The following is a 72,089-nucleotide window of genomic DNA, read 5'->3' on the forward strand; positions in this document are numbered from 1 at the left end:
CAGTGGCTCTCACCTATAATCCCAGCACTTTGGGAGGCCGAGGTGGGTGGATCACTTGAGGTCAGGAGTTCCAGACCAGTCTGGCCAACATGGTGAAACCCCGTCTCTACTAAAATTACAAAAAGGAGCCAGGCATGGTGGTACATGCCTGTAATCCCAGCTACTTGGGAGGCTGAGGCAGGAGAATCGTTTAAACTCTGGAAGTGGAGGTTGCAGTGAGTTGAGATCAAGCCACTGCATTCCAGCCTGGGCGACAAAGTGAGACTCCATCTCAAACAACTAAACTAAACTAATGTTCAGGGCCAGGTGCTGTGGCACTTTGGGAGACCAAGGTGGGAGGATCACTTAAGCCCAGGAGTTTGAGACCAGCCTGGGCAACGTAAGGAGACCCCGTCTCTACCAAAAAAAAAACCACAAAAACCAGATGTGGTGGTACACATACCTGTGGTCCAAGCTACTCAGGAGGCTGAGCCCGGGAGGTTGAGGCTGCAGTGTAGCTGTGACTGCATCAGTGCTCTCCAGTCTGGGCAACAGAGCAAGATCCTCAGTCAATAAATAAATAGAGAGATTAGATAGATAGATAGATAGATAGATAGATAGATAGATAGATAGATAAAAATGTGTTCATGTATGCATAGAAATGTTTGATTTAGTACAATGGCATTATGATTTTCTTTTTTCTTAAATATTAATCTCTAGTAATGTTACTGTAATATTTGTGCAAAAACGAAACCAACTGAGTTAATACATCCTTGCTATACCTGTTTTGGAATGATTATTGGTGTGGGCAAAAATCTTATCTGTTATGTTGAATCTAGTGTATGGAGAAGGTGGCCAAAGTAAGTAAACAGCTCAAATTGAACACTGAAACTTTGTTAGCCTAAATTAGCTAGGCTTTGAATTACCATGGAGATATTATGAAATACCAGTGTGTACTATGTCTGAATATATTGAAAAGAGATTGATCAAGTATGTATTCATTTAGGTTTTGGGGATCCTATATTCAACAAATTGTGTAGATAAATACCAACACAATCTTTTATCCCCAAGATTAGTCAAAGTAGATTCTTGCCATAGATGTGATGCACCCAGAGAACCTGACTGTTGTAAAACCATGTAATATTTCAGGGAATGCAAAGCAAATGTACTGCAATTAGTTAAACTAGAATTGAACCAGGAGTAAAGTTAGAGGGGTCTAGATCTAATTTCATACTTATTGCTGATGAAAGAAGGCCCTGTTAAGTAAAATATTTTCCTGAGAATCTAGATATAAGAAAAAAAATACAGAGTATATTAAAGTTGCCACATTAAAGCAAAATGAAGAAATTAAAATGTCTTTAAATTTCTACATATTCACTGTTGAATTAGTGAATTGAATATTTTTATACTGTGAAAATTAAGAAGTCTGTCAGGAAACTTAAGAGTTAATTGTTAAAGTGAGTGGACTAAGAGATGGTGCTGTAGTTGGAATCTTGAGGTTTTTAATTTTTTTTAGTTAGTTTTAGAAATATAGTCTTATATTTTGAGAGCAGTTTGAACTTTGAACTGTCAGAGTCTGTTTTAGAATCTATCTGGGGTCAGGTGCAGTGGCTCACACCTGTAATCCCAGTACTTTGGGAGGCCAAGGTGGGCGGATCACCTGAGGTCAGCAGTTAAGAGACCAGCCTGGCCAACATGGAGAAACCCCGTCTCTACTAAAAATACAAAAATTAGCTGGGTGGGGTGGCGCATGCCTGTAATCCCAGCTACTTGGGAGGCTGAGGCAGGAGAATCACTTGAACCCTAGGAGGTGGAGGTTGCAGTGAGCCGAGATTGTGCCACTGCACTCTAGCCTGGGCGACAGAGCGAGACTCTGTCTCAAAAAAAAAAAAAAAAAAAAAAAAAAGAGAGTCTATCTGGAATGGGAGGACTTGGATCATTCATCCGAGGATAATATATCAATTGCTTAGAAAGCCTTTTACCAAATCTTATTTAAAAACAGAATTATATGTTGTCATATAGCAGCCTAGAGTAGAAGTCTTGAGAACATTTTTCTTATACTTTTCTCTAGCCAGCAATACACTATTTACATCATCCTTAGATTCTGGTCACTCATTTACTTGTTCATTCATTCCTAAAAATGTGAGTATGGGGTACCAGGCACTGTGTCAGGTGCTGGGATACAAAGATAAACTAAGATAGTCAAAGTTCTTGCTCTCCTGGAAATAACATTCTAATGGGAGTAGGCAGACAGAAAATAGCAAACAAACAAGATAACTAGATTGTGCTAAGCACTGCAAAGTAAGGACACAGGATAATGAGCTGGAGAATAATGGGGGTGGGTGCACTTTAGATTGCTGCTCTAGGACGAGTTAAAACACATCTTGGACTGTCTCTCATTTCTAACGCTCCTAGAAGCAGCCTCTGAGCCCAATTAGTACACATAATTGAAATGGTGAATTAGGGAAGATTCAGGTGGAATGAGGGTGCTCAAAATCTGTTAGTCAATTTGACCAAGAAACTTCTGAACCTGTAACATGATTGACTCTACAGAGACAGTCTCTGAAGGGTCTTTTAGGATGGTCCCAATTGCTTCTATTAATATCTTGGCCAGCCGGGCACGGTGGCTCACACCTGTAATCCCAACACTTTGGGAGGCCAGGGCGGGCGGATCACGAGGTCAGGAGTTTGAGGCCAGCCTGACCAACATGGTGAAACCCTGTCTCTACTAAAAAAATACAAAAATTAGCTGGACGTGGTGGTGCATGCCTGTATTCCCAGCTATTTGGGAGCCTGAGGCAGGAGAATCGCTTGAACCCAGGAGGCAAAGGTCACAGTGAGTTGAGCGAGCCACTACACTCCAGCCTGGGCAACAGAGTGAGACTCTGCCTCAAAAAAAAAAAAAAGGCCGGGCATGATGGCTCACGCCTGTAATCCCAGCACTCTGGGAGGCCAAGGCGGATGGATCACGAAGTCAGGAGATCGAGACCATCCTGGCTAACACGGTGAAACCCCGTCTATACTAAAAATACAAAAAATTAGCCGGGCGTGATGGTGGGTGCCTGTAGTCCCAGCTACATGGGAGGCTGAGGCAGGAGAATGGCGTGAACCCGGGAGGCAGAGCTTGCAGTGAGCTGAGATCGTGCCACTGCACTCCAGCCTGGGCGACAGAGCGAGACTCCATCTCAAAAAAAAAACAAAAAACAAACAAAAAACAAAATAAAACTTGGCCATATTTTAAATGTAGGATCCATACATAAATTTTAACGCCCAATTTTAAATTATAGTCAGTAGCAAACATGTTACTTTTGGGAAGTCTCTTTTCTGACTTGTTAAGGCAAGTATGCATGGCCCTAAAATTCTACAACGCAAATTGCGTTTTTGTTTTGATGAGCTCTGTTCCTTTATTCATACATTCATTCATTCAACAAATATTTATTCAGAACTTACTAGGTCCTGGGGATACTACAGTGAACAATAAACAGCAATCTATGCTCTCATGTGATAGCCTCTGGTTATACCGCTTGATTCCTTTTCTTTTTCTTTCTGACTTATATACTGCTACTTTCTGACTTATATACTACTTTCTTACTTTCTGACTTGTATGCTGCTAATATCACGGCTTAACCTAACACCAATTTGGGAAGATAACATTTATGTGATGTAAATAGATCTATTTTATGTTCTGCTGTTCTTAACACTTAAACATTATTATTGCGGGTGATTTTTGTATTCTTTTGGATGTGGGTAATTTAACTTTTATTAAGGTAATTTTAGTATGTTAGATGCTCAACTCTGTTGGCCATTAGAGTGCACTTCTTTATTTAGGAGCGTTTAACTACTTGTCTCTGACTGATTGTGCAGCCATGACATAGCTGGAGTGAGGATCCAGCTTTAAACATTGTGAGATAAATCATTTCCACAGTCTTGCTTAAGTGGCCATTTTAGTGTAGAGAAGCACATTTTCTGTTGAAAGCCAATGTGAATGTCTCCTTGACCCAGGGTCTCAACAATTTTTGAGCAACGTAGATATGATGGTTTAGAAAAAGCTCAATAGATTAAAAAAAAGATTCTGTAAAATTAAAAATTTCCCTTTGAAGAATTATTGATAAAAGCATGCATTTGAAATGATATAATTTATATATATATCAATAATAAAAATGGGGTCTATTTGAGTTTACTAAGCATTAGCTTAGCAATAGCTACATTTCTCTAGACAGATTTCTGAGTTGCTATGAACATTTTGATCTCAAGACAATGAAACCTGTAGAAGTTACTAGTTCCTTTTTCCTTTTTAATGCTCTGTATACCAAACAAAAACTGTCTCCTTTCATGCATAAACATTAATGACCAATATCTGAGTGCAAAGCCTGTATATTCAAGGTTAAAACTCATTCCCTGCACTATTTGGGGAGATGATTAACTCTTCTTGGTAGCAGACCAGAAGCAAGAGGGGCAGCCCCCACCTCTTCATCTTTCTGTGGAGTGCTGTAGGGTTGTCTAGAAAACAGCTGCTCCCCACATGTACTGGGTGTGAAAAAATCCATTTTTGAGAAACAAAACATCAAAACAAAGACCTCAGAGCTGTATATTTTTCTACCTTTAGGTCCAGGATCCAAAGTCCATATTGAAATCGCTTACTTGCCTTCCAGAGCACAGGGGTGACCGCAGGAAGTAGACCCAGAGGTTTTCACAAACCAGGTCTTCCCTGGAAATAGTAGTAGAGGCTCGAGACCCAGATCCCCATGGCCAGGTGGCTGGTTTCTTTAGGGGAGGGCCTGAGCCAAGAGTTTTTCAGAGGCAGAGCCATGTGCCTTTCTGATCTGACTATATTCTGGGCTTAGGTGAATCTAGGTTAACTTCGGAATGGTCAGAGGGGTTGAAGCAAAACTGGCATGGATATCCTGCTGGTTGTCAAATGTTGGACAAGTGTCCTGCTCCTAATTTTTAAAGGACAAATATTTGAAATGAGCTAGCTATTTTAGATAATTTAAAAATTATTTATGTGCTGGTTTATTGTATAATAAAAGGAATATGAAATATTGTACATAACTTAGAAACAGTTTAAAACAAGCCTGGCACAGTGGCTGGCACCTGTAGTCCTAGCTACTGAGGAGGCTGAGGTGAGAGAATTGCTTGAGCCCAGGTGTTCGATGCAATGAGCTATAATTGCACCACTGCACTCCAGCCTGGGCAACAGAGTGTTCTCTCTACATATAAAACAGTAGATCAACATTACAAAATGTTAAGATAAAAAAACACCCATAATACTGCCATTCCATTTTTCCTCTGTGCAAATATATTTGAACATGGTTACATTCATAATGCACATATATCATTTGTATTCTGCTTTTCAATTTAATATCATCCTCAGTATTTTCTGTATATTTTGACAGTCTTCATAATTCATTTTTAATGATAATATAGAATTTCATTAGAAAGATGTACCATAATTAACATTTTTCTGATTATTGGGCATTCATATTTTGTAGTGAACATCTTTTCTTTTGGATCATTTCTTAGGATTAGTTTCCAGCAATAAGATTACTGTGTCAAAGGGAATAGACATTTTCGTGACTGATACATGCTTTGCAAAAGGTTTGGCCTTTTTCTTTGCACAACTTTAAAGGTGAATCATCAGCCATGAGCCAGTGCTTACATTTTTGGACAGTTAATTATTATTGCCATATTAGGCAGAGAGAGAAAAGCTCTGTGCACATCTGATTTTCTTCTTATTGCTTTCGTTATGTAGAGCTGACATGTTGAGAAAAATGTCCTGGCTGTGAGACATTCCAGACAACAGAGCCATCACTTTGGAAAAGTTTGGACCAATCCCAATTTTGCAATCAGCTCCCAGAGTTTTTCATATTTCTTTTGGCAAAGATATCTGTCACTGTGGTCAAATGCAGCTGAATGGTTAAAGTCACAGCGTGAGCTGATCAAGGTGCCTATTTTAGTATTAGGTTGGCAGTCTGTGGCCAGGTGTCTGAGTATTTTGAGAGAAGTAATTTTGTAAAGTAATTTGCAATTCTTAACTGTGAACAGTGTCAGAAGACTCATATGCAGGTTTTCTGTGGAGATTATCTCCCTCTTCCAGACCAATTGGAAGGTAATAATTGGTTTTTGAATGAAACACACTGGGCCAGGCACAGTGGCTCATGCCTACAATCCCAGCACTTTGGGAGGCTGAGGCAGGCGGATTCCCTGAGGTCGGGAGTTCGAGACCAGCCTGGCTAACATGGTGAAACCCCGTCTCTACTAAAAATACAAAAGTTAGCCAGGTGTCGTGGCATCCGCCTGTAATCCCAGCTACTCAGGAGGCTGAGGCAGCAGAATCGCTTGAACCCAGGAGGCAGAGATTGCAGTGAGCCAAGACGTGCCATTGTACTCCAGCCTGGGCGACAGAGCAAGGCTCCATCTCAAAAAAAAAAAAAAAAAAAAAAAACAGAAAAAAAGAAAAGAAAACACACTGATTGCAGGGAAATTAGGACACCTTGGTCCTTGCTGAATGTGTCACAGTGTCTGTACTTTGCAGCAAATTGCTTGACCTGAGTTTTTTCCCTCTGAGAAGCAAAGATACTGGAAACAGGAGTGCCAAAATCCCTAAAATTTTTTAGGTTCTTTGTCCGTTGGATGATTCTAATTGCATCCCCATTTTTGTAGCCAAGGATGTAAATTCTCTATTCATTGGGGCTTCTGTCAGGCAACAATGGAAAAGAATGGGATGTGAAACACAAACCAATGTTTATAGTTTGTAATTTCTACCAGAAGATACCATGGCATATATAATTAAAACCAATGGCAAAAATTATTTTGACTCTCTGTGGCTTGAATGTACTTACTCCATCCCTGCTCCTCATGAATATGTTAAACATAGAAAAAAAAAAAATAGCATTCACTCTTGCCCAGCAGGTTAAGAGGAATTCAATCCATTCTGTGGAACTGGTCTTGAATTTACCGACCATTACTTTATTTGCTGACTGTAAAAATTCTAGCTTAAAAAATAGCACTCTCAGCAACATCATTTTCAAACATGAAGACCAACAGTATTTTATTTAGCATAGCATTTTGAAAATCTCATGGCAATTTGGTAAGAAAAACTTAGGCCAGTTAGGGGAGGAGTAAAAATGAAAGTGGGAATAGCATTCATTTTCTTTTTCTATTTTTTCTTTTTATTTTTTTGGGGCAGTCTCATTCTGTTGCCCAGGCTGGAGTGCAGTGGCGCGATCTTGGCTCATGCAACCTTCGACTCCCGGTTCAAGCGATTCTCCTGCCTCAGCCTCCTGAGTAGCTGGGAGTACAGGCGTATGCCACCACGCCTGGCCAATTTTTGTGTTTTTAGTAGAGACAGGGTTTCACCATATTGGCCTGGCTGGACTCAGACTCCTGACCTGAGTGATCTGCCTGCCTCAGCTTCCCAAAGTGCTGGGATTACTGGCATGAGGCACTGCACCTGGCCATTTTCTGTTAACTCTCTGAAATTAATTTTCATTTAGTCTGTTACAAAAGTAGTTATTCTTATTTTCCCCTATGAAGGCATAGAGTCAGTAAAGAGATTTATAATGAAGCTACGTGGTCACTTTAATGCATATCTTTGTAGCTGCCCATAGAAGAATTTTCTATTGACCGTGGAAACCCCGTCAAAAGAAACAGGCTCAGCGTCACTCTAGCTGAGTTCAAGTAGTTTACTTAACCTGTCTGTTTCCATACTGGTAAAATGGGTTATGGTGAAGATTAGAGCTGATACAGTTTAAGCACTCAGCTGCCCTCTTGCAAGTGAGGATACTATATTTAGAGAGGAACCCATTCCCAACCTCTCCCCAGGGAATAGCAGCAGGAGGGTGCTGGGTTGTAGACCAGTGTTGAGACTTGCAAGTAGTCTTTGGCACCATAGGGCCATGCATATTCACTCATCAAATTCAGCCGTGTGTGTGTGTGTTTGTGACCCTACTCTGTGCCAGGTACTGTTTCAGGTATTAGGGATACTGCTGTGAATAAAACAGAGATGCTGTCCCTGCAGACGGAGACAAGTAATAAGTAAAGAAACATAGATGGAGATCTGTGCTATAAAGAAATAGCAGAGAGCAGGCATGTTGGCTCATCCCTATAATCCTAGCACTTTGGGAGGCCAAAGCGAGAGGATCACTTGAGCCTAGGGGTTCAAGTCCAGCCTGGGCAACATGGTGAGACTACGTCTCTACTTAAAAACAACAACAACAACAACAACAAAAACAGAGTATGGAGATAGAGAATGATCAAGTGGGAGGGAATTGTTTTGGATAGGACTTTCAGATCAAGTAAGGTCAGATCAGCCTCTCATCAGAAGACACTTGTAGCAGAGTACTTACTAAGGAAGTGAAGGAGCTCTGAGTTTGTCATATGAATATTGGGAAAAAGAATGTTCCAGGCAGTGGAAACAGCATGAGCAAAGGCCCTGAGGCAATAGCATACTTAGTGTGTTCCACTAAGGAGGGCAATGTTGTGTCTGGAGTGGAGTCAACAAGGAAGAGATTAAGCTAGAGACTGAGGTCAGAGAGAAGGGTGAGGTGGCCAGATCATATGAGGCCTTGTAAATCAAGATAAGGACTTTCTTTGGCTTTTGAGTAAAATGGGAAACCATAGAGATTTTTGAACAGAGGAGTGACATCATCTGACTTCAAAGGAGTTTTTATAGTGTGATGTGGGCTTTTCTAGGCTCAGGCAAGAGGTGGACAGGGTGAACGGGGAATAGATCTTGCAGAGCTGAGCATTCCAACATGGAGGCCTCTAGCCATAAGTGGCTACTTAAATGTAAATTCATTAAAATTTTAAAAATTAAAAATTCATTTTCTCAGTTGCACTAGTCACATTTCAAATTCACAGTAGCCACATGTAGCGAGTGGCTACAGTATTGGACAGTGAGATGTAGATCATTTCCATTGCCACAAAAAGTTGTGTTGGACAGTGCTGGTAGGGTATTAAAGGCCTTTGTAGGGAGTTTGGCTTTTACTCTGAGTAAACAAAGCCATTGGAGGGTTTTAAGCAGAGGAGGAACATGCTCTGACTTATGATTTCAAAAGATCACTGTTGAGAATAGACTGTAACGGGACAATGGTGAAAGCTGAGAGACCATTAATAGTCTAGATGACAGATGACCATGTCTTTGATGAGGGGGTAGGAGTGATCATGATGAGAAATTATTGGATTTTGGATATATTTTGAAGGCAGAACCAATAGGCTTTTCTGATTAAAATGATGCGATATGAGAAAACAGTGACAAAAAGGTTGTGGGTGATGATGAGAGAAGAGAATGTAAGGCAAAAGAGAAGGGATTTCTCCTTGTGGAGGAGGAGTCTCATTCACCTTGAAGCAGGAGTGAAAGCAGGGATTTGGGTGTAAAAAGATTTAGAGAGTCCTCATCTAAGCAGAAGATGAAGGAGTAAAGAGAGAGAGATGGCTGTATTGGAAGTTTGAAGGTGATGGAGAAAGTTTCAAATAATTGTTGGAAAATGAGTTGTAAAAAGAAACATAACACAGTTGTTACAGCAGGGCATGGTTGCTTGTGCCTATAGTCCCAGCTACTTGGATCCTGAGGCAGGAGGAATTCTTGAGCCCAGGAGTTGGAGGCTGCAGTGAGTTGTGTTTATGCCACTGCACTCCAGCCTAGGCGACAGAGCAAGACTCCATTTCTTAAAAATAAAACAAAAATGCAGTTGTTAGTATTGAGGGCCCATAAGAAGTTGGTGACCATGAACCTATCTATGCTTTTGATCACCTCCAGCAGAGTGTGACAGTTGTGTGCAAGCAAAGAGAAAGGAGATGGCAGGGTTCAACGAGGGCTGTTGTTTTCCTAGATACGTTTGTAGAAAAAACAGAGAAGAAGGGAGTTTAAGGGACTGGTAAAAAGGATATTGTAATAACAGACCATGGACTAGAAATTGAATAAGAAGGAAAGTGAAAACAGCTGAAGGCTAATGAATTGGGAGAAAGCAGAGGGATCAGTAGACTGGAGGCCCCAATATTTCTAAGAGCAGTTGGAGTTGTTGTCATGCAAGTTGGAAGGAAAGATGCTTATCCAAAAGCTGAATGCCTGAATCAGTAATCTTGCCGGCAGAGCTATTGTAGGTGATGACAAAGTCAGTCCTTTGAAGTCTATGCATATATATCTTCATTATAGGCTGACTTGCCAAGTCTTAGAATTTTATACAATATAACCTCACTGTGGATCTCATCTAAGCAGGTTTGGTAACCAAAAGCTCAAGAGTGTGAGATTGGGAGCCCAGAGAGCTACCCTACAGCTCATAGCCTGTCACAAACCAGCCGTGTAACCATGGACCTTGAGGAAATGAACCTTATGGTCCCTTCTATCTCTAATCTGTGACTCTGTAGCCCCATTATAATATAGCCTTTTTCCAAACACTGACCTTCAACATAGACCCTGGGGGATTTTTCTATTAAAAATTTGCAACTCTGCACATTTTTATCTGCTGATGCCTCTTGGAATATTAAATGCTTAGAAAGCTGTCCTGGGGATCACTTTCTGGAATCTTGACCACGTAGTCATCTGAGTGGGTGTGACAGGAATTATACACCAGCAGCATTTGTATCTAAGTGTGCTTCAGGCACTGGGATGGCTGCACCTTTACCAATCCTCTCCAACTCTCTCCACCTAGAAAACATTCTTTTCTCTTAATTTTGTTAGAGCTATATAGGAATGCTCCTTCAGCCTAAATGACAGAGCCTGTTGCTCTCAGAATCAAATGCAATAATGTAACCTGTAAATTCCTATGAATATATTGATATTTTAGGGATATTTGTTTATTCAGAAGAGATTCCAGACACAGAACTCTCTTCCTCTCTGTTCCCTAACCCTGCTTTTCACCATCGTTCTTCTCTCTCTAGGGCACAGAGAGAATTAAGAACAATCTAAGGTAAATTTTTAACAAGATGGTCTAGCTTGAGCTCTGTAGGCTTGAATGATTAAATAAGTAGCAGTTTTTTGCTAAAATAACCACATTGTTTGCAAAAGTTTTCTCCTTTGAGTTTTCTACGGTTATTACAGTGATCTAACTGCCTTACCTGCTTTTGAACTGGTTGAGCCTCTTGTGGGACAGAAAACAAAAGGGTGTTGAAATGCAAATAGATAACTCTGGGTCCCAGTCCCTGACTGCAAAAGGAAGCCAAAACTGACAACAACGTTTCCTTCTCTACAGAGGTTTGTAGAAAAGCTGTACAAAAATCTCACAAGATGTATTTCTTCTCGTGGACTGGAGTCCCAAGGTAGGTAAGAAAAACAAAAACAAGATAAAAACAAACAAAGGATTCCGTACTTGGAATTTGCTCAGTACCAGTTGAATAGCTAATTGTTTCTTGTGTTCTTCCCCTCCCCCCTTTTTTTCTGCCTGAATAGATAATCCTTACAAAACATCTATTCATTCTACAAGTGAAAATTTCAAGAATATTCGATACTGACCTTGGCAAGAGTAATGGACCGAGATTGAGTGATGAATTTGTGTGTGTTGTGGCTGATGTGCATTTTGGTGCTTTGTATGCAAGTTGAAGAATATCTTAGCAATAGGAAAAGAAGATTTATGACATTTTTAATTAATGAATATAATGAAGGCTAAAACTTGTAGATAAATTTATAAGGTACACAATTATTTTTATTGCTTTTTTTTTTTTTTTTTTTAGCAGAAAGGTGATTGTATTTTGTTGCTTTAAGAAAGGACCTCCTGATAATACTGGCTTGCTTTTATATTTCAATATGACCAGTTTAATTGATATGCAAACAATTATTTTTTAAGGGAAATAAAATGAGGCAGTAGTACAACTTAGTGAAGAGGACACTGTGTCAGATTCTTAATTACTAGATTAAATTTGAGCTCTTATTTGGCCTTTACTACCAACTGACTGCATAACTTTGGGTAAGTTATTTGGCTCTTTTTTTTTTAATTTACAAAATTAGAATGAAAACTATGGAGAGTGAAAATATTTGGAAAAGCTTTTTGAAATCCCACGTGAAAGGCATCAGAAAAAAGAGTTGGGTGATTTTTTTTTTTTTAATGGGAAATAATCTGATATTGTCAGTAAACCTAAATTTTTTGTATATTAATTTATTTTTTAAGCTGTTATTTAATTTCAGGTGCTTAAGAGCGCTTCAATTTGTTAATGGAAAGAAACACCATTTACACCGGATGGCTACAAAGCAACCTTATTCTGGTAAAATAATCTCTTAAATCCTTATATACACAGTCACTAACTGTTGGCTTTATAAGGTCAGTACCAGCAAACTAGCCCTGTGGCAGTTAGAAGCTCAGCATGTCCAAGATAGCAGTAACTCGAACAAACACAAAAAACAGCAAATAGTTTAAACAGTACCATTTGATTTGAATTTAACCCAATCTTAAACAGAGGACTCTAAAAAAAACAATTACCATTAATTAGGGAGATCGTTAATTAATTAGGGAGCTACATTAATTAGGGAGATCGTTAGGTTGTATCAATGCAGTTTAGCTATGTCTTTTAAAAAGTGAAGATGGACTGGAAGTGGTGGCTCATACCTGTAATTTCAGCGCTTTGGGAGGCCAAGGTGGAAGGATCCCTTGAACCCAGGATTTTGAGACCAACTTGGGCAACAAAGTGAGACCATCATTTCTACAAAAAATTTAAAAATTAGCTGAGTGTGGTGGGGTGTGGCTGTGGTCCCAACTATTTGAAAGGCTGAAACAGGAGGAGTGCTTGAGCCCAGGAGGTCAAGGCTGTAGTAAGCCATGATCGTGCCACTTCACTCCAACCTGGGCAACTGAGTGAGACCCTGTCTCAAAAAAAAGAAAAACATTGAACTTGCAGGCCAACATTTATTTCTGACTGTTGACTACTTTTGAAGGAGAAAGCTTTGGACACTAACATTCTGGTCTCAGAGACCTCAAAGAAGCACAGCCCTGTAAAGAAGAAAATTCTGCTGGGATTAGCAAGAGCCTAAAGGTTTTGGGAACTTGGAATGCCAGGCTCAGTATTCCGAGTTCCAATATTGACTCTGCCTGTGAGTCACCCTGAACTAGTCACCCAGTCTCTTGTGTTTCCCCCTTTAGAGAAGAGCTAAGACTGTTGACTTTTCAGGAGTTGCAAAACATGTTACAAAAGGATAGGAAAGTACTATGCAAACATGTAAATATCATGAAATATTGTGGGGGGTACATAATAAAGATAAGCTGCATTCTTCTGATAATTGGAAGTTGATAATCTTTATGTAGAGACAGGCAGCTTGATTTCAGAATAGAGGTTAATGCTTGAAATTTTAATTTGAACAGTGTAAATTTGGATCATTATTTGCTCTGTCAGTCAATTTTGCTTACTGAAAGGAAACTCTTAACAAGTTATCTTAGTAGAATGGCTGATTTTCAGAATCAGACCCCCAGGCTTTCTAGAAATGTGTATTAAAATTTAGTAACCTCACTTTCAATTGTTGAGTATAGGACACTGTGGTTGGGTTTCTATATATATTGTAAACAAGCCAAATACACAAAGTGAACTCTATGGACCTTAAAAAAGTCTTAAAAATTTTTTTTTTGAGGATATTGATTGAGGCACCTATTTTGTTCCTTACTTTTGCAGGATAGCTTGTCAGTGCCCGCTTGGGTTTTTGAATTCTGACTTTTTGCTGACCGTGATTTGGCTGTCTCATTAATAAGGTAAACCTGGCCGGGCGCGGTGGCTCAAGCCTGTAATCCCAGCACTTTGGGAGGCCGAGACGGGCGGATCACGAGGTCAGGAGATCGAGACCATCCTGGCTAACACAGTGAAACCCCATCTCTACTAAAAATACAAAAACTTAGCCGGGCGAGGTGGCAGGCGCCTGTAATCCCAGCTACTCGGGAGGCTGTGGCAGGAGGATGGCGTAAACCCGGGAGGCGGAGCTTGCAGTGAGCTGAGATCCAGCCACTGCACTCCAGCCTGGGTGACAGAGCGAGACTCCATCTCAAAAAAAAAAAAAAAAAAATAAGGTAAACCTTTCTAAAGTAGAGCTCATTGCTTTTAAGTTCTTTTAATGGTGTGGCTAGCCTCTAGAGAATATGATTTTTACTCTTCATTCTTTCTGGCAACTTTATACCCTCCACTAACCCACCCAGTCCTGAAATCCTGTTGGTTTTTCCATCTGTGTCTAGCATCTCTCTTCTGATTCCCAGTAAACGCTACTATATTCCCATCATTCGAAATTAACAACTGCTATTATTATGGTCATAGCTGATTCAACTTTTTAATGAACTAAAACATTGATGATAAAATCAAGTTCCTTTGAATATTAATTCCATTTCCTCCTTCTGTCCTCATGTCCCAGAGCCCATGTTCAGTTTGTATACTTTTTAATATTTTATATATACTTATATGTACCCATAGTTAATATGTAGTATTGTTTTATGGATTTAAATATACATAAATAGTTTCTTTTTTAGAGAGATAAGATCTCACCCTGTCACCCAGGCTGGAGTGCATGATCATAGCTCACTGCAGCCGTGACCTCCTGGGCTCAAGTGATCCTCCTGCTCCAGCCTCTGAAGTAGCTAGGACTACTGATGTGTGCCACTATGCCTGGCTAATTTTTTTTTTTTTTTTTTTGTAGAGATGGGATCTCACAATGTTGCCTGGTCTCAAACTCCTGGCCTCAAGAGATCCTCCCTCCTCTGCTTCCCAAAGTGCTAGGATTACAAGTGTGAACCACCATGCCCAGCCCACTGTTATATGATTTGTTTACTTTCTCTGAGTATTGTTTTTAAGGTCTAGCCATGTTTTTGTACAGACACACACACACACACACACACATCTATACATATTCATTATTTTTAATTGCTGTCTAGCATTTTTTTTTTTTTTTTTTTTTGAGACAGTGTCTTGCTCTGTCACTCAGGCTGGAGTGCAGTGGTACAATCTCAGCTCACTGCAACTTCTGCCTCCTGGGTTCAAGCAATTCTCCTGCCTCAGCCTCCCAAGTAGCTGGGACTACAGGTGCCCACCACCAAGCCCGGCTAATTTTTGTATTTTTAGTAGAGACAGGGTTTCACTGTATTGGCCAGGCTGGTCTCAAACTCCTGACCACAGGTGATCTGCCCGCCTCGGCCTCCCAAAGTGCTGGGATTACAGGTATGAGCCACCACGCCCGTCTATTTGCTATCTGGTATTTCATAGCATAAATAATACCACATTTTATCAATTTATTAGTGAATATATGATTGTTTATAATTTTTTCACTAATATATAGGCAATAGTTTCTTAGTCTTGATTCCTAGATGCAGGATTGCTACATTTTGAATATGCACAATTTAACTTTTAAGAGATATTACCAAATTGATTTTCAACTGTTGGAAAACTGTTTCCGCAGATACTTTCCAACATTTGTCAGACTTCTTAATCTTTGCCAATTTTAGGGGTAACAAATGGTTTTCTCTGGGCTTTCTAGCTTAATTTCAGTTCATCCTATTCATAGTTGCTGGCCTAATCCTCTCTAACGACAGCACTGCTCAAGGCCTTGCCTGATCAAACACTCTCAGAAGCTCTCCCGCTATCTACTCAGTCCAAACTGCATCAAGTTCTCTGCAAGCAACCTGTCCCACCTCATCCATCTGTGCCCAGCTGGACCAGAACATACAACTTACCACTTTCTCAAACTCAGCTTTTATTTTTCTGCCTCTGCAACTTGATCATGCTCTTCTGCATTCCTGTATTGATTCAATACATATTTATTGAGCTCTTTACTTCCTGCCAGGTGCTGGGAATATAAGGGTGAAAAAGAAAGACAATATCTAGGCACTTCTGTGACTTAATTTTTAGTAGAGGATGGAGATGGGCAGAAAATAATCCAGTAAAAAAATTGAACACGATAATTTTCCATAGTACTTTATAAGTACTATAAAGAAAGTAAAATAGAATGTTAATGAGTTTGTGTGGAGGAGTGATGGGGGTGGTTATGGGGCATGTCCAGGTGGGAACTTTAGAGGGGCAGGTGCTCAGTGAAGGCTTTACAGAGAAGGTTATATTCCCCTTGAGACCAGCAGTGTGAAGCTCATTCACAGACCAGAAGTATTTCTGATCCTGAGCAAGTGCAGATGCCTGCATGTAGGGGTGGCCTCGAAGGATCCTGAGAGGAACAGAGCTGCCCTTGTGGCTGGCAGTCGGGGCTAAGAGAGTGGTGGATGCTGTAGGAGACAAAGGCAGGCAAAGCCATGCCTCTCAGGGCCTTGTGGATGCTGTCTTCCAAAGCTACTGCAGGAAACCGTAGTTTGCCCTTTAAAGCCCTGTAAAGCCGTGATCAAATCCTTTCTTCATAATCATTCCTGATCCAGCTGGCTGAGCGCGCTCTTTCTGGACCACCATTGCACAGTGGTGGTTCCTCTTAAGGCATTTAACATAGAACTTTGGGATCTTTTTTTTTTTTTTTTTTTTTTTTTTTTGAGACGGAGTCTCGCTGTGTCACCCAGGCTGGAGTGCAGTGGCGCGATCTCGGCTCACTGCAAGCTCCGCCTCCCGGGTTTATGCCATTCTCCTGCCTCAGCCTCCGAGTAGCTGGGACGATCTTGATGTCTGTTCTTCCCATGAGCTATTAGAATTTGTTTTCATGTTGCTATTTTGTTTCTACCTCACAAGGGACAATACTTTATTGTCTGGTATGAGGAAAGTAGGGGGAGAAAAGGTAGAACACAGAAGAAGCCTATCTTTTTTGATTGAGTCACTTTGGAACGAACTGAGTTTCAGTGAAATAAGCTTTCCTGTTGTATATTTGAGCTGATTTTCACAGTGGCAAATATGACAAATTTAATTTTCCTTAAAAATTGATAAGACCAGTTGGAGTTCTAAAAGTGATTTTTTCCACCCCTTGAAGATCTTTTCTCAGAATAGCAGTCTGTAGGCTGTCACCTAAAGTGTCCTGTTTTCAGTGCCACACCTGCTCTGAGCTTCAGCTTTTTATGAAGACGTCATGGTGTGCTATCTGTACTAGGAACCTTTCCCCAGCATCAGCCAGCTCCTGAAGATAACATTGTCTGCTAGAGATTGTCATGTATGTGGATTTTATCTCTTTATCTTCACGGTAATTTTGGAGTTGTGTGTTAGACCTATCTTACTGGTGAAAAGAATGAAGGTTCGTAGAGGTCATTGCTTGTCTGTCCCCAGGTTACGGAATGAAAGAATAGTGAAACTGACACTTGAATCTGGGGCTACTGACCAATTCTCTATGAAGCGTCCATGCTTTAACTAGTAACATAGCAAAGGCCAAGCACTTGCAATTATTTCTAGATGAAGCCTTTGTGCTGTGAACCACTGTGATCACTGTTGATCGCATTTTCCTTCTTGAACTCATTTTCTATTAATAGGAGCATTTATCACAGACAGTGAGAAGCAGTTTGTGCAGTGGGGAAGAGCATGGGCTGTCTGAAGCTAGACTGTCTGAGTCAGGGTCTTCTCTGCCAGCTTGCTAGCTGTGTGGGGGAAGTTACTTAACATTTCTGTGGTTAAGTTTCCTTATTTTTAGTATGAGGATAATAACAGCACCTACATCATTGGGTTGTTGTAAGGATTAAATAGGATAATGTACTTAAAATGCTTAGAACAGAGCCTTGTACTTAATAAGTCCTCAGTTAATGCTCTCCTAGTCTCAGGTCTCAGCTCAAATGTCCTCTCCTAGGGAGGCCTTACCTGGCCCCTGTAGCTTAGCCTGGGCCTCCCTCAGGCACTTACCATCTCCACACTCTGCCTGCACCCTGCCTACTTCCCTCGTGGTGGTTTCCCTCTTTTGGGGTACCAGGTTTATTATAGGGTTGTGTCCTCTGTGACAATGTGAGCTTTCCATGGGTTGACTTGTATGTTCCAGTTTCCAGCTCCAGGGCAGTGCCTGGCATGTAGTTTGCTCTCAATGTACATTTGTTTAATGGCTCTCTGTTTCTGACAATCCTGAATCAGAGCTTTCATTTTGAGCAAAATAGTTGCTCCTCTGGTTTCTTCTCAGTATGCCATATGTATTAGTGTTCCCTGAAACTTCATTCCCACAGCTTCAAACATGATCCCAAATGGCTCATAAATTTGTACTTCTAGCCCTGACTCCTCTTTCTTTCCTTTCTTTTCCTTTTTTTTTTTTTTTTTTTGTATTTTTTTGAGACGGAGTCTCACTCTGTCGCCCGGGCTGGAGTACAGTGGTGCGATCTCGGCTCACTGCAACCTCTGCCTGCTGGGTTCAAGCAATTCTGCTGCCTCAGCCTCCCGAGTAGCTGAGATTACAGGCACCTGCCACTATGCCCACTATTTTTTTGTATTTTTAGTAGAGACAGGGTTTTACCATGTGTTAGCCAGGCTGGTCTCGAACTCCTGACTTCGTGATTCGCTCGCCTTAGCCTCCCAAAGTCCTGGGATTACAGGTGTGAGCCACCATGCCTGGCCCTGACTCCTCTTTCAATCTGTATTTCCAACTAACTGTTCATAAAACAAATTCTGGTAGGTATCCATAGCACAACATGTTCAAAACAAATGCGCTGCTTTTTTTTTTTTTTTCTCCAAAACCAGGTCCTCTTTCTGTGCCCCCAACCTGGTTGACAATGTGTGCCTTCATTCACCCGATTAGAAACCTTGGAGGTATCCTGTACTCTTCTATCACTTACCCTCAGCCTAAAGCCAGTCAGTCACTAAAGTGTTGTCTGTCATTGTCATCATCATTATCATCATCATTATCATCATCATCACCATCAATGCTATCACCACTGATGGAGTGAGAACCTTGTGCAGATGAGCATGAACCCCAATTTCATTTGCAAAATGACCCAGACAGCAGATTTCATCTCATCTACAATAAGCAAGGTGAGGTTTTGATGACATTAAGGACATGGCTAAGAAGAGGTTGAGAACCAGCATTCAGCCCACCTGACTCCAAAGCTCATGACCCGAACCTCAGAGATTTCTCCAGTGAGGTCCTTTTTTTTAATGGCAGGATCACACCATTAGTCTGGACTGGATCCAACCTTGATTGTTGCAACAGCTTTTGATCTGATCCGTCAAACCCTGTGCCTTCTGTGCAACCCATTCTCTACCCTGGCACAAGCATTACTAAAATACCAATCTGGTCCTATGACTCCTCTGCATAAAAACCACTGCTGGGGCTGGTCAAGTGCAACAGTGTTTACAACTAATTGATCACAACCAGTTACAGATATCTTTGTTCCTTCTTTAGCCAAAACACACACACACACACACACACACACACACACACACACACACACCCATTATTGGTTCCCTTTTGCATCTTTTGAATTCTAGACTCCTTACACAGCATAAAATCCCCTTCTGGGTCTTTTCCCAGCCTACACCCCACCTCCCCACCTGCCCTATTCCCCCTGTTGCTCCTACCTCTGGCCTTACTTCAGCCCCAGGGTCCCCTGCTGGACATGGCAGGCCTAGTACATTCTGCCCTGGGCCCTTTTACTTTGCTTTGTGACATATTTTTCATCCTTCAACCTTCAGCTCATAAGCCATATTCTCTGTGGAGGCATCCAGAGGGCCCCAGACAGCCCCTCCCACCTGTGTTCCTCAGAGCATTCTGTGCCCATAATTAGGATGAACACATTTCTGAATCAGCAGTGGAAATGTTTCAGTTCAGACAGCTACGCATGTGTCCCTGAAGACAATGGGACAGTTAATTGAGCAAAGTCCAGAAGAAGCTCGTGGAGGTGATTCCTCTTTGTCTGTGTGCTACCCTGTAGAGGGGTCGGGAAGGTACTTTCAGGGTAGAGAGCTGTAGGGGGTCCTTGTATTTGCCCACACCTGACACGATGCCTAACTCGTTGTTTGCTGAATGTATGAAGATTATGCCAGGCCTGAGATTCTTTTGAACATATCCAAATGTCATGTGTTAGTTTCTCCAAATAACCAACCAACCAACAAACCCAGCTCTTTATAACAATGGACAACCTAGCATGAGTATTAGGACTCTGTTTAAGTCTCAGCTTTATCACTAGAACAATTCTCATAACCACACTTCTTCATCTGTAAAATGGGGATAATAGTCGTTACTTACAGGAGTTGCAGTGAAGATTTTGTGAATGAATTGAAGGAAATTAGCAGGCACAGAGTCTGGCAAAGAAGTCTTTGTTTCAGGCACAAAGATGTGTAGCCCATCACTATAAACAGGAACTAGAAGGCAAGGTCATGTTCTAAAATAACTTTTAAAAGTTAGGATATCATTGGGAATTTTAAAAGGTAAGACAATTAAAAATACGACTAATATTTGTCAAGTTTTTTTTTTTTTTTTTTGATACAGAGTCTCACTCTTTCACCCAGGCTGGAGTGAAGTGGTGCTCACTGCAACCTCTGCCTCCCGGGTTTAAGTGATTCTCCCTCCTCAGCCTCTTCAGTAGCTGGGATTACAGGCACTCGCCATCATGCTCGGCTAAGTTTTGTATTTTTAGTAGAGACAGGTGTTCACCATGTTGGTAAGGCTGGTCTTGAACTCCTGACTTCAAGTTATCCACCCACCTCGGCCTCCCGAAGTGCTGGGATTACAGGCGTGAGCCACGCGCCTGGCCTTATTTGTCAGTTTTAACATATGAAGAGACATCCTCCTAAATGTTAAAGTACCCTTTGATTTTTTACCCATGCATTTTACAGTTAGGCTGGGAAAGATGTGACTCCCGGTTTGTTTTGCCTCACCTTTGCATTTCATCAGCTGTGTCTGATCCCAGCCTAACCTGTGTGTCGGAATCACGTGGATGAGTGTTTTATAGACTCCTGGGCTCTACCCCAAACCCACTGAATCAGAATGGGGACAGGAAGGGAACTGTCAGTCTATATTTATGAAAACCTCCCCTGTGGTTTTGATAGTCTGCAAGGTTTGGGAATCACTAGTTCCCAAACACACCAGTAGAAAAGCAGATAGTGCTTAACATTCTCAATTTCTCAACTTTAGAGTCTTTGTAATTTAACAAAATTTAGTTTGTTTGCTTTTTTGTAAGTAACATTAGCTTTCTCAATGTCTGTTTCACCTTCATTGCAGTCTGTTTATCCAGCCTGGGGAAAAAACTGGCTCCATTTAAACAATGGGACAAAAAAGGTGCAAACTTGACCAGCTTCCCTACCTTTTTTGCATTAGCGTGTAGGTATTTCCTCCATGTCCTACTGGGGCCATTTAAATGCTAATGTAGTTAAGTACAACAATCTTTTTAGCAATCAGATAAAATTGTTTTTACCGCAATCTTATTTCTCATTTCTCCAGTCCATACTTTTCTTTTTGGGGCAGGGTGGGGGTAGGGATAGAGGGGCATACATTTAAATTCTTTGACTTTTCAAACCTTAACAAAAATCCTCTCCTAATATCTTCTCAGCAGTTCTTGCAATGTATCTATCATCTAAACCTGAGCTCTGCAATTTGAATGTGCTGAGTCACCTTGTCTTTGCAGGGTCAAACATTTTGCATCCAGGAAAAGTACTGCAGAAAATCACACTGTGGGCAGCGATCTGGTATGCTGTTATTTGAATATTTGAATACAAATAGGAAGACTGGAAAGGAGAAAGTTACTGTGTACACAGATACATAGTAACTTATATACACTTAAAACAACTTTTTTTTTTTTTTTTTTTTTTTACAGATTTCTAATAGTCTGCTAAGTCCTCTTTCTGATTGATGATTTTTGTGTGTGTGAAATTCTCTAAATATTTATTTGTATTCCTAGAAAGTGAAAATGAATATAAATGGTAAAGCAGTTGCCTTGCAATGTTTAATAAAAGGAGAAAATAGTCTTTGTCATTATTCTGAAGCTTTGCCTAATTAAGATTCTTGAATTAATTTTAAAGAATTAATAACAAAAAATACAATCATGAACCAGATATTCAGAGTTAATGTCTAACTTAAGTTCAACTTTTAGGAAGTCTGTTTTCCTATTTTGATCATGTAGTTGAATAGACAGTGAGGAGATGTTACTACAACTGTATTAATAGAGGAAGTGGCAGGAAGCTACAGTTTCCTTAGAATCAGAAAGAAAGTTTATAGAACTCACTGGAAATGAGGTTATAGATAAAGATTGAAGTCGGAATAACTTTTATTTAGAACTGCTGTTGTATTTTTGTAACATAAGAGTGGTTTTCTTTAAAGTAAGTATTTGGGGCTAAAGAGAATGCCAACACTCCTCTCACAGGGAAGTCGGAAAGCTTACCAGTATTAACAAACATCCGAAGTCATTTCATAAGGTGGAAATTTACTGTAGAACCAATGAACATAATCTTCCTTCAGGGTGTTTTGAGTCATGAATGGGGAGTAACTTGCTCCCTTTGTGGATGGAGCACTGGGGACAAGCTTCTCTGCATCAGAGCCTGTGAAATATCAGTAGCAACAGCTACTGTACTCTGAGTGCTCACTTCCTCTATGCCAGAGGCTGGCTCTGGTCTTTAATCGAATTCGCTCACTCCATCCTACAGCCCCCTATAAAGAAGGAACAGTAATTTTCAATACCTTAAAGAGGCCAAATCATTCCCACAGCATCGGTGGCAGAGGGGGTATTTGAACCCAGGCAGAATAACTCGAACTCCCTGGTAATTATCCATGGTGGAGAATGTCTCCCAGCTCACAAAAATGACTACTTACTGGCAAGTAACACTAAATACAGAAAGAACATCATCAGTTGGTTGGTGTTCTTGCTTTCTCTCAATGAACAATTAAGAGGGAGCAGAGGTGAGATGGGGTGGGGTGGGATAAAGGGGAGGCCTGGAAGAAGGGACAGAAGGGTTGCAAATAATCACGCAGGAGCCCAGTGAGACTCAGAGAAAGATTCTAACCTAAAATGCGTTTCTGCTGTCAGCTATTCTGTAATTAACATCCACAGATGAAAACATGAAATATATTAAGAATCCTTTGCGGTTTTTTCCTTTTTTTTGAGATGGAGTCTTGCTCTGTTGCCCAGGCTAGAGTGCAGTGGAGTGATCTCGGCTCACTGTTAGCTCTGCCTCTCAGGTTCACGCCATTCTCCTGCCTCAGCCTCCCAAATAGCTGGGACTACAGGCGCCTGCCACCACGCCCGGCTAATTTTTTGTATTTTGTGTAGTAGAGACGGAGTTTCACCGTATTAGCCAGGATGGTCTTGATCTCCTGACCTCGTGATCTGCCCACCTCGGCCTCCCCGAGTGCTGGGATTACAGACGTGAGCCACTGCGCCCGGCCATTTTTTTCCAATTTTGACTGATGGACATAATAAAATGACTTGATAATTAAAAAAAAAAAAAAATCCACAAAAACCAACAATCCCAAATCCTCAACTAACTGCTTTTCATCATTCTACTCCCTGATTAGACATGGAATTGGGCTCGTTGCTAGGGGTAGAATAATGGCCTGTGTTGGGCAGGACAAGGGCATGGAGCCCTCCAGCAAGCAGCACAGTGGGACAGCACAGGCTTCTAGCATGCATGGTTTCAGTCTCAATTGTTTACAAGCCTTGGGATCTGGAACAATTGATTTGAGCCCTATAACATTAGAATGGTTCCTTTTCTCAGAACCTAATATGGGGCCAGAGAAGGCACTCAGCCAGGAGGGTTTTTTCAGAGGCCAAGGAAGAACTAGTTAAGAGGCCGAGCCTCCTGGGAGACCACGTAGATGAGTGGGGTCAGGTGCCTGTGTCTGAGATCTAGCTCAGGTCAGGGCAGTTTTCATTGAGAAGGTGAGATTTGAACAAAGATTTGAAGTTGCTAGCCGTGTGGGAATCTCAACAGAAGAGATTTCCAAGCAGAGGAAACAACTAAGGAGAAACAGGAAATTGCCTTCTGGCAAGATCTAGGAACAGCAAGGAAGTAAGTGGCTGAAACAGAGTGAGTGAGGGGTAAAGTAGTTGAAAGTGAGGTTGGGGAGTAAGGGAGTCAGACTGGCCAGCATCATTTTAAGGACTCTGAGTTTTAACTATGAGAGCAACATGGAGCCATTGCAAAGTTCTGAGTGGAGGAGGACATGTGACTGAGAGTTTAAAAAGATTGCTCTAAGCCAGGTGCAATGGCTCATGCCTGTAGTCCCAGCACTCTGGGAGGCCGAGGCAGTAGGATCACTTGAGAACAGGAGTTCGAGACCAGCCTGGACAACATAGCCTGACCTCATCTCTACTAAAAGAGAAATAAAGCTGGGTATGCTGGTGTATACCTGTAGTCCTAGCTACTCAGGAGGCTGAGGTGGGAGGATCACTTGAGCCTGGGAAGTTGAGGGTGCAGTGAGCCATGATCAGGCCAGCCTGGGCAACAGAGCAAGACCCTGTCTCAAAAACAACAGCAACAACAAAAATCTAAAAATATTGCTCTGATTGCTATATTCAGAATAGACTGGGTTTGAAGCAGAAAGACCAGTTAGGAGCCATTGAGTAATCCAGACAAGAGATGATGATGGGTCTGACCAGGGCTCATAACAGTATGGGGGTGAATAGTAGGAAGATTCTGGGTATATGTTGAAGGTAGAACCAACAGGATTTATCCCTGGGTTGGATATGGAATGTGAGTGGAAAAGAGAAGGTGAGGATTTACTCCAGGGCTTTTGGCATGAGCACCTGGAAGGATGGCGTTGCCAATACCTGGGGTGGGAAGGATATGCAGAGGAAACAGATTTGGGGGGAACACCAAGGGTTCATTTTTGCTCATGTTGAGTGTGAGATGTCCAATTGATATCCAAGTGGGGATCAAATGGAAGAGGGAAAGGGTCTGGTCTGGTGATACGCTTTTAGAAATTACCAGCGTATAAATATTTAAAGCCCGGAGAGAGAGAGATCATAAAGGGAGTACTGATAGAGAAGAGAAGGGGTCAACAGACTGAGCTTTGAGGTGCTACAATACTGTGAGTTCTAGAAAAAGAGGAGGGAGCCTCGGAGGGGACTTGAGATGGAGTAACAAATGAGGCTGTCTTGAAAGGTGGCATTCACCAGGCAGAGTAGGGAAAGAATTCTAGGTGAGGGGAAGAGTGGGTACCCAGACCCAGAGATGTGAAAGCCTGATTTGGGAGAGGGACAGGGAGGATAGTAAGTGGTGTGGTGTGGGGAAGAGTAGAGGAGAGGCTGCAAGATGGGCTTCTCTGACATGTAAGGGACTTGGACCCTCAATGGAAGACTTTAGGAGTTAATTTCATGATAATTATGAGGAAGATGATGGCAGCTAAGACTCACTGAGGTATTATTCTAACTTACCATGTGTCAAGCACTGTGCTAAGCAAATTATGTACATTATCTCACTTAATCTTTACACCTGCCCTTTAAGAAAGATAGTATTATACTCTGCAGATGAAGAGATGGGCTCAGGGAGGTCAAAGTTATCAGTGAGTAAACTGCCTTTAACCCAGGTAGTTCCATTCCAGAGTCCATCCTTTTAACCACTAACCTGTCCTGTGTCCTTGAGGTCTGGCACTTCTTAACCAGGTCTCAGAGGGTCAGCCTGAGAGCATGTGTCATTTCCCCATAGAGGACCTGACTTTACTGTTTCTCAGATGAGGTGCTTTGCATGCAAAGGGTTAAGGTAGATTCTGAGCACCAGTGAAGGAGTTCAAGTGGAGCAGCAACTTGACAGGATTTGCTTGTGTAGGATGTTGATCTGGCAGCAGTGTGGTGAACAGAGTGCGCGGAGTGCCTGTTAGTAAGGGAGATACATTTGGGGAAGATTAGCTCAATGTGAGGCCTGTTGAGACCCCTATAGTGAGGGGCCTGAGGGCTGATGAAGCAGTGTGCTTCAGGCTGCAGGGTCAAGGGCTTAGTAAGAGATGAGCTAGATTTGAGAGTCGCATGGCTGTAAATAGAATCAGTGGTTCTGAGGGAGGGAAGCAATTTTCAGACCTTCACTGTCCATATATATACACTTTTCTCAAATGGATCCCTTGGAGAACAGGGAAAATACACACCTCTTGCACTTCCATTATCTTGCTATGGTGTGTTTGGCAAGGTAAAAAAAAAAAAAAAAAAAAAAAACACCTCAAATGTAATGCATGTAGGAGAATGTGAAGGACTCAGGGCATGTGACGCTTCCTTTTACAAGTGGGTCTGGCTTCTGGCTGTTTGCTTTCAACATACTTGAAGGGAGATCTAAACTCTCTCTCTCTCTCTCTCTCTCTCTGTCTCTCTTTAGAGATAGGGTCTTAGTATGTTGCCCAGGCTGGAGTGCAGTGGCTGTTCACAAGTGTGATCATAGCACACTACAGCCTGGAACTTCAAGTGGTCCTCCCACCTCAGCCTCACAGGATCAGTGGGATTACAGTTGCGCACCACTGTGCCTGGCTGAACATAAGGATAGATTACAAAGTGATTTGGGGCTATGACTTTCAAGGATTTCAAAGATTTGAGTGACATTGCTGTAGCTAAAATACGTCCATTCTTTTATTTATTTAAATAGAGTTTATCACTTATTGTATCTATAAAAAGAAAAGTAGTGATATAATTATACCAAACTGTTTCATTATAATAATAAGTCATCCACAAACCCATTAACGAATAACAGGAAAATAAACCCGGTTCATCTCATTAATCTCATTAAAGAGTGTATTTCTAATAAAACTTTATGTTGAATGATTGTCAAAGTTTATAATATACTTATGATGTTTTGATTAATTGTGTACTATGAATAACTGGAATTTACTACTACTTAATCCAGAGGAATTTTTCTTTGTATACCTAGAGGATGATGGTCACAATTATTTTTCTATTTTAAATTTTAATTTATGTTCATAGTTTTGTGGATGAGATATGTGAAAGGGTTATTAATAAAAGCTTTTTTTTTTTTTTGAGACAGAGTCTCACTTTGTCACCCAGGCTGGAGTACAGCGGCATGATCTCAGCTCACTGCAACCTCCAACTTCCAGGTTCAAGTGATTCTTGTGCCTCAGCCTCCCGAGTAGCTGGGATTACAGGTGCTCGCCACCATGCCCAGCTAATTTTTGTATTTTTAGTAGAGATGGGGTTTTCCCATGTTGGCCAGGCTGGTCTCAAACTCCTGACCTCAGGTCATCTGCTGGCCTCAGCTTCCCAAAGTGCTGAGATTATAGGCATGGGCCACTGTGCCTGACCAATAAAAGCTTTTGAAGCATAAAAACAAATTTCATTTATAATTGGTGGGTAAAACAAAAAACTTGCATCCAAATGTTTATAGCAGCCTTCTTCATTTTTTTTTTTTTTTTTGAGATGGAGTCTCGCTCTGTCACCCAGGCTGCAGTGCAGTGGCTCGCTCCACTTACTGCAACCTCCGCCTCCTGGGTTTATGCCATTCTCTGCCTCAGCCTCCTGAGTAGCTGGGACTACAGTGCCTGCCACCACTACAGGCGCCTGCCACCATGCCCGGCTAATTTTTTGTATTTTTAGTAGAGACGGGGTTTCACCATGTTAGCCAGTATGGTCTTGATCTCCTGACCTTGGGATCCGCCCGCCTCCGCCTCCCAAAGTGCTGGGATTACAGACGTGAGCCACCGCGCCTGGCTATAGCAGCCTTATTCATAATAACCAAAAAGTGGAAACAATTCAAATGTCCACCAGCTGATGAATGGATAAACAAAATGTGGCATAGCCATACAATTGAATATTATTGGACAGTAAAAGGAATGAGTACTGATTCATTCTACAACATGGGTGAACCCTGAAATATTATGCTAAGTGAAAGAAGCCAGTCACAAAAGATTACATATTATATGATTCCATTTGTATGAAATGTTCAGAATAGGCAAATTTATGGAGATAGAAAGTAGATCAGTGGTTGCTTAGGGCTGTAGTAGGGGAGGAGACAATGAGGAATGAGTGCTAATGATTACTAGGTTTCTTTTTGGGGTGATGGGATGATGAGGATGTCTTAAGGCTAATTGTACCGGTGGTTGCAGGCTGTAAATATGCTGAAAACCATTAAGTTGCATTCTTTAAATGGATAAATTATATGGTATTTTTTTTTTTTTTTTGAGACGGAGTCTCACTCTATTATCCAGGTTGGAGTGCAGTGGCGCAGTCTCAGCTCACTGCAACTTCTGTCTCCTGGGTTCAAGTGATTCTCCTGCCTCAGCCTCCCCAGTAGCTGGGATTACAGGTGCACACCACCATGCCTGGCTAATTTTCTTGTGTTTTTAGTAGAGACGGGGTTTCACCATGCTGACCAGGCTGGTCTCGATCTCCTGACCCTGTGATCCACCCACCTCGGCCTCCCACAGTGTTGGGATTACAGGCGTGAGCCACTGCACATGGCCTGTATGTGTTTTATATCTCAATAAAGCTGTTAAAATATCTGTGGGAGGTTGGGCACAGTAGCTCATGCCGGTAATCCCAGCACTTTTTTTTGTTTTTGTTGTTGTTTTTTTTTTGAGATGGAGTCTCATTTTGTCACACAGGCTGGAGTTCAGTGGCGAAATCTTGGCTTACTGCAACCTCCGCCTCCTGGGTTCAAGCGATTCTCCTGCCTCAGCCTCCCAAGTAGCTGGGACTACAGGAGCATGCCACTACGCCCGGCTAATTTTTTGTATTTTTAGTAGAGATGGGGTTTCACCGTGTTAGCCAGGATGGTCTTGATCTCTTGACCTCATGATTCGCCTGCCTTGGCCTCCCAAAGTGCTGGGATTACAGGTGTGAGCCACCATGCCCAACCTAATCCCAGCACTTTGGGAGGCCGAGGGAGGAGGATCACTTAAGGCCAGGAGTTCAAAACCAGCCTGGGTAACATAGTGAGAACCCAGTCTCTACACTTTTGTAAAAAAAAAAAAAAAGTAAAAAGTTAGCTGGATGTGGTGGCACATACCTGTAGCCTCAGCTACTTGAGAGGCTGAGGCAGAGAATCTCTTGAGCTCAGGAGTTTGAAGCCACATGAGCTGTCACTGCACCACTGCACTTCAGCCTGAACAACAGAACAAGACCCAGTCTCCCCCACCCTCCTCCCAACCAGAATTCTGTGGAGTAAGTGAATGAAAACAGAAGTTAAAGCAGAAATAAGAATGATATAATATTCTGACTACAAAAAAAGATATTGTATATTTACAAAACACTATCAATTCATTGCAACCATTTAAATTTGGGATTATAGCTACTTGGGAGGCTGAGGCAGTTGGATTGCTTGAGTTCAGGAGTTCAAGACTCCAGTGAGCCATAATCTCCCCACTGTACTCTAGCTTGGATGAAGAGTGAGCCCCTGTCAAGTAAATAAATAATAAAATAAAATAAATAAAATAAAATATTTGAATGTCAAATCAGAAATTGCATAGGAGGGCTCAGTGAGGTGGCTCACGCCTGTAATCCTAGCACTTTGGGAGGCCCAGGCGGGCAGATCATCAGGTCAGAAGATCGAGACCAGCCTTGCCGACATGGTGAAACCCCGTCTCTACTAAAATACAAAAAATTAGTTGGGCGTGGTGGTGCACGCCTGTAGTCCCAGCTACTCAGAAGGCTGAGGCAGGGGAATTGCTTGAACCGGGGAAGTGGAGGTTGCATGAGCCGAGGTCGTGCCACTGCACCCCAGCCTGGTGACAGAGCGAGACTCTGTCTCAAAACAAACAAACAAACAAACAAAAAGAAATTGCATAGGAGTATGTAGTTTTGTTTTTGTGGGTTTTTTTGTTTTGTTTTTTATTTTTTTGAGACAGGATCTCGCTCTGGCACTCAGGCTGGAGAGCAGTGGCGTGATCCTGGCTCACTGCAGCCTCTGCCTCCTGGGTTCAAGTGATTCTCCTACCTCAGCCTCCTGGGTGGCTGGGACCACAGGCCTACGGCCACAAAACCACTTGCCTCGGCCTCCCAAGGTGCTGGGATTACAAGCATGAGCCACCATGCCCAGCCTGGTAGTTTTTATTTTAGGAGATTCTTAAGCAAAAAACCTGAAGCCCAGTGAATTGAATCTCCTAAAGAGAATGGCTAGATTAAATGAGAAAAGAGGACTAAAGAAGGAAAATTTCAGCCTAGCCAATGTGGCAAAACCCTGTCTCTACAAAAAGTGCAAAAATTAGCTGGGCATGGTGGTGTGTACCTGTAGTCTCAGGTACTCAGGAGGCTGAGGCAGGAGGATCACTTTGACCCAGTCTCATTTAAAAACAACAACAAAAACAAAAAGGAAGGACAGAAAATTAGGAATACTAGCATTGAAAGAAAATGCAGGAGAAATGGAGAAGTAGGACTGGAAACACAGAAGAACTGTTTCCAGCTAGAGGGTAGTGTCAAGCATCCCTCAGGATTGTGGAAGCTCAGGACTCAAACTCATCTGTGATTGGCAATTATGAAGTCTTTGACTCTGACACCACCCATTTCAGTGAATTAATTGCAGTCCAGTGCAGGGACTGATGGCTGGGAACAGGAGTTCAGAGAGGTTAGAGGTAAGAATCAGAGGGAGGAAGTGAAGACATCAACTGTGAACTACTTTCTTGAGAAGTTAGAACACAGAAATAATAGGGCAGTAGTTTGGTAACTTTTGGGAGAAGTGGTGTAAAGGTAGTTGTTACTACTTTGAAAATGGGATTGACTTGAACATAAACCAAAGGTAAAAAGCTGGTGAGTGAGAGAGTGAGTGAGAGAGAGGAGGGATGCTCATTTCTGTCGTATGCAAAATGTTCTGCAAATCAGCTAGCCTTGGCTGTGACCCCCGGGAAGCCAGACGGGATGCCATCCCCCTTACTTCAGAATTGTGGCCTTTCTCTTCTGGTGAGTTAGGAATTTTACTCAGTACTTCTCAGGAATTTTACAAACTCTCATCTAGGCAGTGAGCCACTATCTTGATACTTAGTTTCCAAAACTGCTTGTTTCTACAGAGCTCATTTTCAATGTTGCTAATGTTTAGTGCTACAATAGGGATAGGGGTGTGGATGGACCAACAGGCTAGCTCAACGTTCTTTTGAATTTGGGTAAGTGACTGATTTAGGGTAAGAGTGGCTCCCAAATTTCTTGGGTAGGAGCAAAAAAGAGATTTTAAGGTTTTTTTTTTTTTTTTTTTTCTCACCTTAGTTCTTTAGAACTATACTGGAAGAAACCAATTCACCTCAAATACCAGGGAAATGGGTGTGATGTAGGAGGCAGAAGAGTAGCCTTTTCCGTGCTGCCGGCAGAATGGAGACAGACCTGGGCTTGCACCCACCACCCAGACCCAGGAGTGGATGGTTCAACGTGTACTGTAAGGCTAAAGAAGGTTGGCCAGGCATGGTGGCTCATGCATGTAATCCCAACACTTTGGGAAGCCAACGCGGGCAGACCGCTCGAGCGCAGGAGTTTGAGACCAGCCTGGGCGACATGGCGAAACTCCATCTCTACAAAAATTACAGAAAAGCTGGGTGTGTTGGCACGCACCTGTAGTCCCAGCTGCTCTGGAGGTTGAGATGGGAGAATCACCTGAGCCCAGGAGGTGGAGGTCCTGTGAGCCCTGGTTGCACCACTGCCCTCCAGCCTGGGCGACAGAGACCCTGTTTCAATTAAAATAAAAAGACTAAAGAAGGTCATGTGAAAGCTCACTGTGAACAGGATTTTTTTTTTCTCTGTAGGTGCTTCATTGTTACTTCAGTTTACTTGAACTCATTTCATTGTTTTCACACTCTTATGAAATGCTCTCAACAATAACTGCAACAATAAATAGAGAAGAAAGGAAGTATTTAGTAATATCAAGAGAGGGCCGTGGTTAGCATGAAACATCTTGCGTTATTCACCACTGCAATGAGAAGAAAGACTGAGTAAAGGGAATTTCATCCATTTCTCAAGGCTTTAGAGAGCTACATGCTCCATTTGAAGGTCATATTGTACATGGTGAGGTCACATTAAGGGAGCTGACTTCCTCCTCTAAATCCCCCTGATCTTTATCTATTTCTTTCCTTGGTTTTATGCTAATACTTTGAAGAATTGAAGAATGTTATGAGGTGGCCAGGGAATGCTATGGTTCCAGGTAAATGTATTTTCAAGGTCTTTGGCAGTCGGTAAACCATTTTCCAGGACATACTTTGGTGTAAGCCTGCTAGTCCTAACAGCAACAAGTATTAGCAGGATAAACTATCTTAGTTTTTTGAATTTATACTTAATATTGTTATTGTTATTGCATTGTTTTGTAGCTGAGATATTAAGTTCCCTGCTGTGTGCCGAGAGCATTGAGAACCCAAAGATAAAGAGGACACAGCCCCTCTAATCAGCTGTTCTTTCTAGGGCCCTGTGGCTCCTTGTCCTTGGGTGGAATTCAGGGGCCCATGAACTTTTATAGGAAAAGATTACAGTTTCACCACCCTCTAACTGCAATACAGTATTTCCTTCAGTTATCAATGGTAATGACAAGCCACAGGAATGGTAGCTATTCCCATTTACACAGATCACTACTTTGAAATAATGGTAGTTATTTGACCTACCACTAGATCAATAACAAGGCGCATACTGTGTGACAGCCAATAAATGTTTGAATAGTTTGATAACTGTATTTCATAATTAGTTTTCTGCATATGCCTGTATCTATTTTACCTTATTTTGAGAAGGCTTTAGGAGGCACAAAAAAAAGGCTAAGAACTCCTTTCCGTTTACTGTCTCGTGAGGAAGACTAGAAGCTTCAACAGATAAAATCAGTACAAAGTGGTGAGTGGCAGCTAGAAACATGCTCAGGAGCTGCGGAGCACAGGCTTGAGCTGAGATTCAGGGAAGGCTGGTGGAGAAGATTCCTGATCTGCATCTGGAATGAAGAAGAAACGGAAGCAGGAGGAGGTCATTTCCAGGGAGAGAACAGAACAGATCTTAGGACAGGAAATGGCCTGTGTGGAAGGCAGCTACTGAGAGTCAGGGCTTGCTTACTGTGCTAAGTCTTGGGGGCTCAAGAATGAATGAGGCACCTTCTAGGTGGTCAGTGTGCTCACTGTTCAGAACAATGTTTATGGGGACAGGGTGGAGAGGGGTACTGTTTGAAAAAGGAATTTTTTTTTTTTTTGGACACGGAGTCTCACTCTGTCTCCCAGGCTGGAATGCAGTGGCATGATCTCGGCTCACTGCAATGTCTGCCTCCCAGGTTCAAGTGATTCTCCTGCCTCAGCCTCTCAAGTAGCTGAGATTACAGGCATCCACCACCATGCCTGACTAATTTTTGTATTTTTAGTAAAGATGGGGTTTCACCATGTTGGCCAGGCTGGTCTTGAACCCCCAACCTTAGGTGATCTGCTTGCCTTGGCCTCCCAAAGTGCTGGGATTACAGGCATGAGCCAGCCACTGCGCCTGGCTGCCTTTCTAGAATTTTATATGAGTGGAATCATACACCATGTGCTCTTCTTTTTGGTCTGGCTTCTTTCACATGGCATAATGCATTTGAGATCTGTTCATGCTGTTGCAAATCAGTTCATTCCCATTTTTTTGCCAAGCAGTATTTATTATAGATTTATATACTTTGAAAACGGGAAAAAATCAACCTTTGTTTTCATAAAACAAAATTTTAAAAAGGAGTGAGATTTTTAATGCTTATCAAATGGGAATACGAGTTAAAAATTGTTGAGAAATGCTGCTCCAGCGTGTGGTCAGAGTGCATTCCAGCCCAAGATTTTCTTACCGTCAATGCTAAATTTGAGCACATTTGGAAGTATTTTAGACCTGAAAGAAGGCAGGACATCAAAACAACCACTAGAGCCGAGTGGGCCTTTGTAACCACAGACTCTCTGACGAAAAGATTTGTAAAGACTCTGCCTAAGAAGAGTTCAAAAAGCATTTTGTGTGTCATCTGTTTTCCTTACAGTCTCCTCACTTGGTAGATAAGGGGCAAGAATTATTTTCCATGTTGCATAAATAAGAAATGAGGTATAGCGAGTTTGAGATACTTATTACCCAAGATCCCAGGGAGTCAGAGGCAGACTGAGGACTGCAAAACGATCCCTCCCGGTCCCGAATCCTAGCCTTGCCAGGAGGCTGGGCTGAAAGCTTTAAAAAGAATATAGTAATTTCACTTTCACTTTCAGTTTTGTTCTTGTTTGAATTGTGATAGAATCTTTAATTTGAAGGAATGAAGGGTTTTCCTTTCCTTCTTTGTTTTTAAACTTCCCCCTCTTCTTGGTAAACACCAACATGTGTGTTGACTCTATCCAGTTGAACGCAACTGTTTTGTACCAGGCTCTTTTCCAGGCACTAAAGAGGCACTGATCTGGATAAATCCTGGCGGTTACTGTGAAGCAGGTAGGACAAAATGATCAAATGAGAATTAAATTACTTTTTTGGGGTCATGGAAGATTTGAAAATCTGGAGAAGCATATGTGTCCTCTTTCCTCCCAAAACTGCACATAGTGTGTGTACACACACACACACACACACACACGTGTGCGTGTGTGGGCCCACATGATTTTGCAATGATTTTAGGGTGTTTAGAGATCCCCCTGGAGCTTGTGTGTAGGATTGGCCTTTGGATGAGTATTTTTGGCATAGAATGAAATAGTAATGCCTTGAAGGCAGCACAAAGCCATAGTCACTGAATAAAGAGAAAGATTCAGAGGATCCTGTGAGATCGGTGGGGCTGTTAGAGTTAGTGTTAGTGTTTTGATAGACACATGTACTGAGTTAGGAGGGTACTAATCTCTGGAAGGCAATATTCCAGGCAGAGGGCACGTCTGAGAAAGGTAGGAGGGGAGGGAAGCAGAAAAATGCAAAGCAACCTGAGAAACCCAGTTTGGCTGGAGGACAGATTATATGAAGACGAATCTTCAGAAACACCCATAGAAAGGTAGGCAGGGGTCATATTGTGAGCGATGCTGTAAGCAAGGTGAGTAGTCTTGTATTGTTTTTATCTAGATTCACCAGTTAACATTTTGCTGTATTAACACTGGTTCTCCCTCCCAAACCCCCTTCCTAAACCATTTGAAAGTAAGATGCAGTCACAGTGGCCTTTACAGTTAAGTAACTGAAGAATAAGAATATTTTCCTACATAATCATAATATAATTATTACATAAAGAAATTTAACCTTGGTTTTATACCATTACCTAACATACAGTCTATATTTGCTCTTCATAGCTCTTTTTTTTTTGATTCCCCGATCCAGTTCAAAATCAGGCATTGCATCCAGATGTCATGGCTTTAATCTTAATGCCTTCCCTGCACTGTTTTGGGAATATCTTGATACTGATATTTTTGAAGAGTCCACATCAGTTATTCTGCAGAATGTCTGTTGATTTGGCTTTGACTCTTTCCTCATGAGTAGATCAGATTATACATTTTTGTTGATGTTGGGTTCTTCTCAGTGAATCACGTCAGATGCTGTCAGCACAAGGCCTGCTCATTTGGTTTAGGCAGCTTTCACCAGACTTTTTCATTGTAAAGGTACCTATCCCTTTTCTAATTAATAAGTAATATGTTGGGTGATAGTTTGTGTGTGACTATCCTTTTCTCCAGTGACCTTTCACCCAATAGTTTCAGCATCTTAGATGATCCTTGCCTGAGACAGTAGTTTCAGTGGTGGCTGCAAACTTGTGGTTTTCCAATTCTATCATCACTTTTACATTTATTAATTGGCAATCTATGACTTCTTATAGCCACATAAAGATAATCCAGGAATTATCTGAACCTATGAATGTTACTTTATTTGGAAAAAGAGTTTTTGCAGATACAATTCAATTAAGAATCTTGAGATGAGGAAATTATCCTGGATTATCCAATGGGCCCTAAATCCAATGACAAATGTCCTCGGTGGAGGGAGATTTGAGACAGACAGGAGAAGAGAAGACACAAAGGAGGGAAGGAAGCAATGTGACCACAGAGGCAGAGGCTGGAGTGATGTAGTCACAAGCTGAGGAACGCCAACAGCCACTGGGAGCTGGAAGAGCCCAAGAATATATACTAATAGCTGGATTTAGGACTTCTGGTCTCTATAAATAGGAAAGAATAAATGTCTGGGTTTTTTTTTTTCTTTTCTTTTTTTTTTTTTTTTGAGTCAAGGTCTTGCTCTGTTACCCAGGCTGAAGTGCAGGGGCGTGATCACGGCTAACTGCAACCTTGACCTCCTGGTCCCAAGCAATCCAACTTATCTCAGTCTTGAGTAGCTGGGAGACCAGCCACCCCACCCGGCTAATTTTTGTATTTTTTATAGAGATGAGGTTTCACAACATGTTGCCCAGGCTGGTCTCGAACTCCTGAGCTCAAGCGATCTGCCTGCCTTGGCCTCCCAAACTGCGGTGATTACAGGCATCTGTTATTTTAAGCCACTCAGTTTTTACTATAGCCACAGGAAACCAATACAAAGGTCAAGGGAATTTTTTGTTTTTAAAATATACAGGCCAGACTCGGTGGTTCACGCCTGTAACCCCAGCACTTTGGGAGGTCGAGGTGGGCGGACCACTTGAGGTCAGGAGTTCCAGATGAGCCCGACCAACATAGTGAAAGCCCCCTCTCTACTAAAAATACAAAAATAAACTGGGCATGGTGGTGGGAGTCTGTAATCCCAGCTACTTGTTCAAGAGAATCACTTGAACCCGGGAGGTAGAGGTTGCAATGAGCCTAGATAGCACCACTGAACTCCAGCCTTGGTGACAGAGCAAGACTCCATCTCTCTCTCTCTCTATATATATATATGTGTGTGTGTGTGTGTGTGTACGTTTGTGTATGTATATATATACACACGCACACATATATATGCATATGTATATACACACACATACACACACACAAACAAAAGGTTTCCAGCACACCAGAAAGGCATTCTTTGTTTTTTCTATCTCTCTCTCTCTCTCTCTACACACACACACACACACACACATATAGAGAGATACACACACACATATATACATATATATGTACACACACACACACACATATATATAGAGATACACACACACACACACACACACACACACACACAAACAGAAGATTTCCAGCACACCAGAAAGGCATTCTTTCTGGGTTTTTTTTTCCCATTTATGTATCTCAGACAGGTCCAATAATTGAACCTGGAAAGACTGGAAATCTTCCTTTTGTCCCTCCCTTTCCCCTCTCCACACTTCTCCACCCTGACCTCTCCTGGGGGAGTCTGGCCCTTATGAACCACACCAAAGGATCCTCTGGCTTCCGCTTGGGTTTGACCAGCTGGGAGCCCTAGCAGATGGAGGGAAGGTAGACAGCTTGGCTGTGTCCTCAAGTAGAAGGTCACTGGTTCTCTCAGCACATCCTCTCTACATGCATGTCAGGGTCCCCATGACCACTCCCTTGCTGCACCCTTGAGGCCTTGGAATAGATAGCACTGCTTGCCAGCCCCAGGAACCTGCACTTTTCCTTGGGGTTTTCTGTACCCTGTCTATATTTACAAATAGCCTCTTTATTAAATCCTCTTGGAATTATGCAGAGTTGAATATGCCATCTACTTCTCTGTGGGGACTCTGACTGGTGGCGATACACTTTGAAAGGACAGAAAACCTTGAGTCTCTGGACATTTCTATGGTGTTTCACATTCAGCATTGCTGGTATTATAGATAAATACCTGTCGGATAGTTGTATCATTTTCACACTCAATCATTTTTCAGTAAAAGTGCTTCGGACTACCATTAATATTCAAGGTCCTTGTGTTTTTTCTTAGACCTCCCTAAGTCTCATATCTTATGCTATTTGCTAAATGATTGTATTTTTAAAAAATATTTTAATATTTTAAATTTTTTCTTATTTTTTCATCACTCTCAGGATGTGATTACATTCTTTATTAATATATTCTTTCTTCCACTTCTTGCCCACAAGTACCATCTTGATCATGAGTAAATAATAGCATTAATTTAAAAATTTCAGCTCATAGTCATATGTTTCTTTCCTCCTAAGAACTTCAGGAAACAACATATGTTTTAACTTATTTGTATACGCATCACGGTCACTTGTTTGGTAATTAAATACTGTGTCCTTTGAATGCCTGTGGAAAGCTGTCTTCCCTGATACCTCTCTCTCAAGATAGCCATGAGCCACAATTCTGATTATCAGTGCAGAGTGGAGCTCCAACTTTTTATTTTTTATTTTTATTTTAGAGATGGAGTTTTGTTCTGTTGCCCAGGCTGGAGTGCAGTAGCACAATCATGGCTTACTGCAGCCTTGAACTCCTGGGTTCAAGCAATCCTGCTGCAGCCTCCGAGTAGCTGGGACTAAAGGTACATGCTACCATACCAACTAATTTTTTTTTTTTTTTTTGAGACAGAGTCTTGCTCTGTAGCCCAGGCTGGAACATAGTGGCATGATCTCAGCTCACTGCAACCTCCGCCTCCCAAGTTCAAGCAATTCTCCTGCGTAGCTGGGATTACAGGCATGCACCAGCATGCCTGGCTAATTTTTGTATTTTTAATAGAGATAGGGTTTCACCATGTTGGCCAGGCTGGTCTTGAACTCCTGCCCTCGTGATTCACCCATCTCAGCCTCCCAAAGTGCCAGGATTACAAGTGTGAGGCACCGCGCCTGGCTAATTTTTGTATTTTTAGTAGACATGGGATTTCACCACATTGGCCAGGCTGATCTTGAACTCCTGACCTCATGATCTGCCTGCCTCGGCCTCCCAAAGTGCTGGGATTGCAGTTAATTTTTTTAAAAAGTTTTTGTAGAGACAAGATCTTGCTGTGTTGGCTAGGTGAGTCTCAAACTCCTGGCCTCAAGTGATCCTCCTGACTCAGTTTCCCAAAGTGCCGAATTACAGGTGTGAGCCCACTGTACCTGACCCAACTTTTAAAATTTAGACCAAAAAATATTGTATATAGTCTTTTCTACTGCATAGCTTCCTAGTCATATCACCTTTTAGGTTTTGTTAAATATAAGATAAATATAGACAATGGTGAAACAAGAATATTATTGACATTGGGATCTTCCAGCTTTGGCCTCCTGAAGTATTGCGATTACAGGCATGAGCCACTATGCCACTATGCCCAGCCTGTTTATCATTTTCAAATGAAAATCCTGACACAAGACCATTTCCAAGCTCTAACTCTGGTGAGGCGTGGCAATCTCCAAACTTGGCTGCCTCGTTTTGTGGGTGAGGTTGACTCCTGCAGTATGAAACCTCCCCCCACAGCCTTCCATGCTTAGTTTGCAAAGCACATGCTATGAGCAACTCAGATTGATTGTAATCAAAATTAAACGTAGACAGTGCCAACTGGGGAGCCAGAATACACGATAGTTTGGGGTTGCCTTAGTCAAGGATGGCACACTGCAGGTGAAGAGGACAACTAGGATTACTTGGGAAAAAATAGAATAGATTCTAAACATTCACGGGACATCTGCTGTGTGCCAGGCACTGTTGTCTAATTTTTTCATAGGTTCTTTTATTTTTTGAGACAGAGTCTCACTCTTGTTGCCCAGGCTGGAGTGCAATGGCATGATCTTGGCTCACTGCAACCTCTGCCTCCTGGCTTCAAGCTCCTGCCTCAGCTTCCTGAATAGCTGGGACTACAGGCACCTGCCACCATGCTCAGCTAAGTTTTGTATTTTTAGTAGAGACGGGGTTTCACCATGTTGACCAGGCTGGTGTGAAACTTCTGACCTCAGGCGATCCGCCTGCGTCAGCCTCCCAAAATGCTGGGATTACAGGCGTGAGCCACTGCGCCAGCCTTTTTTATTTTTATTATTATTATTTTTTGAGACAGAGTCTTACTCTGTCACCCAGGCTGGAGTGCAGTGGTGCAATCTCAGCTTACTGCAACCTCCACCTCCCGGGCTCAAGTGATTCTCGTGCTTCAGCCTCCAGAGTAGCTGGGATTACAGGTGTATGCCACCACCACTGGCTAATTTTTTGTTGTTGTTGTATTTTTAGTAAAGACAGGATTTCGTCATGTTGGCCAGGCTGGTCTCAAACTCCTGAGCTCAGGCAATCCGCCCACTTTGGCTTCCCAAAGTGCTAGGATTATAGGCGTGAGCCACCGCTCCCAGCCCATAGGTTCTTACATAATGTTCACAACCATCCCGATTATCTTCTTTTTCCATCTTTGAAACTGAAGCTTTAAGGAGTGAAGCATGGAGTGAGGATTTGGACCTGTGACTCCTGACCCCTTACCTAGCTAATCTCTCCAGCCACCCACAGAGCACAGCACTTGCAGACAGGCCCTGGGTTTGCCGCCTGGCTTCTTTAGTGACCAGCTGCGAGGTTTCAGACATCACTTTCCCGTCTCTAAAATAGGGATGATGCTCCACAGGGTGTTTAGCAGGTTGAATGTGGTCATGTATGAGAAAGCACTGAGCCTCTTGCCTCTCTAAAATGACCTCCCCTGGTCAATTTCATTATCCTGTTTGTTTCCTCCATACCAAGCACCCAGTCTGCAATTATCTTGTTTGTAATCAGGTTGTCCTGTTTAAAACATGTGCTTCCTAAGGGAAGGGACTCAGCCTGTTTGTCTTCCCTGCTACATTCTCAGCAGCACTTAATACAGTCCTTGGCACACAGTAAATGCTCAATAAATATTTTGTTGTCTCCCTACCTCCTCATCTACTTATCATTTTCTTTCTTTTTTCTTTTCTTTTTTTTTTTTTTTTGAGACAGAGTTTCACTCTTGTTGCCCAGGCTGGGGTGCAATGGCACGATCTCGGCTCACTGCAACATCTGCCTCCTGAGTTTAAGCGATTCTCCTACCTCAGCCTCCTGAGTAGCTGGGATTACAAGCATGCACCACCACACTGAGCTAATTTTGTATTTTCAGTAGAGACAGGGCATCTCCATGTTGGTCAGGCTGGTCTCGAACTCCTGACCTCAGGTGATCCACTTCCCTCGGCCTCCCAAAGTGCTGGGATTACAGGCGTGAGCCACTGCGTCCAGTCTTGCTTATTTTCTAAAGCAGGGGCCCGCAAACTGTAACTCAAGGGTCACCTCTGCCTGTCACCTGTTTTTACGCGACTTGTAAGCCAAATGATTTTTACATTTTTTTTTTTTTTTTTTTTTTTTTTTTGAGACAGAGTCTCGCTCTGTCGCCCAGGCTGGAGTGCAGTGGCGCGATCTCGACTCACTGCAAGCTCCGCCTCCTGGATTCTCGCCATTCTCCCGCCTCAGCCTCCCAGGCAGCTGGGACTACAGGCGCCTGCCACCACGCCCAGCTAGTTTTTTTTTGTATTTTTAGTAGAGACAGGGTTTCACCGTGTTAGCCAAGATAGTCTCAATCTCCTGACCTCGTGATCCACCCGCCTCGGCCTCCCAAAGTGGTGGGATTACAGGTGTGAGCCACCGCGTCCGGCCGATTTTTACATTCTTAAACGGGTGGGGAAAAAAAGAATTTGTGACATGAAAATTGTGCAAACTTCAGATTTCTGTGTACGTACGTAAACTTTTAATGGAACACAACCGTGTCTATTCATTGACATATTGTCTATGGCCGCTTTCAAACTATAGTGCAGAGGTGAGTAGTTGCAACAGAGATCGTATGAACCACAAAGCTTAAAATATTCGCTATTTGGGTGTTTACAGAAAAAGTTTGCCTATCCTTGTCCTAAAAGATAAATAGAAATTGTTTGAAAACTAATAGTCACTCTGTTTCTTTACCCTCAGTTATTCATGTGCTTACCTTATTGTCTTTCATTGAGACATTTATTTCAACAAATATTTATTGAGCATTCACTTCTTCTACCAAATAGATCAAGGGACTCAGTTCTGTTTGCCCTCCCATAGTTGGGAGGTGTGTCAGAGAATTGGGGGAATGTAGCCCTAGTGATGGTGACTGAATTTGTGTTAACCCATCAGCTCCGTACCCCTTTGTTATAGTGGCATATGGTGGCTGTTGAATAGAAAGAAGCCACATACATCCCACGGGGCTTGAACCCAAGCTTTTGGCATGATGAATATTGAAGCGCTAGGCAGGGTCTCATAAATGGAGGCCTGTTCTTTTAGATCAGGATTTTCTTTTTCAGTCTGGGACTCACCTGTTACTCTAGGCTCTGAAGCTCTGATCTCTGCTTTTGTCTCTCTGTCTTCTGCATCTCGCAGTGTAAATATAACTAAAACATCTGCAGGTGTCCTTCTTCCTCTTCCCCTATGGTTTCCATTTCCTCTGTCCTCTGTCCTGGCTGTTAAAACTACATTAGCTACGAAGGGGATCAGAGGAATGAGAAATAGTAGTTATCAATATTTGTTAAGTGCCCAGCACAAGCATTTTCATTTTTAATCTTTTCTTTAAAAGGTGGGTACTTTTATTGTTCTCCTATGTTACAGATGAAAAAACTGTGGCTCAGAGGGGCAAAGCAATTTGCCCAGTGTAACATACCTGTGAAGCAGTGAAGCCTGGAATTTGAACCCAGGCATTGTGACTCCAGAGATGGAGCTCTTAAGTATGGTGACAGATCAGGCATATCTGCATATTCTATGACAGGAAAGCAGTGTGGGTGGAAAATAGGGGTGCCTTCCTTTTTTTTTTTGTAATGGCATTTTGGCAACTCCCTCAGGTAGATATCAAAGAGAAAATTGGTAGTCAGACCAGTCGCCCTGCATCTCAGAAAAAACATTTTCTACCAAAGGCACTTGGAAGTGCTAACAGGCCAGAAAAAAACTGGATGAGGGACAAAAAAGACTGACACATGTGCTTTCTGCCGGTGTGGGGTTATCATGACTTTGCAAAATCAAACATCTTGAAAAAACATCAAAACATCTTGACATCTGACAAACCAGGTTGTTTCTCAGGATTGACTCAGACAATGATTGTCCAGAATACCAGGCCATAAATTTAACAGAACTGACCCAACCAGCAATGCCTGAAGTGCCTGTGGAATGTTAATCATGTTACTAGAAAAAAAGGAGTGGTCAAATAAGTATGGGGACGTAGAGTTAAACAAGGGTAAGCAGGATCTTGATTGTGTGAACTTCTGTGACCCTCCAAGAGGGTCAGATATGGATGGCAAGATATGGATGGCAATTATCAGACCTCGGCCATGTGTCAATGGCTATCTCAGGGGACTGGTGTTCTGAGTGTTCCAGGGAACTCCTTTTGGGCAATGCTGCTTTAAGCCTTTCCCTTTTCCTTTCAGCTTAAGAAATCCCAAACATGTTTGTGATTTCAGAGCAGTGTCTTGTGTCAATTCATTGCTGCTTCTAGGCTAGAAAGGGAAAAGGGTTGCCATGTTTCCAGTGATGAAAAAACTTTGTTAGGAAAGATGTTGAGATTAATAATACAAAATTAGATTGGAGTTTTTTGAGAGCCTTTCAGTTATTCAGCAGTGATGTCTCAGTAAAAGTGGAAGTCAACTGGGAACATGTAAACCTTTCTGAAGTGTTAATGTTTCACATAGTTTAGTTTGCTTAGTCTTTTACATATTGTTCAAACCATTAAGTTAGACCTCAGAATATAAAGCATGTTTATTTTCTAATGATAAAAGAAACACACATTTATGTGACTAAGATGTGGGAATTGTAGCCCTGGGCTCTGGTTATGTAAACATGGGAATGTGTGGAATTTACTCATAGTTTACAGGAAGTAAGGTGTCATTGTTTGGATAGTTTCCCGTCATAAAAAATTATCGAATTCGATTTTAAAATAGTAACCTTAGATGTTGTTTTTCTACTCAGAAATTCATAGGAAACCCAAAATTGTATGGTTTTTTCTTTTCCTTTTCTCTGTTTTTGTGAAAGAATTTTCTGCATTTTCTACCGAAAAGAAATTAGATGTTTCTGTTCCTGGCAGTGCACAATGTAATGATGTATATATTTACCACATGCACATGTGTAGGTGACCTGACATTAAACGTAGGGAAACTCTGTGTTGATTTCAGTGATGAGCTCCACGTACACAAAACCATCCTCCTTACTTGGTCATTTCCACAACTTCCAGTCCTGAGAACTGGTCACTCCAGCAGGTTTCAAGTAATAATCTGTGGCTGTCAAACGATTTTACTTGAAGCATTTTGGCTTGTACTTCATTATAAGCTCGCATTTAAAACCAGAGGCAGGCCGGAAGCAGTGGCTTATGCCTGTAATCCCTAAATTGATTTTTGGGGATTTTGGGGAGGCTGAGGCAGGTGGATCACCTGAGGTCAGAAGTTCGAGACCAGCCGGATCAACTTGGTGAAACCTCATCTCTACTGAAAATAAAAAAAGTTAGCCGGGCTCGATGGTGGGTGCCTGTAGTCCCAGCTACTCAGGAGGCTGAGACAGGAGAATCACTTGAACCCGGAGGTGGAGGTTGCAGTGAGCCAAGATCGCACCACTGCATTCCAGCCTGGGCGACAGAGTGAGACCTTGTCTCAAAACAAAATAAAACAAAAATAAATGAAAATTAAATTTTTTTTCTTTCCTCCCTCCCTCTCTCCCTCCCTCCCTCCCTCCCTTCCTTCCTTTTTTTTTTCACAGAGTCTCGCTCTGTCACCCAGACTGGAGTGTAGTGATGCGATCTTGGCTCGCTGCAACTTCTACCCCCCAGGTTCAAGTGATTCTCCTGCCTCAGCCTCCTGAGTAGCTGAAACTACAGGCACATGCCACCACGCCCAGCTAATTTTTGTATTTTTAGTAGAGAGGGGGTTTCACCATGTTGTTCAGGCTGGTCTCGAACTCCTGACTTCGTGATCTGCCCGTCTCGGCCTCCCAAAATGTTGGGATTACAGGCATGAGCCACCGCGCCTGGCCAAAATTTTTTTTTTTTTTTTTTTTTTTTTTACTGTGGTACAACGTAAAACATAAAATGTACCCATTTTACCATGTTAAAGTGTACAATTGAGTGGCATTTACTACATTCACAATGCTGTACAATCATCACCACAATTTATTCCAGGGTAGTTTTATCACCCCAAAGGGAAACCTCACACCTGTTGAGCAGTCTTCCCTGTTTTTCTCCTCCCTCCAGCTTTGCTCTCTCCATGGATTTGCCTATTCTGGAAGTTTCAAACGGAATTGAACAATATGTGGTCTTTTGTGGCTGGCTTCTTTCACTTAGTATACTGTTCTCACAGTTCATCCACACTGTAGCACGTATCAGCATTTCATCCTTTATATGGCTGAATAATATTCCATTTTTGGGGGGTATTACCTTTTGTTTATCCCATCATCAGTTGATGGATATTTGGGTTGTTTCCACCTTTTGGCAATTGTGAATAGTGTTACCATGAATGTTTCATGTACACGTTTTTATTTGAAAACCTGTTTCTAATTCTTTTGAGTATAGATCTAGAAGTGGAAATGGTGAGTCACATGGCTATACTGCTTACCTTAGTGAGTCAACACTGACCTGTTTTTCTCTTATCTTTTTTTTTTTTTTTTTTTTGAGATGTGGTCTTACTCCATTGCCCAGGCTGGAGTGCAGTAGCACAGTCACAGCTCACTGCATCCTCAACCTCTGAGCTCAAGCAGTCATCTCATCTCAGCCTCCTGAGTAGCTGGGAGTATAGATACACACCACCATGCCTGACTAATTTTTATTTTTAATTTTTTTTGTACAGACAATGTCTCACTTTGTTGCCCAGGCTGATCTTGAACCTCTGGACTCAAGCGCTTCTCGCATCTCGACCTTCCAAAATGTTGGTACTATAGGCCTGAGCCACCATGCCTGGCCTCTCTTATCTTTTAAATGCCTTTCTAAAAATAAAAATGCACCACAAAATATCAATCATGAGACTAGGGTTAAAGAATGTTTATATTTCTGGACTGAATATTAAAAGCCTAAGATGTTTCCTTGAGGTCAAAATTCATTCAGAATACTTTGCTAAATGAACAGACAAAGAAGGCAGAAGCCACTTACATTCATTTGCTTCTTGCCATCCTTGGCTTTTTCCTAAAACATTTGGCCTTTCACAAAATTCAGTATCTCGAAAGATGATGGTTATAAATAGATGATACCGTCACTCTCCACTTTGGTTTTGTGCTTTTTCTGGGTCAGACGGAAGCTCTCTAATCTCTTTTGTGATTTGGTTAAATGTAGAGTAATCCAGCGGCAAATCCGAGTTAGCTGCTCATCTTCCTTTTTATGTTTACTTTTGCTTAAATATCATGGTTCCCTAGGGCAGGGTAAAAGGATGACAGATAATGCTGATAATTTCCCAGCATGAAATTTGCTGGTGAGGATCCTAGTCCCAGCCAAAAATGAACAATAATGCAAAGTCTGACTGCCACAGACAGTGAGCTCCACAGAAGGGTATAAGAGCTAGTGAAAACCAAAGTGTTTTCCTATTCACACTCCCCACAGCACAGAGCTCCCCAGTCACCGAAATGTGTGGGGTTTCTTCCCCCACCAACCAGGCAATTCCCCAGCAGACACCAACGGGCTGTCCTATGATTCAATTTAATTCTGGAGTTAGAATCAGATCCTGCGGGTTAAGGGCTCCGTCCCACAGGCTGCTCCTATTTCAGATGCCAATTGCAAGTCCATAGCATGTTGTCACCTGTACTTCTGGGTTTGTTTGTTTGCTTTTGTTTTTTTTTTTGAGACAGGATCTTACTCTGTTGCCCAGGATGAGTGCAGTGTTGGCTCACTGCAGCCTCAATCTCCTGGGCTCAAGTGATCCTTCCACCTCAGCCTCCTGAGTAACTAGGACCACAGGTACGTGCCACCATGCCTGGCTAATTTTTTATTTTTTATAGAGATGGGGGTCTTACTACGTTGCCCAGGGTGGTCACAAACTCCCGGAACTCAGCACCCACCTTGGCCTCCCAAAGTGCTGGGATTACAGGTGTGAACCATTGTGCCCGGCCCACCTATGCTTCCAACCTACCGGCTATAAATCAAGTTACCAGGACCCCTTTCTCAGGTTCCATTAATTAGCTAGGATGTCTCACAACTCAGGGAAACAGTTACTCACATTTACTAGCTTGTTATATTAATAAAGGATGCAGACGAGCAGCCTGATGAGGAGATGCACAGGGCAAGGCAGGTGGAGAGGAGCACAGAGCTTCCTTCCATGTGCTCCCAGGTGCACCACCCTCCAGACACCTTCACACGTCCAGGAGCCTGGAAGCTCTGCGAGCCCTGTCCTTTGAGTTTTTACAGAGGCTTCATTACAAAGACACAATTGATTACATCATTGGCCATTAGTGAATAACTCAGCCATCAGTACTCTCTCTCCCCCTCCCTGGAGGTGAAGGTGGGGTGGAGATAAAAGTTCCAACCATCCAATCACAAGGTTGGTTCCCTTGGCAACCAGCCCCCTTTGGGAGGCTACCAGAGTCCCCAAACATCAACCATCTCATTAGCATACAAAAATACTTATCCCTGCAGAGATTCCAAGAATTTTAGGAGCTGTGTGTGCCAAGAAACTGGGACAAGGACCAAATACATAGTTCTTACATAAATCACAACATCACAAGGGTATGTAGCCCATTCATGAATATGCAGCTCCTCATCGGTTAACTGCTCTTTGGTGGCCCAACCTTCCCAACACTTTCCAGGTTTAGGGAAATAGTTTAGGAATTTTTCTCCATGAGAGGTCTGCTCTCACCTAGGACTTAGATCCCAAATATTGAACAATCAGTATGGTGCAGGCATCAACCAGTCTGCGCACAGGACCTGGGCTATGGTATAATGCAGCAGGTTCTGAATTCTGTCCCCCATCCCACCACCCCACCACCAGGCTCAATGCTGTAGTTGCTGGAACATGAAGTTTCTGGGTCCTGGGATTGGGGTTAAAGAGGCAATGACCATGGGAGGGCATGTTAGGGTATTGGCTATTTACCAACCGATACAGAAGTAGAAGTATTTTATTTTCTATTTATTTATTTAATTTTGTTTTTAAGATGAAGTTTTGCTTTTGTTGCCCAGGCTAGGGTGCAATGGTGCAATCTCAGCTCTCTGCAACCTCTGCCTCCTGGGTTCAAATGATTCTTCTGCCTCAGCCTCCCAAGTAGCTGGGATTACAGTTGCCCACCATGCCTGGCTAACTTTTTGTATTTTTAGTAGAGACGAGGTATCACCATGTTGGCCAGGCTGGTCTTGAACTCCTGGCCTCAGGTGAACCGCCTGCCTTGGCCTCCCAAAGTGCTGGGATTACAGGCGTGAGCCACCGCGCCCGGCCCAGAAGTATTTTAATGTTTACACAGCCAGTATGACTGCACTGATGTGCTACGAGGATTCTATTACTAGAACTATCTTTCCCCACCATCCTTAACCTTAAATCGTCAGGATCAAGATTCTGCTATCTTACTCTACTGTCTTTCCACAAGTGGTTACCCCTTTTCCTATTCGAGAAGGCATCATTGTGCCTCCGTAAGAGATGACCCTTCTACCTACAGCAGTCTAGGAACGTTACTGTCATGACCTGTGGTTCCTCGTTCTTTCAGGAATATCTTCCTCTATCCATTTTACTTGATATCGCCATCAACTTTTTTTTCTAAAGCCTCAGTTACACTTGGTCATTGTCCTGCTTAATAGCCATCAGTGTGTGTCTGACGCCTAAAAATAAACAATCCCCCCACTTCCGGCAAGGGAAAGAAAATCACACATATAACTTTAGAATGACATTCTAGGCCTCGGTTTCATTCCCAACATCTTTTTCAGTGACAACTTCTCTTCGAATCCTTCTCCCTATGCATGGGAATGCATATTCTCCAAATACACCCTGGCAATCACCATCTCTGTCTCTCAATTCCCTCCAAGTATTCTCTTGCTAAAATCCTATCATACTTGCTGGTTATTCCTTCCGTGTCACACCCTCTCCTTTTTCTGGAAGCTGTGGAGGAAGCATGTGAGCTAAGCTGAGCAGCCAGCCTTTTTCCGGGGTTGATGTGAGCATTTGGGGAAAGACCGTGACCGTCTGTGTGAGCCTGGAGGCTGTGAGGCTGTGTGAGCCTGGAGCTGCCACGACCATTTATTCTACGGTGTGGCAAAACCTGTCGGAGAACAAACTCAACGTGGGAGCAGGGCCAAGGAGTCAAGGGATTTCAGGAATGTGCCCTGATAGGCATCAGTGAAACCCTGAGATCCCTCCTTGGATTTCTCTTCTGCTGGGGACAATACATTCCCTTTTTTTTTTTTTTTTTTTTTTTGCCTAAATTAATTTGAGTTAGCCTTTTGTAGCCTGTGAGAACGAGGTGGCCCTTCTTCCAAGACGCGTGTCATACGCCAACTCCTTCTTGTGTTCCTGCCTCATTTTTCTCTGGCCTTTATTTGCACTGTTTCGCCACTGCCTTGGGGTGCGTTGTTTTGCACATGCTTCATCCTGCTAGGATGTAAGGGACTTCGGGAGGACAGATTCCTGGAGTGTCAAGGCCAGATTACATGGTTAATTAGGGAGGAAGTGGATGGTGGGTACTATGAGTGAGTTGCTCTTTTGTGAGATTAGACAGGAAGAAAGAAAGGCTGGTAGGAAAAGGCATAAGGGACCAGGCTCAAGGCTGGCTTAAGACTGACTCTAGAAGTCTCAAGAAGAAAAAAATTCAGCTCAGAGTAGATATGAGCATTCATGCTTTTAAACAAAAGGAAGTCAGGGAAGAGGGAGGAAGAAGGTATCAAAGAAAGAAAGTTCACTGCAGAAATTCCATCTCAGGATCAGCAGGAGGGCTGGGAGAAGAGCTCAGGGAGGTTGGGGTTTGGGAAAGAGAAAAGGGTATTTATTCAGACATATGAATGGAGAAAATAATGTGTTAAGATATGGTGACAATGTAACATAAAGAGGAGTTGAAGGAATACATACTTTATGATATTAATCTTGGCAAAGCAGCAAATCCTCAGTTTATTGGACATGTTATCTAAGGGTTTTAATTTAAGGCTATTTTCCTTAAAACTGCCTTAAGGATTTAACAGCTGTGTCTTTATTTTTCCTCATCACTTGTGGAGGTCACTTCTCATCAACTTCCTAAAGGGTCTCCTTGTCTGTATTCTCTTTCCATATTAATCTCTTCTCTACTCAGTGTCAGGCATTCTGAAGTGTAAATCTTATCTTGTCACCTTCTCTTTTGAAACACTGCAAATCTTCTCAGAAATTCTAGAATGAAATTTTCAGTCCTTAGCTTAGCACATAGGCCCTATATTCTGGGGATACAGATGTCATAGCCTAGCATGGGGATATATGTGGCAAGCAGGCCCTGCCCACCTGTCCAGAACACCTTCAGCCACCTCTTTCCTGTCCCCTTGCTTCCCTAATCCCCACCTCACATTTCACACCTCCACAATACTGAAGTTACTTGGTATTTTCTGCCAAACCGTGTGCTTTTCCATCCCTTGAAATCTTTCTGTATGTTGCTTCAACTTAATTCAATAACATTCATTGAGCACAAAAAAGGTGTCTGTTGCTGTAGTGGGAGCTATAATAATCTTACTCAAACTGATTTACTAGGTTAACTCCTAACTTAGGTTAACTGCGGTGAAGGGATTGCCCTCCCTCTGTTGGAAGCCCCCCAGCCCGTCCCAGCTGGCAGGAAGGGGGCAGCCTGCAATCCCCAAGGGCAGGTCTGGGGCTGCCAGATGCTCCAGGCAGGAGGCCTGAGGGGGCTCACCAAAGCTTGCCCTGCAGGAGATGACAGTGCTGCCCCTAGCTTGTCTGCCTGGTACAGTGGTCCTTGACCTCCTATAGACATTTGCTGGTAATTCATGCAGGATCCCTGTCAGCTTCTTCTTGATGGCATCCTTGGAGCTGCCGTAGATCATTCTACTCTTAGGGGTGCAGACTGAGGTGCTCAGAAGATAAAACACCAGGTCCTCCTCTTGGCTCTCTTTGGTCTCATAGGTTGCGTCACAGAGGACATAGTGGCAGTCCTTGTCTGGCAGCATCTTGACAATTGTGGTGTAGGAGGCGTCAACAGCCTACCCCACTTCACCTGCCAGGGTCCCCCTGCCCTCCTCAAGGATAATGATCTCGTCCCCACTCAGGCAGAGAGCACCGCCTTCTTACGTGTCTTCACCTCCTCTGCTGTTGAAGACTTGTGCTCCTTCTTGTTATCATATCATTGAACACCTTTTTTTTTTTTCTTTTTTCTTTTTCTCTTTTTTTTTTTTTGTTTTTGAGACAGAGTCTTGCTCTGCCATCCAGGCTGGAGTGCAGTGGTGCGATCTCGGCTCACTGCAACCTCCACCTCCCAGGTTCAAGCAATTTTTATGCCTCAGCCTCCCAAGTAGCTGGGATTACAGGCACGCGCCATCACGCCTGGCTAAGTTTTGTATTTTTAGTAGAGACGGGGTTTCACGATATTGGTCAGGCTTGTCTGGGACTCCTGACCTCAGGTGATCCACCTGCCTCAGCCTCCCAAAATGCTAGGATTACAGGCATGAGCCACCACACCTGGCCTCATTGAGCACCTTGATGATGCCATAAGAAACAACCACACCTGATGCCATGATCCTGGAAGTAAGAAGGAGATGGCAGGGAGAGCCCCAGAAGAGAATTCCTGCAGCTGCTGCCGGGATCAGAAGGAACCAAAAATTCTTATGAAGGCGCTGGGTTGAAGCATGAAATTCAAATGCAAGAATGGTACCTTTTACCTTTTGCTCCAGCGTTGGAACAGACTGTGGCTTTTTTTTTTTCAGTTGAGCATGAGGTGAAGTAGTTGGCTTATGTTTTGGGGCCAGGAGTCTCTTGAAATTCTCCACTTACTAATGCTTACTGTCCCAGAGGCATTTAGGAAATGCAAGGCATTTAGGAAATCACAGCCACATTCACTACAGTCCTCATTTTGTGGAATGGCCTGGGCTATTTGTTTTGTTTTATTTATCTTGTTTAAAAGAAAATTACTGAATGAGTATATTTGAATTCAATTAAGTCGGATACTGATATGATGTGACCCCACTGTACTGGTCTGAGTTCTCCAGAGAGTTCTAGTCTGGGAATGCATTTGGAAAGTAATCAGCATGTAGTTAGTAGTTAAAGCTGTGAGTGTGGATGTGTTCACTAACGGGAGTGTGTGTGAAGAGTAAGAGGTGGCAGCCTAGGGGAGAGCCTTGGTGAACATGGATGTTTATGGGGCTGGAGAAGGAGGAACCCAAAAAGGAATCTAAAAAAGGTATGAGCCTGGAAAGTAACATGGAGGCCAAGGACAAGAGTTTCAAAGAAAAGAGAGTGGTGAAAAGTGTGTAGTACTACAGAAAGAGGTATTCCTCTATCTTCTTTAATTCAGATAAGCCTGGAGGGTATCCTTTAGATTTAACAGCTTCCCCAAAGCGGCCACCATTGAGAGGCATAGTTGGGGGAGAGAGCAGATTGCAGAGGAAGGAGCTGGGAATGGGAGACTGATTATTTCAAGAGTTAGAAGTGAGCATGGAAGGTTACTAGAGAGGGGGTTGTGGAGTAAGAAAACACTTTAAACATAAATAGAGGGGGAAATTCTTGAGCCTGTTTTTATGATGAAGAGGAGAACTAGTTAAAAAGGAGAGCTTACAAATAAAAGTGCATGGTGGTGGAGATGATTAATGGAACAAGGTCCTGGAGGATTTGGGAGGGGGTGATCTGAAGGCCAGGTCCAACATTTCACCTTGGACTGGAGGAAGGAATAGGAAAAGCAAATGTTTTGCAAACCAGGAGCATGTCTTATTTGTGTCTTTGCCCCTGTGCAGCATGGTGCCTGTTTGCTGGAAGGTGAGGGAGGTACAGATGACTGTGCTGTAGGTGAGGGATGAAGGGTCAAGTGAACACTTGCCTGTTTTCAAAGAGGAGCAGTCAAGACCCTCTATTGAAGACACCTGAGAAAGTGGGGGGGATTCGGAGAGAGAGTGCAGGTTGCGAGGACCCCAGAAGGAGGTGGAGAGGAGGAGGGAGAAGTAATTGTGCTGCTGGGAAGGCTCGCTAAGATTGGGGACCATGAAGTTAGAAGCCAAATCCGTGGGACTGGGGGATCTTCTCCAGGAGTGTGCAGATGCCCATGGGTAGGAATCGAGAAGGCAGCACCTGGCTGGGCGCGGTGGCTCACGCCTCTAATCCCAGCACTTTGGGAGGCTGAGGCAGGAGGATCACCTGAGGTCAGGAGTTTGAGACCAGCCTGGCCAACATGGCAAAACCCCGTCTCTACTAAGAAAAATACAAAAATTAGTTGGGCTTGGTGGCGGGCGGCTGTAATCCCAGCTGCTCGGTAGGCTGAGGCAGGAGAATCATTTGAACCTGGGAGATGGAGGCTGCAGTGAGCTGAGATCATGCTGTTGCACTCCAGCCTGAGCGACAGAGTGAGACTCCATCTCAAATAAAGAAAGAAGTAAGAAAAGGAAGGAAGGAAGGAAGGAAGGAAGGAAGGAAGGAAGGAAGGAAGGAAGGAAGGAAGGAAGGAAGGAAGGACATGAAAGTAAGCAAGCAGGCAGCACCTATCAGAATAAGTCATCCACGTGGGAAGGGGATGAGGGGCTACTCTCTACTTTCTGGCATTAACTTTCAATTTCTCCCCCTGAAAGCTCAGCACCTGCTCTGTCCTCAGACACTGAGGTGGAGAGAGTTAAGCTCCTCCAGGCTTTCCCTTGGGGACTTGCATCCGTTTAGTGACCTGTGCTGACCATCACCAGCCCTTGAACAGCCTGGGTTGGGGGTTATGATTACTGCACTTCTGTGCTGCCCAGTTCCACCACACCCCTACTGTGTCTGTTCCTTTTTGTCACGTTCCTGTGCTCCCTACATATATCCTAGAATGGTTAAAAATGTTAAACAGTCAATACCAAGTGTTATTGAGGATGTAAAACAACTGGAACACTCAGACACAGCTTGTGGGAATGTAAATGGAAAAAAACACTTCGAAAATTCTTTGGCAGAAGATACCCAATGACAGTAATTCTACTCTGAAATATATGCCCAAGAGTAAATGCACTAAAAAATAGATACAAGAATGTGTATAGCAGCATTATTCCTAAAAATAACCCAAGATTAGAAACAACCTAGATGTCCATCAGTGGTAGAATTGATAAATAAATTTGCTATGGTCCTGCAGTTGAATACAATTTGGTAGCGAAAATGAGCTATTGCTACACGTGAAAACATGGATGCATCTCACAAACATAATGCTGAGTGAGAGCAGGTGGTGCAACACACATGCTGCGTGTTGTAATTACAGATAAATTTCAAAAGCAGACGAAACTAATGGTTGAAGCAAGGACTGGGAGGGGACGTGAAGGAAGTTGATGGGTCACTGAGAATGTTCTCTATCTTAATCTGGGTGGTGGTTACATGAGCATTTTTACATTTAAAAGTTGTCTAATTCTTTCATAGGTTCTTTTTTTTTTTTTTTTTTTGAAACAGTGTCTCACTCTGTCGCCCAGGCTGGAGTACAGTGGTGCAATCTTGGCTCACTGCAACCTTTGCCTCCTGGGTTCAAGCGATTCTCCTGCTTCAGCCTCCCAAGTAGCTGGGACTACAGGAGCATGCCACCACGCCCAGCTAATTTTTGTATTTTTAGTAGAGACAGGGTTTCACCATATTGGCCAGCTGGTCTCAAACTCCTGACCTTGAGATCCGCCTGCCTCGGCCTCCTAAAGTGTTGGGATTACAGGCGCGAGCCACCACGCCTGGCCACGTAGACGTTGCTTTTGCCGTGCAGCATCTATTCCCCATTTCTGTGACAACAGCACTCTGTCTTTGCTTTTGTGGGTGCATTAGTTACCTGTTGCTGTGTAGTAATATTATCACAGACTCAACAATATATTTGTCATCTCACAGTCTATAGGTCAGGAGTCTGGGTGCAGCTTCACTGGGTTCTCTCCAAGGCTACAACATGGTGGCTGTGGCTGTGTTCTCATCTGAGGCTTCACTGGGGAAATATCTTCTTCCAAACTAACATGGTCATTGGCTGAACTCAGTTCCTTGCAGGCCACTGGAATGAGGGCCTCATTTTCTTATTGGCTATTATTATCTGGAGGCCAGCCTCAGGTCCTAGACCTCAGTCCCTTACCACACAGGCCCTCAACACAGCTGCTTGCTTAATGAAGTCAGCAAGGGAAAGAAAAAGACTTCAGCAAGACAGGTTCTACAATCTTTTGAAACAATTATATATATCCCGTCACCTTTGCTGTGTTCTGTTGGTTAGAAGCCAGACACAGGTTATGTTCATTCTTAAGTGGAAGGATTGCACAAGAGCATGAATGCCAGGAGGTGGACTCGTGGCAGCCACTCGTGTGAGTATTATGAGTCTCTCCACCACAGTAAGGAACAGTCTGTTTCTCATGCCATGTTTCAGGTCCAGCAGACTCCATCCCTCTCACCTTGGCTAAGCCAATCACCACATTCCATTCTCTGGCCACAGTGATTGGATCAAGGTTGGGCATACCACCAAGGTCAGGCCAACTGGGGTCCATGTGACTCAAGTGCTCAGAAAATATAATGTTGAAATGTTAGTAAAGCCGGCTCACCCTTCCACAGGAGAGGAAGGGAACCCAGGATTCAAAAACAGTGGTGCTGGAAGGTAGATTCTGGAGTTACTATCTGTGTCCCAAATCAAGCCCACTTGAGGTAGTCCCTATTTCTGGTTTTTGAGTAATGGACATGTCACACTTTGGAAATCATTGCTCCAACCAATTGAATACATACTTTGTGTGTTTGCCATACTCAAGTAGAGATTAACATGGTGTCAAGCACATAAACTTGCCTTATATTAAAAGAAAAAAAGTCAAGTGCCAAAATGAGTGGGCATAGCATGTAATATGACCAAGGTTGATATTATGAATTGCATCACAATCTAAAGAAAAAGTAGATTCTACCTGTTTGTCTGTAACTGTGTCAGGCTGAATGTCTGAGTGGATTTTCACTACATTTGGAGATCGTATTTGGCATGGCTTGACTTAAAGCATAGGTTTTGAGTAAGGTAACTATGAATTCTGATTTGCCCAGAAAAGCTCCAGTTTAGACCTGTTGTCCCAGTATAATTATCACTAGTGTTTCCTTTCCCTCTCTAAAGTGTTGAGTTTGGGCAATAAATTACATGATTGCCCCAGCTCAGCAGTGTGTTCCAGATTCACTTGGATAGCCTTAGAGAGGACCATTTCCATTTCCAAGAGACGGCCTGTTATTCCCTACAACTGCAGTCAGAGGAAGAACCCCTGGGACTGCTGATTGAGAGAGACATGCGCGGTATGTAGTTATTAAGATACTGTGTACAGAACAAGCAGGGATTCTAACTGAATATGCACCCAAATTCTTAATAAAAGAGTTATAGGTGTTGACTTGCAATTTAGATGCTTCTAACATGAGCACGATATCTTGAACTTCATGGTTAGAAGCAGCAGGGATTCATTGAATTATTAATGAAATGACTGGTTCATTCAAGGAACTCTAGTTCTGCAAGTTAAGAAATTTAAGTAAGAAATGAGTCAGAGGAATTAGAATTTGGAGACCTGCTTGGAAGCAACAGATGAAAGGAAGGATACAAATAGCAAGTGGAGATCAAGGAATCCCGTGGTAGGTCCGCAGAGGCCTCAGCACCCTTCAGACTCCTCTCTTTTTCCTTCCTTCTTCTCCTTTAGAACAAGGACTAAAAATTGCCTTCAAAGAAAAGGAAAGGAAGGTGGAGAGTTGGGGTGGGATTGAGACCATGGGAGAAGATGAGGGAGGTGGTATAATTTAGAATCTTTACAATCATAAGCTCTAGAGAGAACTACTAGGATTTGAAGATTGACTCTTACCTTGATAATTTTATGTGCTTGGACAGAGTTACTATGATCATTTCATCATCCATAAATTATTATGCTAAATTATGAGGATTAAATGAGATAATATGTGTGATACGACTAGCACAGTCCTCAGAACATAGTAAAAATCTCAGTCAAAATTAGCTTCCATGAAGAACAGTTGTTGAGCTCCATACAGAGTAATGTATCATTACTACTCATGTTACCATGAATAACATTTGTTGAACTCCATACAGAGTAATGTATCGTGTACGTTAAACACATTACCTAGGTTGGGTGCAATGGCTTACACTTGTAATTCCAGCACTCTGGGAGGCTGAGGTGGGAGGATGGCTCGAGTCCAGGAGTTTGAGACCAGCCTGGGCAACATGGCAAGACCCCAGATCTCTACAAAAAATACAAAAGTTAGCAGGTATTCTGGCACATGCCTGTAGTCCCAGCTACTCGGGAGGCTGAGGTGGGAGGATTCATTGAGCTTGGGAGGTCAAGGCTGCAGTGAACCATAATTGTGCCACAGCACTCCAGCCTGGGTGACAGAGTGGGACCCTGTTTCAAATACATAAAATTAATGTGTTAGCTAATTTCATACAATGGACTAGACATTTCCCTCACAAATGGAGGAAACTGAGGCTCAGGGATTCCATAATTTACCTTGTTGGCTAGTGAGAGGTACACCAGAATTTATGTTTCCGTAAGCCTGGCTGCATTTGACGGCTCTTCCACCACCCCAGGGTGCTTTGTCTGAACCACCCCTGTATCCCCAGAGCCTAGAACGCTGCCTACCACTCAGGCGCCCACCAAGTATGTGTTGACTGACTGCATGAATACTTCCTGTCTCCTCTCACCATGACGGTTCTTTTGTTCAGTGTGTTGGGCATTTGAGTATCTGGCCCGCAGTGTAGGACACTGCACTCATTAGTATGCTGCTTCTTATCTTTAAGCCTTTGTTTGTGTGTTGCCAATCCCCTGGCTAGACGGGGAATTCTCGGGCCAGGATTGCCTTGTATTCACTGATGCAGGGGACTAAGCTCCGGCATGTTGGAGCCCAGAAAGCATTTTCCAGAAAAATATTCTTTAGAACATCCAAGGATGGAGTATCCTGACTTTTTTTTTTCTTTTAAACACTTAGATATCAAATGCACACTTGGCTAGCTAATCTGTCTTAACTAGGATCAAATGTATGAAACTGTCTTCACATTGGCGGCTCAGCCAAAAATGAATATTTGGCATGCCTAAAACAACCGTTGCCTGCTTTTGTTTTTGAAGGCTGTGTATTTCAGCAGAAAGACTGCTGGACTTGGGGCGTGAGTCATTTAACTTCTTGGGCTCTCCTTATTTATTTATTTATTTATTTTTTGAGATGGAGTTTTGCTGTCGTTGCCCAGGCTGGAGTGCAATGGCGTGATCTCGGCTCGCTGCTACCTCCACCTCCCGGGTTCAAGCGATTCTCCTGCCTCAGCCTTCCAAGTTGCTGGGATTACCGGCATGCACCGCCATGCCTGGCTAATTTTGTATTTTTAGTAGAGATGGGATTTCTCCATGTTGGTCAGGCTGGTCTCGAACTCCTGACCTCAGGTGATCCTCCCGCCTTGGCCTCCCAAAGTGCTGGGATTACAGGCATGAGCCACCATGCCCGGCCTTCCTTCCTCATTTATGAAGCCAGGATGATAATGCCTGTTCTTGTAACCCAAAGCTTGGTGAGGTCAGAAGATACAGACTATTTTAAAGGCATTTTTGTAGTGTACCATTACATTAAAAAGGATCCTCATAGAGCTTAGTGGTGGTGAGATTATGGGTGATTTTTTCTTCTCAATTGAATGTATTTCCTAATTTTGATATTATGAACTTTCCCCCCCCCTTTGCTTGAGTTACTAAAAGTGATTAAAGATTCCCAGTAGAAAGATTGTGGGCGGGGTTCAGTGCTCACCCCTGTAATCCCAAGGCTTTGGGAGGCTGAAGCTGGAGGATCACTTGAAGTCAGGAGCTATGTTCCTTGGGCAACATAGCAAGACTCCATCTCTACAAAAAATAAAAATAAAAATTAAATTAGTCAGGCATGTTGGCATATGCCTATAGTCCTAGCTACTTGGGAGGGTGAGGTGGGAGGATTGCTTGAGCCCATGAATTTGAGGTTGCAGGGAGCTATGATTGCACCACTGCACTCCAGCCTGGGTGACAGAGTGAGACCCTGTCTCAAATAAAGTAAAATTAAATTAAATTAAATTAAATTAAATTAAATTAAAAAGTTGTGACTTACACTTTGATATTTTAGTTGACACTTGAGGATCATTTTGGCAAATATCTGATATTGTACAATTGATGTATCTAAGTGACAGTGTAATTAATATAAGAGAATGATTACTGCTGATTTTTAGGGATTGTAGTTTACCTGTCACAGTCTGATAAGGAAGTTTGGTTTCTCCTCCAGCCTGGCTTCTGGTATGCGGCTGGTGGTAAAACAGGCCTGGACGGTTTTGCCTGTGAAAAACTAAGGTCCTTGCGATTCTACCCCTGTCCAGACTCTTGCTAGTATCAAGAGAGATCATTATAATTAAACACAACTGTAAGTTCACTTTTAAGCATGGATAAATGCTACACAGGACTACAACAAATTCAAAAGTAGGAAGATGTGATCTGTGAGCTTTAAGGTTTTTAGGGAGTCTCTCAGGTTCTCCTCAGTTTGGCCTCTCCCAGTTTACGCTTTTTCTCCCAAAGGTGTGGCTTTAAAATTACTGAGGAATAACACCTACTCATTGTTATCTCTGCTTCTTTTAACCTGGTAATTATTCCGAGTCCCATGTTCAAGTATCACACTGGCACTGCCTTTTATGATGGCTTGGCTGCTTTCTTTGACTTCTGTGGACCTGAATCATCCTAACAGTTGAGACTGAAAAGTACAAGTCTCAGCTGAGGCCCCAGCTTCAGTGGAGGTTTCTTCTGCCCACACCACATTTGCCACCAACTATTCCTATTTAATTCCATGGTCTTGGAATGTTTTTTCCCATATACACTTCTAGAGATAATTTTAGAGATTATGGGCAGCGGGCATGGTGGCTCACATCTGTAATCCCAGCACTTTGGGATATCGAGGAGGGAGGATTTCTTGAGCCTAGGAGTTTGAGACCAGCCTGGGCAACATGGTGAAACCCCATCTCTATAAAAAGTTTAAAAATTAGCTGGATGTGGTGGCACATGCTTATAGTTCCAGCTACTCGGGAGGCTGAAGTGGAGGGATTGCTTGAGCCTAGGAGGTCAACGGTGTAGTAAGCTGTGTTCGTGCCACTGCACTCCTGCCTGGGTGACAGAGAGAGACCCTGTCTCAGGAAAAATGTACTCTTTTCCACAAGTTTTAGTGGACATTTAACATTTTTCATAAATTTAAATATCAAATTTTGAAAATCGATAATAAATCTATAATATCCTTTGTTTAAGGGTTCTCAACCAGGAGTGATTTTGCTCCCCAGGGGACATTAGGCAAATTCTGGTGGTCACAGCCGTGTGTGTGTGTGTGGGCGCGCACACACACGCATGTGCGTGCAGAGATCAAGGATGCCGGTCAAGATCCTGTAAGGCACTAGACAGCAAACTATAACACAAATTATCCAGCCCCAAATGTCAACAGTGCGGAGGCTGGGAAACTGATTTAAGTGTGTCCAAAGGAATATGAATATCATGGGATTTTGCACTCACCAGCACCAATTTAAAAAATATATGGCTCAGGGCTGGGCATGGTGGCTCACGACTGTCACTTTGGGAGGCTGAGGCAGGCAGATCACCTGAGGTCGGGAGTTCGAGACCAGCCTGACCAACATGGAGAAACCCCGTCTCTACTAAAAGTACAAAATTAGCCAGGTGTGATGGTGCATGCTTGTAATCCCAGCTACTCGGGAGGCTGAGGCAGAAGAATTGCTTGAATCCAGGAGACCGAGGTTGCAGTGACCTGAGATCGCACCATTGCACTTTAGCCTAGGTGACAAGGACAAAATTCTGTCTCAAAAAAATAAAATAAAATAAAATAAAATAAAAAAATAAAAAATAAAAAAACAATTACGCAACTCTTCCATAGCATTATTCCTTTTCTACCTTGGAATTGTATTTCCATTCTCTTTCCCTCATAGAATTTTACCTTAATGAAATACAGCCTTATGCTTCAAAGCCCTTATTAACTATCATATAATTCTCTGCTACAAAACTAGGTATGTAAATTGAAATTTCTTTTCAAATATCCTATAAGTTGCTAAAGGTTAACATTTTTCTTCTGTATTGAGGTAGCACTGGAAATTGATCAAAACACCATGAATATATTACAACGTATTTGATATATTTGACAGATGAGTTTTAAACACAAAAATCTTTTGGTTGAAATGCATCTCTTAGTGGAATGAATTGGGGAGGAAACTTCAGGGACCTGGTAAATAGGCTTTGGATGAAGTGGCGGTTTATATTTTCTCAGGTGGATCAATTTTAGAAAAGGATTTTGAAATGCGTTTCCTTAAAACTATTTGTGCCCACGTACCCTCTGGAAAGTCTTCATGTACCCACAGAGATACTCACATATCAGCCTGATTTGGCTCTCTTTGGTTTCTGAGTAACTTAGCAACGCTTTGCTTTTAATGATTCAGACAGTTTTGCATGCAGCTAATGCATGTTAAAGAAAGCTAAGCCAGTATGTATTAAAAATACTTTATAACTCAAGCAAGTAGAATTTCTCACAGGAGTCATAATTATAGTGGAGGCAGCATACCATTGTAGTGAGAATTCTGGAGTCGACACAGTATTTGTTCCTGTTCTTCATCACTACTGGCTATGTGACTTGGGGCAAATGATTACCTGCTCTGGTCTGTAGCTTTCTCGCCTATGATAAACAGGGGCCAATAACAGATTCTTCATTTAGTTATCATAAGATTTAAATGAGTCATGCATACAAAGCACTTAGTACAATAATTGCCCAACATATCCTAAGCACTCAATAAATACTAGTTGTTGTTATCTTTAGATAGTATAGGGTTTATCTCAAGAGATGAGCACTAGAAAAGCAATGGAATAGGTATTTCAGTCTTTTTTCTTATTTCATGGCTCTTTTGTGCACGATTTACTGTACCCGACTTCCCTGATGTTACGGACAGCAGTGGGTTTTTGATATTCCCATTGATCATGAGCTCTGGAAGCCCAAGGCTGTGAGGCTGCTGCAAGGCACCTGCTCCCAACAGCAATGTGCTCTCATTTTCTGGTCAGCCTCACAAGGACAAACGTAAACTTTCGAACACCTGGGAGAGTGAGCCTCTGAATGCCTGAAGTTATTTTTAATATTCTCAGAATGCTGTCTGGGAGTTGCATGATGTAGATGGACAGCACTCATTTGGGGTCTCCTATAGGGTCACTTGGACAAAACATGTAAAGGCATGACTTCAAGTAACAGGACCAAAGTACCTTAATCCTTGTATCGACAACCGTCCTATTGGGTTACACAGTTTTAATCCCAGAGGAGTTGTCTCTTGACATTAAACTGTCCAAACAGTATTTATATCTGTGGCTGCCCTGCAAGATCACTTAACCCTGCACAGCCGTTTAAAAGTAGTTAATGACAGAACCGGCATGACTTGCCCCTTATGAATGATCACATAAGTTCGACCTGTGCTGTCATGGTTTATGGAGGAAGGCAGTTTGTCCATAGCCTGCTTCAACCACAGCAGGTAATTTGAAATGAAATGAGACAGTTTCTACAAGCAGATTGATTTGGGAATCTTGCCTGTTCTTCCCTTTGACCCTTGACAAGTTGACACTACAAAGATTGTGACTTTAAAAAATGATTGGGTGCAAATACATTTAGGTAGATGATTTACTGTGTGCTGAAGCAAGGACAGTGCATTTAGAGCGATGCTGTGAGGGAAGGTAATTGTAAACTTTAACAACTCATGTTTTATGTTTCTGTATCTTATTAATTATCCTACCAAGTGAATCTACTGATAACCCTTGATCAAGTAGTTTATATTTCTGGTAAGAGACTAGAGGACCAATTTCAGGATTAAGAGATATAGTATTTATGATAAACTTATTAAAAGTTACAGATTCAGTTTGTTATTTTGGCCGTAAATCACAGCTTATATATATAAGGATAAGAAGTCACATTCTCTTTCATGGATTCTGTTCTTTTTCTTTTTCTTTTGGTTTTCCTAAATATAGTTAAACATATACAGGAGAAAACACTGTGATTAAAAAGATAATCAGCTTGATTTTTGATAACCGAAGAGTCACCAGGGATATCTGAAAAGAAAAGAAATTCCCAACTATGAATTCACACATTATTTTCTAATTTAGATTTTCATACCAAATAGTATGCAATAAGTAAACAAATATTTTCCATATTATTTCTATTCTATTCTCCTGTGCAGTTTTTCTTAGAAGTGAGGTTTTTGTCATGAATCGGTGCTACCATAAGTAGAATTTTAAAATTGACTGTCTTCCAAAACAAAAATAAAAAGACAGTAAGATAATTTTTAAAAAACGGTTTCCTTAGTTCACAGTGATACAACATTTGTGCTGAGATTGTTTTAAACGAACCCTGTGATAGAATTGTTGATTTATTAATATTTGGATTTGGGTTGATGCTCCTTTTACATTTGCTGTAGAAAACACCCATGGCGTGAGGTTTGTAAGCTATTGTGTTTTTCTCTATTCTAACCACTCTGCTTGAAATATAATTTTGAAGATGCTAGTAAAAAATATAACAAATTCCCTATTGGTCTCCGTTTAAATTATTTACTACCCTTTTGAGCCATATCTTCATTGAACTATGTTAAAAGTATTTTGCTGAAATGTTTCTTTATGTTGTCCATCGGGTTTAATAGACGTGCCGTTTAATAAGCTCTCTACCTGTAAGGATAGACTATTTGACCTCTATGCCCTGCCACTGGTAGACATAGTATAAGATTGCTTTGTGAAATAAAGCTGTCGGTAACATCAACAAAATAAAAAATGATCGTATTCCAATACTCTCTGCTGAGTACTATGACAGCACTGAAATATGGAATAAAATTGAAAGTAGATTAGTTTTGGGTCTTAAGTCATGTTTTGACAAGAAATAAGAGAGGAGAACATATCTTTGAACTTTTAGTTTTAAAGTTTTTTAATGAAAATATTTATCATTTTGTAAGGTTCCTTCTTTCTTTATCACATCTAGGCTGTATAACCTTAAAACAATTCGTTCTCTTACTGTGAAGGATATAAATACCGTTCTATCTTTATATTAAATATCATAAAGGAGACACGTACAGTGAGAGACGGCTTGACACTTACAAGTTAAAGATTGTCACACTAATAAAAAAGCTTATTGAAGAGGTTGGAAAATCAGTCATTAATAAGCTATATATTTTTAGGGTATGTAAAGCATGTAAATACTGTAGACAAGCAGGCTGCTTGTGCTGTATTTTTTGTTCACTTTTTGGAATGGTTTGAATCTGAAGAGGAAGAATAAATATGTCAGAGTGGAGAAAGCCTTGCTGGTGATTGCTTTCAACCTAAAGGAATTTGAAAATTGCTGCGACGTGCAGATTGTGAAATTATTTCTTTTGCCTCTGTGGTTACATATTAATCAGCTGAAATCATGACAAATAAATGGCATTGATGGCCCACAGGAGAATGGGTTGAGTACAGTAACCCTTCCCTCCAGGAGTTTGCAAACATCCTGTGTCACCAAATGGGAGATTGTGGAGCTCTTAAAAATGCAGTGCCTACTTCCCTTCATTGCATATGCGGAGTGATTACACAGGAGGCAGGTTAAGCCGCACACCTTGTTCATCTCAGAATGAACTTTTCTTTCTTCATGTTCTTTCCCTTTAAAACACAGGATACGAATTCTCTACACAGGTCACTGGGCTGCCCTTGCTTTCTCCAGTGTGTTCAGGGACCCTCAGCCCATTGGGGCAAAGCTCACTGATGGGAGCCTTGTAACCCTTGCGTCATTTTAAAAAATTGAAATTGACCCCCCTGCTCCCCACCAGTAAATGTGAATTACATGATAGCATGGGGCTATAATTTTGGTCAGACCCTTATGAAATACTTTTTTTAGTCATGAAAAGAGCCATTGTCTTAATCTTAAAGTTTCCATATTAAGAAATTTAAAAAATAAATGGAAAAAGCTAAGGTTGTATTGGCTAAAGTTTCTGGAAAAAAAGTTTTCTTGCAAGGTTTCAAACAACCTCTCCTATGATATTTTAAAATGTACAAAGGGGAAAAAATTAGAGGAATATGAAATATAGCTATGTTTCTTAGTTGAGGTGTATACTAAAAGTGTGGTGGAGGTCCTGAAATATCAGCCCTTAATTTGTTCCATTACATGGTTTTAACCTTGACTTTGCTAAATAATATCTTTAAACAGGACAATGAATTACTGTGGTCATTAGGTTGGTGTCATTTGTCATGATCGGTGTAAGCTTGACTCCTGAGTATAGAAGGTTGTTAAATAACTATATAGTTATCAATGATCCAGACCAAATTCACATGTGTGTTTTATTCATTTTTTTTTTTTTGGTCAAATGTCAAGCTCTAGGAAGGGCCCTGAACATCTTGAGAAGGTCAAAGAGTGTGCTGCAGACTTTTAGAGGACTGGGGGTGGCCATGTCCTAAGAAACAGGTCCTTGGCCTGTGGAGATTTCTGAGAAGAGATCAAGGCTAGGCAAGGAAGGAACTGTGCATAAGGGTAGGGAATGGTAACAAAATTGGAGGTGAGATAAAATTTTAGTATTCTAGAAGAGAAGAGAGAAGGGAAGTATTGGTAGAAAGTTAACAGTAATTATAACATAGGGAAGGGACTTGGAAGGTATTGCATTGTGAAGTAGGTGAGGGGTTAGTTTTCACAGTGGTATTCTGTATGTCAGCCTGGGGTTCAAGGATCAGGTCTGCCAGATAATAGCTGTGATACTTTTGGCAAAAGATGCAAACCTTCTTAGTGTCAGGGTTTTAATTTGTAAAATGGAGATAAAACTGAGGTGGCTGCCCTGTGTGTGAATTCAATAACCTACTTGATAGTGCCTAGCATGGTTGCCAACACACAGCAACTATCCAATCAGTACTGGTGGCCTTTTCTCCCCTCTTCTCCATTCTGAAATGAGGATGTCAACCTCTTCCTTCTTTCAGATTTTATGAACCTGAAGATGTCCATTCTATTATTGTGAAAGGGAGTATTCTAGAATTTTTTTCACCCTTACTAAACCAAAAATTCTTATTCTAATTTCAATTACTCCAGTTATTTAGTTTAAGAAATCCAGACTAGGGGCCGGGCGCGGTGGCTCAAGCCTGTAATCCCAGCACTTTGGGAGGCCGAGACGGGTGGATCACGAGGTCAGGAGATCGAGACCATCCTGGCTAACACGGTGAAACCCCGTCTCTACTAAAAAATACAAAAAACTAGCCGGGCGAAGTGGCGGGCGCCTGTGGTCCCAGCTACTCGGGAGGCTGAGGCAGGAGAATGGCGTAAACCCGGGAGGCGGAGCTTGCAGTGAGCTGAGATCCGGCCACTGCACTCCAGCCTGGGCGACAGAGCCAGACTCAGTCTCAAAAAAAAAAAAAAAAAAAAAAAAAAAAAAAAGAAATCCAGACTAGAACTTAGTGTCAATGAGGTTTAGAGATAATTTGCATTGTGGCTTTGTAGTTCACATTGATTAATATTACAAGAGAATATGGGAGATGAGGTGAATAAGTTTCTCACTTGGGCTCTTGTTTATTTATTCATTTATCTATTTGTTTATGCATTTGGTCATTCTTGAAAGATTCAATTTGGTAGAAAAAGAAAAAGAAGGTTTCCTGAAGCAATACATTGCAATAAGATCTTTGCTCTCAAGCAATTTAAAATCTAGTAAAGAAGAAAAAGATGCCTACAAAAAGTTTAACTAAGCCTGGTAGTAAATGGAAAACAATATGGTCAGGAGGGTTTTGCAGAAACATTGAAGTGACCATTGAGAAGTTGCCATCTTTGAGATGCAGGATGGAGATGAGCATTCTGGGGCAGGAACAAGGACCAGGAGAGCTGTGAAGGATGTTCCAATTATTGTGGGGAGCACCTGTCCTGAGAGGCACCCTCCAGGGCAAGAGTGCCAATACATCATGCCAGCAACAGATGGAATTACAGGGTGCATGGAGTTAATCTCAGCCATAGCCTATGGGATGTTTGCCATGCTGTGACTTACTTTTCAGATGTCATTTGGACATTACTAACCTCATGATGATCTCTAAGTTCAGAAACAGTGAGAGGATTAAAAGTTCTAGTAAGAGAAGGCAGATGACACCAATGAAAATAAAAGTAGCGTATTTTTCTAAAATGATGAGCAAGGACATGCGCCACACATGGTTAAGGGATGAGTCCTCACTTGGGCCATAAGCTCAATGCAGCACAAGTTTCAGGATAAGAACTCGAGATTTAACATCACCATGATTTTTAGAAGCTTTTAATTTCTTTCCCTCCCTTCCTTCTTTTCTTTTCTTTCCTTTCCTTTTTTTTTTTTTTTGAGACGGAGTCTTGCTCTGTCGCCCAGGCTGGAGTGCAGTGGCGCAATCTCGGCTCACTGCAAGCTCCGCCTCCCGAGTTCACGCCATTCTCCTGCCTCAGCCTCCCGAGTAGCTGGGACTACAGGCGCCCGCCACCACGCCCGACTAAATTTTTTGTATTTTTAGTAGAGACAGGGTTTCACCGTGTTAGCCAGGATGGTCTTGATCTCCTGACCTCGTGATCCACCCTCTTCAGCCTCCCAAAGTGCTGGGATTACAGGCGTGAGCCACCGCGCCCGGCCTCCTTTCCTTTTCTTTCTTTTTCTTTTTTCAGGGTCTTACTGTGTTGCCCAGGCTGGAGTGCAGTGGTGCGATCTCAGCTCACCACAATCTCTGCCTCCCAGGCTCAAGCAATTCTCCTGCCTCAGCCTTCCGAGTAGCTGGGATTACAGGTGCACGCCATCATGCCCAGCTAGTTTTTGTATTTTTAGTAGAGACAAGGTTTCACCATGTGAGCCAAGCTGATCTCAAACTCTTGACCTCAGGTGATACACCTGCTTTGGCCTCCCAAAGTCCTGGGATTACAGGTGTGAGCCACCATGCCCGGCCAAAGCCTTTAATTTCTTAGAGAATCTTCTTTATCACTGTTAAAGTCAGAGGACAATAAAAATAATTGTAACACTACATATATGTGTTCACTATGTGCCAGGCACTGTTTGATGTAATTTATATATATAAACTCATTTAAACTTCATAACAACTCTATAAAGTAAGATATTATTACCCATATTATAGATGAGAAAACAGAGGCACAGAGAACTTGTGCAACATGTCTGTGGTCATCTAGTAAGTGAACTAAGATTCTAAACCAGGAAGTCTGATGTAAGAGCCCACGACTCTTATCAAGCCTGGAATGAAGCATTGTTTTGTAATTTACTCATTTATTCATTCACTCAACCAACCAACCAACCAACCAACCAACCAATCAACTAACCAACCAACACATTTATTGAGTGTGTACTACATGCTAGTTACTCAGCAAGACATCAGAGCTAGACTGGGGGCCCAAAGCAGATGCTACCTTCATGAAACTTATAGATAAATCAGAGAGATAGATATTATTCAAATAATAACATCAGTAACCATAAAATTTCAGCATGAGCAAGAAGTGCAAGGTGCTAAGAAAGCTCACAGTAGGGAAACTGAACCTAGTAAGGGAAAACTTCCTTGAAAAGATAGTACCTGAAGCTGGGATCTGAAAGATGAGTAAGTGTTAACCAACTAAATAAGAGCAGAATTTGTTCTTCAAGCCCCTGTGACAAGAGGCTGAGGAACTGAAAGAAGGTCATTTTGATACTAGGAAGAGATGAATCCTACATGAAGTCAAACCACGTAGGAAGAGTTTGTGGGCTATGGAAAGGAATTTATTGTTTGTCTTAAGATCAGCAGAAAGCAATTGAAATATTTTCAATGCGGGGAGGGTGGCGTGGTGTGGGTTTCACATCACTCCTCTTGCTGCAACATGGAAAATGGATTTGAGATAGACCTGAGGTGGATGCAGAGAATTAGGCTATAGCCAACTGCATGAATTCCAGTGAGATATGATGGAGTTCAAACCAGAGGGTGACAGTGGAGGTGGGGAGAAATAGACAGATCCAAGGGATATGTGGCAGGCAAAATCCACAAAGCTCATTGTTGGGTTAGATGTGGGGAGATGCAGATAACCTCTGAGGCTGGATGATGGTGGTGCCATCCCCTGTGATGGGGACACTGGCAAAAGACCTTGGTGGTTTTTGTTCTGATTCTGGACAAGTAGGGTTTGGAGGCTTTTTTTTTTTTTTTTTTTTTTGACGGAGTCTTGCTCTGTCATCTAGGCTGGCGTGCAGTGGTGCGATCTTGGCTTGCTGCAACCTCCACCTCCCGGGTTCAAGCCATTCTCCTTCCTCATGCTCCTGAGTAGCTGGGATTACAGGTGCCCGACACCACCCCTGGTTAATTTTTTTGTATTTTTAGTAGAGACAGGGTTTCACCACGTGGGTCAGGCTGGTCTCAAACTCCTGACTCAGGTGATCCGTCTGCCTTGGCCTCCCAAAGTGCTGGGATTACAGGTGTGAGCCACCATGCCTGGCAATTTTTGTATTTTTAGTAGAGACAGGGTTTTGTCATATTGGCCAGGCTGGTCTCAAACTCCTGACCTCAGGTGATCTGCCCGCCTTGGCCCCCCAAAGTGCTGGGATTACAGGCGTGAGACACCATGCCTGGCCCCATCGCAGTCTCTTAAGTAACCAGGACTATAGGTGTGTGTTACCACGCCTGATGAATTTTTGTGGAGACCAGGGTCTCGCCATGTTGCCCAGTCTGGCCTCAAGTGATCCTACTGCCTGGGCCTCCCAAAGTGCTAGGATCACAGGTGTGAGCCACCATGCCCAGCCCATTTTATTACTTGTATAGTACCACTTTATGTTTATGAACAAATGCACTTAAAATCATCTTTTGGAACAAAACCTGTCACTAAAGAAACGACTCCTCTACTGTGAGTATAATTGCTTCTAAAATACCAATTTATAGACAGACTTGAGTAAGCCATCATTAATTCTTTGTATGATTAATGCATAAAATGCAGAGTTTCTATTAATGGAAAAGTAAACTCAAGCATCACGCAGATAATATCAATAATATGCATTTGTAATTACATACTGTAGATAACTGTAGAAGCTACATTTTATTACGCTAATAAAACGTAAAAACTCCTGAAGCAAAAAAAAAAAAAAAAACAAAAAAAAACAAAAAAAAACTCCTGAAGCAACCCAGACTGGGCAGCAGCAGCACTATTAGGGCTCGCTGCTTCATCAGTTAGGAGTCTGTTCAATTGTTGTTAGCTGGTAGTAACACTCGCAGGGCACTGGGAAACCTTTTTTCGCCCATAAAATAATGATGATCTATTTTCCAAGATAAAATATTGCATGTTGATGGAATAATACAATATGAGAGTTATGAGAGTAGCGCAAAGATAAAAATGAAACTTAACGAGGACAAAAAGGAAGATGGGAGAACTGCTTGTTCCTCTAGGTAGACCAAGTGACCAGGTTCTGTCACTGTACATGTTAAAAATGGTTTATTCCGTTAACATGCAGCAGATATTTGGGAGAACTCATAAAGAGAGTGCTAATTTTATGAAGGGGAAGTGTAAAGGGTTTCAAGTGTTACTGGGTTAATACCTTGGTCACACTGACAGGCAAAAGGAACAGTGTGTTGGATGAACTGGACCAATCGATATCTCTTTAGGTATCTGCCAATCATGCCATTAGAGTGGAAGACTGCGTGGATTAGTTCAAGCAGTTTCTCAGATGCTCCAACGACTCAGCCAGACACTTTTCCCTAGGTAGGAAATGGGGAAAAATGACTTCATTTTGGGGAGGATGAGGAGGCCTCCAGAATTGGAGAGCACTGGGATATGCTCTCCCATTGATACCTTTTAAAAAACCTAGCCAGTTCAAATATAAGCATTTTAAGTAGAGATATTAAGATTCTGAGTTTTGGCCAGGGGCGGTGGCTCATGTCTGTAATCCCAGCACTTTGGGAGGCTGAAGCGGGCAGCTCACAAGGTCAGGAGTTCAAGACCAGCCTGGCCAACATGGTGAAACCCCGTCTCTACTGAAAATACAAAAATTAGCTGGGCATGATGGTACATGCCTGTAATCACAGCTACTCAAGAAGCTGAGGCAGGAGAATTGCTTGAACCAGGACCCCAGAGGCAGAGGTTGCAGTGAGCCGAGATCACACCACTGCACTCCAACCTGGGCTATAGAGTGAGACTCTGTCTCAAAAAATGAAAACAAAAACAAAAACCAAAACAAAAAGATTATGGGTCTTAATATGGCTGATGGCAATAATATGTCTCAAGATAGACGTGTTTGTTTAATGGTATATATTATGTGCCATTAGTAATTCTTAGTGATGAAATGAAGCCTGTGTTTAAATCTTGAACAAGTCAAGCATCAGTCCTTAAAACACTTGCAGGCAGCTGACAGCTCTGTGTAACCTGTGCTGCAAAAATATTCATAGAAACACAGAAGACATTTCTATAAGCTAAACAAATAAACAGACCCACCGAGTTACTTGATCCAAAACCCAACTGCCAGAGGATTTAAGATATCAACAATAGAGGTGTCAAAAGCATAATGTTTCTGTTGGAAATACCACCCAGAATTCCCAGAGAGCCTTTCCCGTTGATTAACTTTGAAACAAAATCCAAACATTTTTGGCTGCAGGGAAAAGTTTATGGGTTTTTTTTTTCCCCAACACACTACCAATTTTGAACTAAAAATCATTTGATGTCAAAATTTTTCTTCTGAATAAGATACTATTGGTATCTTATATTCTAATCATCCTCCCAGAATATCCAGTTTCTTCCATGTTACAGAATTTTTGTCACGACACGAAAAATGAGGTTGCTCTGCTGAATTTGTAGTCTAGAAAGGGGTACATGGATGGGCTTCAAGACGTCCAAATTTATCTACAAAAAACTGTTATGTATGTGTTTTTTTTTTTCTGGAGAGAGGATTCAGAGCTCTCATAATATTCTCCAGACTGTGAGCTCCTCTTTCCCCATTTAACAAGCTTTCATGGTTCCTAACATAATTACTATAGGAATACAATTTGCAACAAGAGTTCCCCTTTCCTCTCCCTGAGATGTATTTCCTTATAAGGCCGAGAGGTGGCAGCATAAACACCAGCCTGTAGCAGCCCCATTTTCCTGACGGTGGAAAACTTTTAAAGGTAAAATTTATCTATGTGAGATCCTGTCAATAACCTTGATTTGGCTTGGATAAATTGTGGACATAATGTCCCATCAAACTGCCCTAAAATATTCGTAGAGGAGTAGCGTGAGATTGAATGAGCAATCCTGGACTTCAAGGTCACAAAAATTGAAAGACAACGTTTTGTTAGGAGTTGAGCACCGCGGAGAGAAAAGCACAGAGCAAGATTATGGGTTCACTCAGAGGCATATAAAATCAAATATAATTTCCTGAGTGGCGATTAGTATTTTATTTTACTACGTAGTGTCATTGTTTAAATACTATATAAGTTACCCTAAGAAATTACTTATTCTGAACAGGAAAATACTTTCGTTGCTTGGAACTAACAGCCAAAAGATCTCTTTCAGTTCTCGCACTCCTTGGGTGACTGAGAATAACGGAAAGAGGAAGTTGTTTTGCACGTGTAGATTCTGTGGATTTTTATTTTGATAATTAAGTATCACTTTCATTTTCTGTGAAAGTATGAGAAGCATGGATGCAGAGGCATGCTATAAT

The 72,089-nt window shown here is 42.2% G+C and overlaps 1 protein-coding gene across 1 annotated transcript; it reads left to right on the top strand.

Moving 5' to 3' along the window:
* The first annotated feature begins 11,129 nt into the window (after nucleotides 1–11,129).
* On the top strand, nucleotides 11,130–51,436 carry LOC112632376. The gene is made up of 4 exons (XM_025398108.1): nucleotides 11,130–11,238; nucleotides 12,101–12,177; nucleotides 46,358–46,444; nucleotides 50,432–51,436. The coding sequence occupies exons 1-4, from the start codon at nucleotides 11,207–11,209 to the stop codon at nucleotides 50,653–50,655; spliced, it is 420 nt and encodes a 139-aa protein (XP_025253893.1). The 5' UTR covers nucleotides 11,130–11,206; the 3' UTR covers nucleotides 50,656–51,436.
* Nucleotides 51,437–72,089: the final 20,653 nt, after the last annotated feature.

The sequence above is a fragment of the Theropithecus gelada genome, chromosome 1, assembly GCF_003255815.1.
Source record: "Theropithecus gelada isolate Dixy chromosome 1, Tgel_1.0, whole genome shotgun sequence".
NCBI classification, from domain to species: domain Eukaryota; kingdom Metazoa; phylum Chordata; class Mammalia; order Primates; family Cercopithecidae; genus Theropithecus; species Theropithecus gelada.

Excerpts from the sequence above, each read along its gene's own strand:
- LOC112632376 (XM_025398108.1), top strand. The coding sequence starts at position 11,207 with ATGTATTTCTTCTCGTGGACTGGAGTCCCAAG. Across the intron at positions 11,239-12,100 it reads TCGTGGACTGGAGTCCCAAG|GTGCTTAAGAGCGCTTCAAT; the intron begins GTAGGTAAGAAA and ends ATTTAATTTCAG. Across the intron at positions 12,178-46,357 it reads TACAAAGCAACCTTATTCTG|ATGGGGGTCTTACTACGTTG; the intron begins GTAAAATAATCT and ends TTTTTTATAGAG.